Below are 72,089 nucleotides of genomic sequence, written 5' to 3' on the forward strand. Positions count from 1 at the left end.
GTTCATGTTTAGATATCACAAGAGATAAGAGGGGAAAAAATAATCCTAGTATTGGTTAAAATGAAACTAGCAACCAAACTGGGAAAATACCTGCTTTAAGCAGCTGAGACCACACATAGTAATTTTGTGTGCTGAAAATCTTGACTAATTCAATTTCAGTGAGAAATTCAATTGACTTTAAAAAAAAAATCAGCAAAACAGAAAAATGCAAAAACGTACTGGGGACTTGCACTGAGGAAAATCATTTTCCAAACCAAGTCCAGGCTTAAGGTTTAGTGATATCACGTCACTGGGATCTGGCAAAAAAAATACACAGAAGTAAAAACATTGAACAGTAGCTGTGTTGGATAAGAAATGCTGCTGCAAAGAAGCAATGTACATTTACTGGAGTCAAGAAGTCTTGAAGGACTGGGATTAGCTGACCAGAATTAAACATCTATCATGATGCGTTGTAATTATTTCAGTCCGCCTAGGCACAGATAACTGTGACGAGTTGCTGATTATTTTCATTTCTTTGGATGGCAAGAATCAGCATTAACTACTAGGGGGGCTTAGAGCACAAAGCATGTGCTGTCTGTGCTGTACTTGTTTTTAGAAATTAAAAATATGTCAATTATGGGGGAAAAATGACTCAACTTTGCTGAGCAGTAGGAGGTTACAAAGGAAGTCTGGGCCACACTGCAGGCATGCAGGTGACTACAATTTCAGTCATGAGAAGCACAATCACTTTGTGTTCTTACAGGAAGAGGAAATACAGTGAGCAGAGGAGATGGAGAATTTCAGCAGTGTGTATTGCCCCAGTAAGAGATGGACTATGTTCTGAATAGGACAGCCTTACCCCAGGAAGTATCTGACTTGCTTTATCTAGGTTAATGGGTGAGTAGAGCCTGACCCAGGTGATAGTGGCAGTTCCACTGGCAACAAGTCACTCTGTAATGCTAGGTTTACGTTTGCCAGATAAATAGAGCCAAGCCTGGTTTGGCTAAGTCACAATCACAGAGTTTCATGTAATGCAATACTTTTCATATATGGGGCTTAGCACCACGATAAAGTAAGCTCTCCATCTGGGTGTTCCCTAACTCGTGGCTGCTTGCACAGGTTTTTGGAGGAGACAAAGAACAGCAACATCTGCTCCCAACTGACTGATTTCTTCCTCATTACAGTGTAGATGAAAGATTAAGACACAAGAAAATTCCAGACAGAAATGAGAGAAAGCAGACTTGTGGTTTTTGTTTGTTTCAATGTTTCAAAGGTAAGAGGCATCTAGAAGGAGAAAATAACAAAAACAAAACAAAAAACAAATGAAAATAATAACTCATGACATTTCAGGTTTTGTGCATCATAAAAAATGTGCTCCTTGAAGAACACATGGACACCAAAGGGACAAGAGTTATCACATTCCGATTGCATTTGTTCTACTTATAGGTAAATATATGCAGATGTGGATGCTGTTGAATTTGGAATTGTTTTTAGTGACTTCTGTCTTTTTTATTTTCACCGTTCTCCTCTTGCTGATACTTCAATCTGTCTTCTTTTCCCCTTTTCTCATTTTCTTCTGGGCCTTATGTTTCCTCCTGGAATAATAACATCATCTTCAAACTGCATCATAGGGCAGGGAAGACTGGAAGGGAAAATCCCAACCAGCAGCGTAGTGTTTTATTGGTGTTGCATGAGCTTAAAGGTAAAGGAGAGGCTCAGCCTGTAGTGTTGGTGCATCTGGGTTTCATCACGTTTGTACGCTTTGGAGCCCTCAGGCACGTGGAAATCTCAGCTGGCAGGAGCGCGGTAGGGTGGATCTGCCCAGCAGGGAAATATTACGGATCCCAACTTGCGCCGCTTCAGACTGCCGGCAGACTGCAGTCCAAACGGCCGTACCCTCATCCTGCGAGGGACAGAGCAACCTTCCTGCTGTGATCAAACTGAAGCAGGGAGTCAGAGACACCCAAGCTCTGACCTCATATTCAAGCTCTGTTTCTCCCCAAGGAACCGCGAGCCCACAGCTACCCCACCCGAGAACCAACCCCGCGCTCACACTGCAGGCCGCGAAAGCGGCTCGCTCCCGCCCCGCCCACGCGCTCCCCCACCAATCACAGCGCGCAAGCCGCCCCCCTCAGCCTATCGCCACCCGCTTCCCTGCCGCCTCCGCCCCGCCCACCCGGGGTGCACCCCGCGTCCCCCTTCTCAAACCCCTTGGCGTTGGGCCCGCCCCCTCGCCGCCGGCAGCCAATGGGAGAGCGGGCGGCAAGCGCGGCTCCGGCAGGGCGTGTGAGGGGAGCGGCCGCCACTCGCTCTTTGCCGGCGCCGCCGCTCGTCTCCTGTCAGCCGGGTCTGGGCCGCCGAGCGCCGGAGCCGGTGAGCAGCGGCACCTGCCATCACCTCAGCGGGCGGGTCCCGGGGCGGTGCTGCGGGTGGGTGCGGGGCTCCAAGCCCTCCTCCCGCGAGCGGTGGGCTCCGGGGAGGCTTTCCTGCGAAAGGAAAAGGGCAGCGCGGGGTCGGGCCGAGCGGCCCCATGCTCCCGTCCCGCGGAGCACGGCTCGCTTCCTCGTCGCGTGTACTCGAGGGCGGCGGTGAGTACGGGGCAAGCCGCGCCGCTTTACGTTCTCGTTCTCATCCCCACCTGCGTGACCTTCCCGGGGCCCGGATCCTCCGCGGGGTCGCGTCGTTTTCGGTGCTAATGGGATCGCTACCGATCCGTTTAGCTGGGCGGAGCGGGTTGGGAAGTGTGGCTTTGCGTGACAGCACCGCAGCAGAGCTCTGGCACGGCTGTGGGAATAGCGGCTCCGAGGGCTCTTTCGAGCTTCGGGGTGGTAGAGCTTTCATTCAGGAGCATCTTCCTGCAAGAAAGCCGCCTTCTTAGAGGAAATCTTAACACCGAGCAACCCGAGGGGTCGCAGCGCTGCGTGCTGCAGCGGAAACTGAAGGTTACGCAGGCAAAGCACGTTGCTTTCTCCTCCCGTCTTTGAGATAGAGCCCGCTTCCTTCTCTTTAGTAACTTCTATCCGGCGCTGGCAGCGCCCTGCTGCCGCCCGCGCTGCGCTGGCGCGACCTTTCCCCTACTTCCCGACCGCGGTCACGTGGGCGGGCCTGGCTCGCGGCGGCGCGCCCGACCGGGGCCTGGCTCGCGGGGGCGCGCCCGGCTGAGCTGGCCGTCCCGGGTCGGAGCTCGGCCGGCCGGGAAGCGCCCTGCGGATCAAATAATAAACACGTGGCAACGTTCAGGGTGATGGGAGGGCCGATGCGAGCTTGGCGGAGAGGATGTTTACGTTCGCTGCGTGCACGCGCGGTTGGAGTGCTGCAACCGGAGCACGATTGCGCGAGCGGTTTTGGAAGAACTTCTGTGAAGGTGACTCAAGTGGAAGCTCATGTTTAAAACGGGGAAAAAAAGTGCATCTTTTTATATTTCAAAGCCGCTGACTTTATCCTGCAGGGAGCTGTAACGCAGTTTCACATTCCACCTGCTCAGAAAAACAGCATCTGCATGACTAAAAAGCATTCCCCTTTTCTGTGTCTGGGTTGACGCTGTTTGAATAGTTCAAATATCAGTAAAATATTCCGAGCTGGCTCTTCAGTGTTCCGCTCCTGGAACGATGGTCGTGAGCCATTCATTCCTTTTGTCTTTAGTCACCGTGCGTGGTGGTCACCTTTTAGGTCTTTCAGGGTGCTGGAAGATGAATGTTTTGCAGGGCTGCTGAAAGTGAAGCCATTCCAGAAATGTTTGCTGCCATCAGGAAGTTAAACACAGCTCTTTACTGCACGACCACAGAAGTTGAATTAGTGCAAAGGGAGAGAGAAGGGGGAAGAAAAAAAAAACAACTGCAGTGGTCTAAATGCCTAGATAACATCCTTTATGGTAGCATTTGAAAAAGAAAATAAAATGCCCAGAAGCTAGAGGTTAGCTTTTGAGGGTGTGAGAGGCTTCTTCACAGGACAATAGCTGTGCAGTGTTTTGCTTTTTTGTGTTCATCTCTTACTTGGCAAGATGATTGTGAGTTTTGAGAAGGTCAGAAGAGGTGGCTTGCTGGGATGTGTGCAGTCATGTGTTGTAGTGGGGACCAGAACGATGCAAAAGGCTTAGAAGCAGAATACATCACAGAACCAACCAGTACAGAAGCATGATATTCAGGAAGACGAAAGAGGCCATGTGATCCTTAAACTGTAGGGATTAAAATTCATTAGTGTTAGCCTAGTAATTAAGTTGTCTGCTATAACCAGTCTGCTCTGTACTTTTTGCCTGTCATCAATTTCTACATGTAGGAAGGCAGCTTCCTGTCTATCCATGGCTTTTCTCCTGGAGGTGCTGGTGAAAGCAGTCTGTTCTTTGAATGTGTCTCCAAGAAATCTTAATGGGATCAAAGTTGAGTTTAATGGGAGTTTAAAACCTGCAGGACAGAACTTGTGTTTGGATGTCTTAAACTGCACGATGAAACTAGACTTCGAGTTTGGCCCCTGAGATCACCTTGCTTGTTGCACAAGCCAACAACTGCTAATTTCAGCCATCAGAAATAACTCAGGGAAGTAGCAGGGTAGTGGGTGAACTCTTATTCACCATCTCAGGCCTGCTAAATGCAGCCAGATCAATCCAGTATATTCATGCAGTGTAGTGGAAAAGTTTCAAACTACTCTTTGTGACAGTTCTCTCCTTTGGCATTGGTTCTGCTTGAATACTTCCAGTCTGATCCAGTCCCCCTGAGCTGTTGAAAGCTGTATGTGAATCAAAGCTCCAACTGTTCTTCTTGATTTTATGTTTCAGAGGTACAACTAACTGCCATTGCTGTACTTTAATGGCTATTAGCAACTAACAGTATTGGAATGAATCTGGCTCTGAGTGTATCCTGACCTTCTCAAGATCCCAGCTACAGTGAGTTTGCAGGATAGAAGACTTCTGAGTGGCAAGCAGACTGCAAATTATTTTTGAGGAAGACAGAGCTGTTCAGGTATGTATGCATTTCATTCCTTGGTCTGTTTGTTTGCCTGTGGACATTTTGTTTTCACATCGTCCCTCCACATATGCCTGCCACCCTAATTTAGCATTTGGAAAGGGTGTAAGGAAATGGGGCCAAGATTCCAAAGAAGTTGCCTCCAGAGGTTATCTAATCTACACCCGTAAGTGATGTTGGAAAATGCTGAGGACTGGACACAGGCTGATAGCTGTGTCACTGGGGCTCACTGATTTCAAACTGCCTGCCATGCATGAGGTTTGTAGTAGGTCCCACTGTTGTGAATACACGCATTCACTTCTCCTGATGGGCTTGAACCACAGCATTTGTTGGATGTGGTGCTTAGGGGCATGAATTAGTGGTGGGTTGTTAGAGTTAAGGTAGTATGGTTAGGTTGTGGTTGGACTTGATGATCTGGAAGGTCTTTTCCAGCCTGAGCAATTCTATGATTTTGTGATAGGTGCAGAAAATCCTTTAAACACTGCAATTTCTAGGGACTACATCCCTCAGCCATATGGGAGGATAGGAGATATGGAAGCCAATGACCAGCAGTAGCAGCAACCAAAAAAATCCCTTAAAATTCACGTTAAAAAAACTCCCATCTCTTTCAGTGCTTTGCTTAAGCCGTTTCAATTGTTGGTCTAGTAATGCTGTTTTGGCAGCCCTCTGAGGGAACTACCATGTAAATAATCATGTACAGCTTCTGGGGAGACTCAAACTGGTTTTAGCTCCCTTCAGCCACGATTAACCTGGCATGAGAGAACTTGTCAGTTTAAGACAGCCTTCAGTCAGTTATCATTTTATGGGAGTTTTCAAGGAGAGCGATCGTTTGGTTTCTGTTTTATTTCTGTACCTTATTTATGAGGTTCACCCGAGAAGACCTGCTGAATGTAATCCATGTGGTTGTTTATTGCACAGAAAGAAAATTAGCTTTACTCCTTTTGTATTTCTCTTAATCTTTTTGTGTCTGCAGTCCCATTGGAATATAATTAATCACTGTAAAGTAAATTGTTGGTGAAACTTGGGCATTTAGAGTAGCCAATGAAAACTGCTGCTCAGGCATGATTAGTTATTACTGAAGGTTGGTACGTGAGCAAACTACTTTGGAATAGAGATTCTTAACTGAATAACAGTGCTGGTTAATCTGTATAGTAAGTTCAGAAGTCAGTTACTTGCAAAATATCACATGGTTCATGCAGAAGCTCTCTACTCTTTCTGAGGAATCTCGTTACCTTTTTGCACAGCTCCAGAACAAGGAAGTGGCATTGGCCGGTAGGATATCCAAAAAACAAACACCTTTTTGGTCCTGATTAAATGTTTGAGCTGTGTGTGTTTCATACTGCTTACTGATGATAATTATAGATCAAAAAATTATTTTCCTTTCAGAGGCGTAGAAATCTTTGTTTGGAGAACTCTATGTAAATGAAATAGGACCCCTTTGATCTCTGTTAGGAATTTTGTTAAGTTGAATGCTTTAGCTTTAGTTTTAACTTTGTGCAGCTGCTCATCAAAGGAGCACCAGATACTTGTGAGTAAAACTGTCTTAGGTGGCTTCTGGTCAGCTGCCTGCCCTGCCAGAATTCTGCCCTGATGTTAGAGGGTGGATCATCAGATAGTGGTGAGGAGGCTCTCATATAACAGCAGATGTGTCTTTGACAGTGCTGGGCACTGCTGTTTGGCATGCACTTCAGTGACTGAATCTTCTGCACTTATAGCAAATGCTCTGGAAACGCTTCACTGAAGTCACCCAGGTTTTGTTATTGGTAATACAGGGCCTTAAGTGGGTTGAGGTGGTCATTGTTTTCCTTTTCTATGTATGCACACTTGACATTAAGTTTCAAGGACTTTTTAGTAGGAGTCTGTATTGTTTCCCACCACGTATATCACTGGCACTTGAGATACAGCACATAAGGTCAAAAAAAAAAGAAGGCTACCTGCTACCTTTGAACCAGCCAGCTCTCATTATGGCAGTGTTTAAAATGTCTACATCTGTCTATAAAGCTCATTCGAAAATGTCTGTGTATAAATTCTGTTGCAGAATCCAACTTTTCTGTCCTCCAGATTAATTGTGTGCTTCTGTCAGTTGCAGGAAACTCTTCTTGAATGTTTGTCTGGTTTCTGTTTGTCTCTAAGATGTGATGGTCTCTTGAAGCGATTGAACTGCTTGATTTCTTCATCAGGCCTATTTTTTTTTAATCAGATCTACTATTACAGGCTCCTATGTTAAATTTCAGAAAGAATCTCTGCTAGGTGGTCAGTTGCAACTCTGCTTTTCAGAAAGCTTTTGTATTTATGTATGATACAAGTGGCACTAATGATGAATTGGGAGTTTTGTTCTCCTGAGTACAGGCCCTGCTGCAAATGGGATGCTACAGATGCTGACTGCTGGAGTCTGAATGTTTTGTAGAGGAGTCTTTCTGAACATCATCAAGACAACAATGAACTTATCATGATTGAAGAACTTTGGTTTTTTTTCACTGAGTTAATAATTTATCTTTTTTCTTCTGAAGTCAGTGTTGAACAGTTGACTTTGGAAATTGTTCTTCCAGCTTTCACTTCATGTATTCCTTCCTGAAATGTTATGCTTGGTCCACGTATAGTACCTACATAGAGTATAAAAAGCAGTAAGATTAAACAAAAGGAACATGTGCTGCCTGTAAGGCTCTCTGCAATTTCTTGGTTGGTTGTTTCTTTTCTGTCCTGTATGTAGTGCTTGTTTTGTTCCGGTTCTGTCCTCTTTGCACTCTCCCTTCAGGTATTTATAGACATTAGTAAGATCTCCAAGTCTGCTCTTCTCCAGGCCAACCAGTCCCAGCTCTCTCAGCCTCTCCTCATAGGAGAGATGTTCCAAGTGCTTAATCCTCTGAATGGCTTTCCACTCTTTGGTTACTTCATGTCTCTCTTGTACTGGGAAGCCCAGAACTGGAGGCAGTTCTCAGAACCGGACTTTATCAGAGCTAAGGATGGGGGAAGGATCACCTCCCCTGACTTGTTAGCAGTCCTACCTAATGCACCTCAGGACTTAGTTAACCTTTGCTTGAAGGGTGCCTTGCTGGCTGCTGTGCAACTTGCTGCAGGCTAACTTTGCAGCTGGTCTTAGACACCTCAATGTTGGGCATCGTCTTGCTTTTAGTTTAGTATCTGGTATGATGTTTTAGTGTTTTCATATGGATCCTTATTTGATTACGTCTGTCCTCATACTTGGAATTTGGTGATCTATCCTAAAATGACAAGATGGGTAAGAAATTAATTTTCTGGGGGGTGACTGTTTCTGCACAAGAAACTGCAGCAAGCTCATCTCCTGAAAGGAAGTTTAATTCTTCGTATTCCTTAGAAGAGATATGAGCACCTGCATGAGGTTATAAGCACTTCCAGGTGCTTCTGAATCTGGCAGCATGCTTTAGAGCATGGGGATGGGTAATGCTTCAGTTCTGCACACCACCAGGGAGCAATCTGTGGTCAGGGTATCAGAGATGTCTGAGAACTCCAGTGGTATTAAATCTGGTTTGGGGTCCTATGTAGTGGTGTTCTTATTGGTACAACGTAGCAGTCACTGCTCTTCCCAGAAAATCCTCAACCATTGATCATCAGAGTGGGATAAATGGAGGGATTTGCTTTGTAAGCTGAGTTTGATTACTGACAGATGTGTGCTCCACACATAAAAGCTGATGTCGAAATATCTTGAAGAGAGCTTCAGGCTGAGCTGCTGAGCTTTTTTGCAAGCAAGAGTCATGAAATTAAGTCTTCAACCAAGATTTTGGCAGTTCTGAACCACATGAGTAAGATTTCCCTCCATTTTACCCTGTGTTTGTTAATTTCCTTCATCTGCAGAAGGATATTACCACCCAGAGGTGACTTCCGGCGTATCTGACTAAATAGAGGTGTCCTGGACGTGGGATTTCTGGTAGCTTCAGATTTCCCAGAGCTGAGACCCTTATCTCCTTCAGTGGGTACAAGAATGTGTGGGCCATAATATGAAGTGGGCTCTTGGTTATCTGCACCCTGAAATCATTGCGCCTACAGGCAGGAGAGGTTAAGAAGTTAAACACTGGTAATGGTAGCATCCGTGTCCTGGAGGTGCAGTGAGAGCACAGTGAAGAGGCTTTGTGCGTAGCAGACCTAGCAATGTGAGTTTTCAGTCATAGCTTTTTTGGACCACGAGGTCTGTCGGGACTTGAACTTGACGTGTGTTTTCTCAGCTGCAGAGCTTACTTCCAACCCAACGGCGTTTTGTTTGTAACAATAGGAAAACTGTGGCAGGCTTTGATTGGCTCAAGCTGAGGTCTGAACAGGGAGAAGGAGATGTGCTGGTGGCTGATACAGCATGTTTGAATTGAAAGGAAACCAGAGGAGAGCAAGGAACAGGCAGCTTTCACCTTTAATGTTGTTTGATTTTTTTTTTGTTAAGGGGCAGACGTGTTTTCAAGATGGAAAAAAACACTCAAAGGCTGCAAATAGCCATTGAAGGCTGATGGTGAACATGTGTGCTCATTTTTCTTTTTTCCTTAAGTAAGATCTGCCGAACCGCTGAGCTCTTGTTTATGGCTCGCTGCTGGGAAAGCAGTGAATGTGCATTAGGGCAGAAATATTTTGCTGACCAAACCGCCTGAAGTTACGAGAAGTTATTGTTTCGGTGTTAGCGAGCTGATGGATGTGGGCGCTGCCTCGCTCACCCTGGCGAGTCACACTGCGAACGCAGCGCATGCTCGTCCGGCCTGTGCCCTTTTCCCTACTTTGTTAGCCGGCACGTGACAGCGCAGGAATGCAAAGGACGGGAAGTGTACGGCGGCTTATGATTGAACTGGCCTGTGTGGGCTAAAAAGTGTTCAAAGAAAGGCGCTCCAGGAAGTCTTTTTTTTGCTCAGCCATCATAATTCAGAACGAGCGGTAGTCTGAGCGACTTGTTTTTCTGGAGTAAAGGGAAAGGATCTGATTTTTCCTTATTGAGACATTTAAATTTAGCGTGACCATTAAATTAAATTTAGTCGCATATGAGGCTGACTGTTTATGGTTAACGCTTCTTAGAATCTTTTCCTACCTTGGACAATAGAAATGCCTGTACTTGGGAGGGAGGGTTTCCTGAAATTCTTTCTCTTCAGAAGCAGGAGGATGGTTATAAATTTACAGGCTGAGAAGCCACAGGGGGCTTGAAGTGGAAACTAGCTGACCTGTCCACTGACATCCCAGAATGTAAAATTCCAGGGGTGAACTGGCGAACCAGTTGGCCCTTGAGACAAACAGGGAGCCTGTTCTTCCACACAGGGATATAGCTGGGTTTGTTTTGGTATTTTAAACTGTCTTTACAGCGCTAGACTTATGATGAATTCTTTAATTGCTCTGTGCTTTTGCAAACCCTCTTGAGTCCAAGGTGTACCATGCATTAACTGTTGCCTGTCTCTGCTTTATTGCTCATGAAGTTTTGGTGTCGGCATAGAGCTGATGGTGCGCAATTCGTATGAATGAATACACAGCTGACTTTGACTTCCCGATACTTGCTTTCAGCAAGGCCATTGTAAATAAGCAGTTGTTAGTAACTGAGTCATGGAGTGCTACAAATTGCAGTTGTTACCAGGAGGGCGTGCAGTGCTTAGAACTCGGTTCAAGACCGACTTTGTTTCTTTGCTGTCCGAGTGAAACACTGTTAATGTGTAGATTAAATTGTATTCTGTCACAGTATTGTGATCTTTAGCTATTCTTCTGGAGGCCCAGAAGCCTGATTCGCTCAGATTTGAGCCTTACTGAGCAGTGGCTGAAGGATTTGGGAGATTTTTGAATTACCATCAACTGTTCTAGGAGCACTTGTATTTGCTGAGGCTGTTCTAGAGAGAGGTACTTCTACAAATATTGCTCTACCTGCTGGTCAGTTACCTTACTAGATGTACAACAGCATTTCATCTTGTTTTTCTCTCCCTAATGCTCTTCCTACTTTGTGTATTTATTTTCTAGTCCTATTAATACAGTGTTCCCAGTGTTTACATTCCTTAACTGTATATTCACGCACAAACCGTTGCCGTCCCTTCTCCCGCATTCCAGATGATTGTGACATTACAGTACTTACAGTAAAGAGGAGTGGGATTGAAGTCATAATAGACTGCTTTTGAAGTGCCCTTCTAAACTGCACTTGTTGGCTCTAGCCTGCTGCTTAACAAGGGATGAAGGTCAACTGGAACTTAAGTTTTTAGTAAGAAGTTTAAACTTGAAATTTGCAAAAGAAATGTAAATCTCGGCCTTCAGAATTTAAAAGGCATAAAGCAGTTAGACTTTTATGCTTATAGAAAAATGCTGGTGCTGCCCTAATTCAGGTGGTGTTGATTACATTATGCTTTGTACCGGGCTAGATTCCAGTACCTTTTTAACAGAGTCTTCATTTATTTATTTATTTATTTATTTTTAACAGAACTCTCCAAAAATGGCAGAAGCTCATCAAGCAGTAGCATTTCAATTTACAGTAACTCCAGATGGGATTGACTTGCGAATGAGCCATGAGGCACTCAGACAAATTTACTTATCTGGTGTCCATTCATGGAAGAAAAAGTTCATCAGATTCAAGGTACTTAAGATGAGTCAAGCCTGGAAAACTTGAGGGTGGTTTGGGTTCTCATAGATATGTAGAAGTTGTTTGTTTGTTTTTTAAGTGAAACTTAATTTTTAGACCTGCCTGGCATCTGAAGTTCCTTACAGTCAGTGACCTGCATGAATTTTAGTTAACAAGAGGTGTTAAGGAAGCATCAGCATTGGCTGATGCTGTGCTGAAGTTACCATTCCAAGATTGAGAGGATGCTTCTTTTTGATCTGTTCTGTGGAAATAAGAGGGAGCAAGCATTAGAGATTAATAATACTTCTATTTCAGTCTCTTCATAACAGCTTATGTAATTATATAATATCTACTCACATAGATCAAAAATATAATTTTGACTCTTAGAATCTTGTCACTTGAAGAGATACAAAATTACGTTCTTGATTTGTGTGTTCTTTACCAATAATAATTTAGGAATATTTTTATTTTCAAAATTAACATCTGTCTTTAGTAGCATTACCACTCAGTATAATTTATTCATGTTTATTATAGATATAGCTGAAGTGGAGGTATATGATACAGATTTTTGTGAATTTTTTGTTTTGCTCACACAATCATAAATGGCATCTTTTTTATTAGTAGTACATTAGGTAAGTGACATGTTAATTTCAGCATTGCTTTCAACAATGACCTTTAAAAAGGAGTCTTACTAAAAACACTTTAAAACTTTGAGAAGGACTCTTTAAATGACAATTTTCTGTATCTTGTTCAGTAGAATATCTTTTGCCAGGCATTTGTTTGGGGAGGCATAATGATGGAATTATGGAATCATAATTGGAAATGTCACTTATTCCCAAGTACTTTGCTGATTTCAGTATTTTTACTAAAACTAATGGCACAGTCTGTATAGTCTGAAATAATTACTGGTATTGTTGCGAGAGTTTCTGGTAGCTAGCAAGCTTTGCTAAAATGCTGGATAATCTTGTTTAAAATTAAATGACTTAATTGTGTTGATTTTTGTTTTTTCCATGGTAATATGAAGTCAACCACTTTGGTATGAAAAAATTATGTGAAGGCTTTTCTTTCCAGAATGGAATTATCACTGGTGTTTATCCTGCTAGCCCCTCCAGCTGGCTCATTGTGGTTGTGGGCGTGATGTCAACCATGTATGCCAAAATTGATCCTTCTTTAGGAATAATAGCTAAAATCAACCGAACCCTTGATACAACGTAAGTAGTCTGGAATCTTACTGTTCTCTAAACCAAATCAGTTTTACGTGTAACTGCTTTTCATCTAAATCCTGTTAAGCATACCTGTCTTTGAACAGTATGTTTGTGCTAGAGTGAGCGTAAGTCTCAGTGCAAAAAGCTATTAAATGTGTGGGTTGCTTTACCAGTATTACTGCATTGTTGTAGATGTGTTAGAGAAGTGCATTTGGCAACTTCTGTTGCCTTTGTTCTGGCTGTAGGAGAGGATGTTTGGAAAGGAGTTCAGTAAGAAGGGGCAAACAGGCATGAAGCTTGCATAATGCCTGCCTTTGGTAACACGGAATGTAAATTTGTAGTATTAAGTTCTCTTTAAAACTTAAACTGACACTAACTGATACTGCCTTTTGTTTTCAACAGTGGCTATATGTCAAATCAAACACAGAACATAGTGAGTGGAATACTCTTTGGCACAGGGCTTTGGGTTGCCCTTATTGTCACAATGCGGTACTCTCTAAAAATGCTGCTTTCCTACCATGGCTGGATGTTTGCTGAACATGGCAAGCTTTCTGCAGGCACCAAGCTGTGGATGGTAAGGATTGTCCTTCTGTTCTTTCTCAGTGCGTACGTGGCCTGTTTTCAAAGCCCTGAAGTAGATAATTTTGTAGATTTTTCTTTTTTCTGTCTTGCTTCAGTTTTCTGTGTCAAGGAACAAGGGCTGTTAGATACTAATGACTGTGATCATTTTGATGCTATAATTAAACTATTCAATATGGCTTTGTGGAAGGAAGAGCAAACACTTGAAAAATAATACTTAAGTTTTCCAGCACCTTGGGACTGTGAGACTCAAATGCCTACTTCCCTGTGTGCAACTACAGCTTAAACTCAGGTTATGAAGCAACAAAAAAAAGTAAACCTTGTTATCTCCAGAAATCACTACTCTAATTCTTAAAGTAGAAATGTTGGTGTTTTTAGTCATTCTTTCTAAACTTAACCTTACATTTAAAGTAAATAACATACTGTCCCTTCAAACCATCTTAGTCATAGGACTCCAAAAAGAGTTGGGGAAAACACATGAGATGGGTAGCTTGTTATGCAGTTCACACTTAAAGATGAGACTGGAATGATGTGGCTCCTCTTGATAATTAAGATGCTTTGGAAAAGGGTTTAAGAGGCCGCCATCTGCCTTAACAGCTGTAATAGGTGTAGGAAATGTATGTATAGGTGCTTAGAAAGGTGGAGCGTTTTTTTTATTGTTCAGGCTCAGTTATTTAAAGTCTTTCCAGTGTTGATGTAGAAATTAAGTGCCCTCCTAAGATAAAATTAATTTCTGCAGCCATAAAAAAAAAATAAATCAAGAGGTGTGTTTAACATGTAATGATATACTATGGAAGATGTTCAACAACAGATATCCGGAGTATACGTTACAGTTTAATATTAGTTTGTTACAAATGAAATTTCTAATCACTAGTTTCTCCTGGAAGCAGTGTCGAGAGCCTCATGACTTGAATTTGTACAGTACAGGCTCTGAATGGTAAGGCTGTCTGTCAATTGCTTGAATCTCTGGCTGGGTTTTCAGCATGTCCTACCAAACGGATACGTTAAAGCTGTTAATCTTGGCTTATAACACTAGCCTTAAACAGTATGAACTGTAGTGCTACTTACCACGTTCTGTTGCATATTATATTTATATACTTCGGTATATGATATGCTACGTATATTTTTTTCTATTGTGCTATGCATTACATATGGTTTTAAAACAGACCATAGTACGGGTGTGCCCAGCAGTGCCTCCTCTTTGCTTAATACAAACTTTTATTGAATTCCTTGCTTCTTTTTAGGTAGTTCCATCAATAGAAAAGACTGGTTTCCCTGTAAAACAGTACCAACTACCTTGGCTTTCTAAACCTTTGTTACCCAGGAGGGATTTTCCTGTGCATGTGTTGTTTTTTTCTCAGCTGATATTCATGCTGATTAACAGCATAACAGTTTGCTCAGAATATTTTTAATTTTGTTCAAGTATTCATGCGGATAGAAAACTTGTGCTGTGATTTCAACTGCAGTAAAAATTGATTGTCAAGCTAATTGGAAGTCTGGTAGCCCATCTAATGAAAATATTTCAGTTTCCAAGTAATCAGATTTTTCTGATGGGTATTAGGAAATGAAATCGGAGGCATAATTTAAGATCTGTGTCTGTCAATCACTCTAGTGGTCTCAAATTCTTAGGTAAACCTTTGAGAATTAGAGAAATACTGTGGACCGTGTTTGTTGCTTTTGTCAGTTGGGTGGGTACTCTTTGCTTGGGGAATCTCTTGGCCTTGCCTGGCTGAAGTGTTCTGGAATAAAATAATCTCCAAATATGGAAAGTAGATTTTTCTCACAAAAAGGTATGTTTTTCTCACCTGGCTTTAAATTTATATTATCCGTGAGGTGTGATCAGATTTCATTGGGCTGATCACCCTGCTGCATCTAGCAGATCTCTGTTGCAGGGAGGTCTTTTTTGCTAGTAACACACTGCAATTGTTAATGGCCTTGCTGCCTGAAAATGTCCTCCTGTAACTGTTCTGACCAAGGAAATTGAGAGGGAAGAGATTGTTTTCATAAGTAGCGTTTTCAGTTGTTCATAATTTGGGTGAAGAGGGCAAGTCCTAGCAACTTAGTAGTGGAAGGACATAATCAGTTTTCTTCTGTCTTCAGCCTATTGGAACATAGTATAGTGAACTTTATAAAATGCAGTATATAAGATGTTGAGCCAAGATTGTACTTCACAGTTGGTTTAATACTTCATTTTATTTTCATGCTAAAATGGGGTGATTAATATCAGTATATTTCCATGTGTAGTCTAGAATTCGCCTGGTTGAGAGTTTCAGCTTAGTGCATGTCACAGCTGAGAGGTGTTCAGAGATAGCAGTGTTTCTGTCTTTGGTCTCGTGGAGATTATGGGATGCTATAGAACCTGAAGCTGAGTTTAAAACTGTCTTTGATGTTTGTTTGTTTGTTGTTATTTGATAACACAAGGACTGTATAACATTGGCATGCTTGCACAACTTGATGTGTTCAAATCATGCAATTGATTATCTGAGACAGACTTGTTCTTAAAGAAACTCCCTGTAAATCTGTACGATTGATGTTGAGCTATAACAGAGAACTATCAAAACATGATTCCAAAGCATGATTTTTAATGATGGCCATTGTTTTATGGGATCCTTGACTGAACAATTCCTGTTTTGGAGTACGATTGAGGTGGGTGATTCTGTTGCTAATTTTATAAGAAAAATATCAATGGGTACGTTTGCTTTTTAATCTTCTAAGAGGAAAATGAATGACAGTGCACAAAGTAGCTGCCTCTATTTTCTGTTGATATTAAGGTGTGTCATCTGTGAGCAGTACTGCCTAATGACCAGAAGATTAAGTGAGGAAGTCACCATGATGCTTTTTTTCTTCAAATGATGTGTTGTTTACATTGGAATATAGTTTGTCAATACCTTTTTGCCTTTGTTAAACAATGATAAAGGTGATGGTTGGCTAAGTTTAGTACGATATTGCTAACTGGTGAAGGGAACTCCCAGCCACGTTACTCCTTATTGCTCTGTCATTTTCCTTTGTGGAACATAATTAATTGAAGCATCTATTTTGGTTTTGTTTTTCTTCAGACTCTTGTAAAACTCTTCTCAGGACGCAAGCCCATGTTGTACAGTTTCCAGACGTCTTTACCACGATTGCCAGTTCCGGCTGTTAAAGATACAGTCAACAGGGTGTGTGGAATTTAATTCATTTTTCTCTGGTAACGTTGAATCCATATTTAGATGCCTTTGTCTTTATGTCAGAGTGTTTTGTTTTTGCCACATCTTACAATCATTACATGGTGATATCAGTATTATCGTATGCATTAAAACTTAACACACAGAAATACGGGCTAAGGCAAACCACTGGAACTGATGACCATTTGAAGTTGGCTTGCTTCATGTTGGATGATACGGTAGTTGATGTAACACTTTCCAATGAAGTATGATTTTTTTTTCAGGGCTTTCAGTGCATCTTGTATTTGTTATATTTGCTAACATGCATGTAAATGTGTGTTTTATGATGCAAAGTCTTGCAGCAAAGTGTGCAAGTAGGACTGCATGTCACAAAATCTGGGGGTCTGAAGGAAACTAAAGGTAAAAAGAAATGGCTTAAAGCTGAAGAGTTAAGTTCTTTTGATAATGGTTCTTTAAAATGGTTTCCTCTCTTGAGGGAAAGATGTGCTTTTTTGGAAAGTGACCTTTTCCATTTGTGGGCAAAATTCTGGACAAGGTCTCATTTCTATATCTTGCAGACAAATGTTTAGAAGGGTTTTTAACTGCACAGCATTTTGCAGCCTTATGAATTGAATCTGAATACTCTCTGCTGTTCAAACAGTAGCTTCTCATCATTTCAACAAAAAATATTTTATGACTCCACTGATGCTGATTCTCTTCCTCTATTCTAGTATCTGGAATCAGTCCGGCCACTTATGAATGATGAAGAGTTCAAAAGAATGGAGGGTCTTGCAAAAGATTTTGCATTTAACTTAGGACCAAGGCTTCAGTGGTACTTAAAGCTAAAATCATGGTGGGCCACAAACTATGTGAGTAGATCAATGGGAGAATTAAACATTCAACAAATGTATTTTGATTCGTTCCCTGTTGAATTTTGTTCTATCTCAAATGGGGAAGAAAGCAATTGAAACTTGTTCAAAGTGCACTGGTGACCACTTGATCTGTACAGAAGTAATTTGTATTGAATGGCTTGGGTTAGGAAGGACCTAGTTTCAATGAGGGGCATCCACAACTTCTCAGGTTCTGTTATTTTATGCCCTTTTAAAAAGTCCCTCTCCATGTTTCCTGTGGGCACCCTTTGAGTACTGGAAGGTTGCAGTGAGTTATTCTCAGACAACCCCAAGGCTGCCCTTGAGCTTTCCTGATGTAGTATTTAAAATCTAGCTCTGTGTGTTAACTGTAGCTTTCTTGGTTTTTCCTAGCATTTGGGATTTCTGATGCATTTTAAGTGTTATATGAAAATGATAACTTCTTCAGAAACTTACTATTACCAGAATTAAATTCTCTCACTTTTTTTTTCTTAAGTGTTATCAGATATCAGTGGAGGGTTTTTGTTTGTATGTTTAAGCGGCGGGGCAAGCCAACTGTTTTCTTTTAATTTCTGTATGCAGTGTTGTGTTGTGGAATTATTAACACAGCAGATATCAACTATAGAAATGATGAACTTTTATTTATTTTCTTTCATGGTACAGGTGAGTGATTGGTGGGAAGAATATATCTACCTTAGAGGACGTGGGCCTATTATGGTTAATAGTAACTATTTTGCAATGGTAGGTAATTCTGTAAGTACCTTAGGGGTCAAAGAAGCATTGTAATATTTCTGCCATGGATCTTATTTTACTTTTCTTTAAATATATTCCTTTTTAGACCTCTGTTGCCACTGATTATATGGCTTTCTTTTTTCCTTCTTGAGTGTAATCCGAAACAAATGTCTTATACAGTGTTATTTTCATAATAAACTTAGCACATCTGTCAGTTGTGCTGACTTGAGCAGTAATGGCTTTTTACAGTTTTGTACGTACTGTAACAAGCAATCTTTGAAAAGGTCAACGTAAAAACAAAAGCCAAACCTAATGCATAGCACAGTCATGTGTTCTGATCTTTGTAAATGCCCATACAGGAAGTAAAATTGTGAAAGAACCTGAAGTTAAAAATTAAGTAGGAAATACTGTGGTTTTGAATTCAAATTTGAAGTAGCATTTTATGGGATGACTAACAGCTATCTTGTAGGTTTTCGGACTGGTGCTGTTTAAGGAAATTGTGACTATTGAAGTGGAATTGAAGTTATCAGCTCACTGTACTAGTGTACTTCATGTATTTTAAAGCCTTTTCTTTATTGACCAGAATAAAGCTTAAAAAACCCAAATAGTAGTACTGAGTATATTTTTCAGTGTAATATGGTAATAGCTAACATTAGGTTCTTATGTACTTTGCAGGACTTCCTTTATTTATATCCTACAACCATACAGGCAGCTAGAGCTGGTAATGTTATCCATGCCATTCTGCTCTACCGGAAAAAGCTGGACAGACAAGAAATCAAGCCAGTATGTATATCAGTTTAAATAGCTTTTGATCTTTTCCAGCACAGTTCGTAAGAAGGTGATTAGTTTTTAGAGCAGGAGAGGAATATGTTGTGTCAGAATCATATGTGAGATGCAACTGAATTGCGGTCTCAAACATCTTTGTTATCACCTGAATTGCACATGAGCACAAACTACTGACTATCAGATGAAGGTTTCTGTTACACCAGCTAATTGCAGTGTTTGAAACTAACATGTCTATCTGCCCAAAAGAGAAATAAGGCCTTGTGTTTGCATATGTTAAGCATACCACCTAACAAATTATTGATACGTACCAAGCACGTAATGGTTCTTCTGAACCACTGAGTTCTGAAGATCCCAATAGGAAAACATTTTTCCCATTTCCTTTCAAAACTGACTGTAAGGAGTTTTAAATTGAGTAGCATATGAAGTAGGCTGTATGCTGAAGTTTAAAATACAATTGAATGCGTACTGCTTGCAGTATTTTTCATGTTGTTCTTTGTGATTCTGCTTGTAGTTGCTTCGCTTAGTGAATCTGCAAAATACAGTGAATTTATTTACTTGATATATCAAGGTGGAAAACAAAAGCTGCATTATATTGCTGAATTGTTTCTTAACCTGGTGTAGCAATACAGCTGGACAACATTTTTCTTTTTTAAAGTTAGGTTTATCTGAAAAGAAACTTAGAAACACTTGATTTATACCAAGAGTGTAACTTCATGCTTCCTCAAGACACTGTTTCCAGAAAATATAATATTGTCTTTCAAGCAGATATTGTTTGAATGCTAAATTTGTTTCTGTTTCATATTTTATTCAAGTGAACCTTGTAACCTCCAGCCCATATACTTAGTCTGTGATGATTCGGTGGATAAAATTTATTCCTAGTGTCATATAAACAAAGAAGAAACTTTTGGTAAATTGTAGTTTTTCTTCATAGCAGGTGTCCTAGTGAAGTCTTTCTACTGTTTCATTTGTTTGGACGTTACCCAGATAATTGAAGCAAATACACAGTGTGCCTAAGAAATCATATTTGTCAGGCAGAACACTGCATTCAAAAACATCCAGACTCAGAGAAATTTAGATCCTGATGTGGACGCAGTGGTTGTAAGAAAGTCTGCTTGGAAACAAAGGACAGCATTGGAAGAGTGCAGCTGTTACTGTTGCTGTAGGAGGTGTTTGAAGCAAAGGTTGTCCTTGTTCTTGGTGTTGTGATTTCTCTTGCGCACTGGCTTCACTGTGCAGTTCTTTGAATATTTGGGCTTTGATACGAGGAAGGGAGCCAAAGTAGATAAGAAAGGGTAGGAGTGTTCTTATTAGCTGTGTACCCTCTTGGGTTTATGATGTAGTTTCATAGGTAGATTAACCAGGAACATAAGAAATCAAGGGGTAACCCAGGTTGACCATAGAGCACATTGGATTTCTGATGCTAGCTATCTTCAGTCCTTGCTCCTGAAAGGTGAGCTTTGAGAAGAGATGGGGAAAAAAAAAATGCAGCTACTGGAATGTCAGTGAAATCTTCCACGTGTGGTTCAAGGGAAAACAAGGAACAAAAAAAAAGAAAAAAGCATTAAAAATATTATTGTTCTGCAGCCTCTGTTTAACCAGATTGTTTTTGTTGGTTTTTTCCTTCTTTTTAATTTAGTATTGGTATACATTAAATAAGAATTTAATTATGTATTTTGTATAGATTCTTCTGATGGGATCTACTGTTCCACTTTGCTCAGCTCAATGGGAACGGATGTTTAATACCTCTCGCATCCCAGGAGAAGAATCAGGTAAGCAGGGCTATCCAAGGAATAAAAAACATCTTAATGGAATTCACAAGTTTGGGGATATCTTCTGCTAGAATCCTGTCTTCCCAGCTAAGGGGCATCAGTCTGCTGTTTCTCAGGAAGTAATGAATTGCCGTAGAGCACATTTTTTTCTGTTCCATTCTGAACAGAATCATTCTACTTTGAAACTTCAGTGTTTGTCTCTTTACTTAGAAGCTGACTTAAGGAAATGGTCTGCCCTGTGTTTTTCATTTATATGTAACCTTTACTTTTTTTTCTGTTATACTCCTTTAGGTTTCTTTTGATATACATGTTCTTTCCTTGTGAAGATTGAATTCTCTCATCTAAGTCATTTAAAAATCTGTCTTGTTTTGACTTTTTTTCAGTTTATTATTTACAACAGTATCTTAATGTATTCTTCTCAGTATGAATGTATGTCCAGCACTGTTGCTTACCTAGGTTAAAGGCAGGTACAATCTTAATCCTGGTGGACTTCTCAGTGCCATTTTTATCTTGATGTTTTGTATGCACTGTAAGATACCAGATAAATGAATCAGCCTTAAGAAGGACAGTGGCTCAATCTTTGTCTGTAATGCGTTGAGAAAATGTTTTTTTATAATCTACTATAACATCCAGCAGTGAACTGATTATTCGAAGTTCTTAGTAACCTAAGTTTTTCCATCTTAATGTTGAATAGAGGGAGGTACCTGTTTAAGTACAACAGGGTTATTTTTTGCATAAATCTGTTCCCACAACTTCTGTGCGACACTAAGAATGTTTACAGGTCCACAAGCGATCATGTTAGCTCTGCCCAAAAAGTTAGTTGTACAGATTAAATATGATTTATAGATACATTTTCACTGTAAATGTATATATGTTCTCAATTCAGATAACTGTTAAGTACATCTTGAAGGAAGGCAGATAAATGCATTCATTAACACCACCTATAGATAGAAAAGCAGGGTATGTCACACCTCTCTGTCTTTTCAGTTGCTTGTTGAAGCCCCATGTAACTATAGGGTGATTTATTTTTTAATGCCTTCCATGGCATGGCAAGGATAATTTCACATATCACATATGTTGAAGTTGGATTGCTCTTTCCAGGTAACAGTGATGTTCTTTAATAGTGTCATGAAGTTGTAGAATGATTTGGGTTTGAAGGGATATTAAAGATAATGTAGTTCCAACCTGTGCCACGAACAGGGGCACCTTCCAGATACCTTCCCCTCCCATTGTCTGGACAGATAATCTAGATTTTCCAACTGCTTGTCCTATAATTCAAATGTGTGAAGTTGTGATGCCATGTTGAAGAGTTGTGCTGGGCCTTAACAAATATAGCAGTCTTGGTCAAGGTGCATTTGACTGTCACATAGGCTTATATAACCTGGTGGATTGGAGCTTGAATATTCCTGCATCTTGAAAGTCCTGAAAAGCTTTAATGTTTTGCAAACTTTAAAGGGCCTTATTTCCATTCAGGGATTCAGTTTGTTTCTGGTGAACATTTGGTAACTTGTTTGCTATACTTCAATGTGAAAGTCAATGTATCAGTTTTGAGAATGAGAAGTATCCAAGCTGTTGAGACAAATTCTTTTCCACTTGGTGCTGATTTTCTATGGAATTTATCCCTAAAGGCTTAGTAGGGGTTTCTCCCACAAGATAGCCTCTGAACATTAGTAGTTAGCAGATTAAAGAAAATGTTGCTATCCATTTTTCTCATTTCTGAGAAGCAAATCCTGTACTAATTCCACAGCAGATTTTCTTGGAGCTTTCAGTTGCAGTTGTGATGCTTCCTAGGAAAGCTTGAGCTTAATGTAGGCTATCTGAAAGTGTCATAAAGTATAAAACTGCTTCTGATCAATGAATGGAGCATACCTCCCAAAACTTTATGGATAGCTGAGAACACGGCAAAGTAGATTACTCTTTCCTGGTACTATGTTTCTCAGAATAATGAATTCTAGGCTTTGCTTTTGACATCCTTTCTTCACTATCTCATCAACAGATTTCCTCAGATTTATACAAATGTCAACAGTTCTTTGGAACAGAAAAAGAAGTGAATTACTGTTTTGTTTTGTTTTTTATCAAATGAGGAGTTTGCCTATCTGCTTAGAAAACTTTGCTAGGTGTTTGACACAAAGCCTTCATGACATAGGGTTGGGCTTATTCCAGACGACCTTCTATTTACAAACAGAGTGAGGATAAACTCGTTTAAATGAGCTGTGGCTAATCAGTAGTACGTGCAGTTGGCATTTTGTTATATAGTGTATTATTAGTATTGTTTTGTTTTCACAAAAGCAATTTCAAATTCTAGATACTCTCCAGCACGTGAAAGACAGCAAACACATTGTCGTCTATCACAAGGGGCGTTACTTCAAAGTGTGGCTGTACCATGATGGTAGGCTGTTGAAACCTCGAGAGATCGAACAGCAGATACAAAGAATTCTTGATGATGATTCAGAGCCTCAGGCTGGTGAAGAGAAATTAGCAGCTCTTACTGCAGGAGATAGGTATGGCTATTATCATTTTTTTTAATTAATTTTATTATTTGGAGGTGTATTGATGATATTTTACTGCTTTGCTGTCCTTCATAATGATGATGTGTAGCTAAAAATAATTTTGCAATTGCAGCTGTGTATGCAGACTCCCTGTACTTAGCTGGAGAGCTAGGGAAGTTTGCTTTGTTTGTGTTAAGAAGAGGGATTTGAGGCTTTGCAGTATTAAGCATGTTAAACTATATAAGCTTTAGATTTTCTCTGGGATTCTCTGACGTTTTGAAGAATGTACTCGAGATTGAGAATGTAAATTATCTACTACTGCAGAATAAAGCAGTATTTATCTGAATATCTGATCTCTGAATTCAATTTGATTTTGTCAAATTAAGTTCAGTGTTGTCTGATTGTTTCTGGACACTGAAGAGAAGGAGCTGTGGGTTTTAATGCATTACCTAAGATATATTGTACTAGTGAAAAAGTGTTTTAAAGAAGAACTTAAAAATTTATGAATGAATAAAGGTGTCACTGCTGTATAGAAATTCCTTTGTTCATTAACTTAAGATCTGTTTTGGGCATTTACCATGGAAGTTTTCATGGAAAATTGTCCAGACGCTTATACTTGGATGTTACAGCAGTGGATATTTATATCTGTGAGTCGTTGTCATGTTTATTACTGTTCCATGTAATAGGTATCTTTTGTTCAGTTATTAAATGTAGATGATCAATATCGCATGTATGCGTGCAGCAGAAATCTTGAACATCTACAGAGTTACGTTTATGCTTTGCATTTGTGTTAGAAATGATAGCATGATGAGTAGTTTGGGTTGGAAAGGTCCTGAAAGTTCAATTAGTTCCGGCCCCTCTGCTATGGACTGGGTTATTTTTCCACTAGACCCTGTTGCTCAAAGTCCTTCCAGCCTGGCCTTGAACACTTCCAGGGATGTGGCATCCACAGCTTCTCCAGGCAACCTGTTCCAGTGCCTCACCACCATCATAGTGAAGAATTTCTTCCTGATGTCTAATCAAATTCTACCTTATTTAAGTTTTAAGCTTAGTTTAATTTTTCACTGCACTCCTTGATTAAGAGTCCCTCCCTAGTTTTATTTGAAGAGCCTCCCCCATAGGTACTGAATTGACGCTGAAGATTTCTACTATTGTATTATACCTGTATGTTTAGAACTTTACTGTGCTGATATAGTTTAAATGAATACAAGTAGTAGTTTAAAACTTGATGTAGTAGTTTAAAACTAAAAGTTGAGGAATGTCTCGCAGTGATACTAAGGATGATAAAATATGCTGTAATCCATGTAACCTGGCTGTAAACCAAATTCTTTCTGCAGGGTTCCATGGGCTAAGGCTCGGCAGGCTTATTTTAGCCGTGGGAAGAACAAACAGTCCTTAGATGCTATTGAAAAAGCAGCATTTTTTGTGACATTGGATGATGATGAACAAGGGTACAGGAAGGAAGATCCAGTGAGGTCACTAGATGCATATGCAAAGTCCTTAATACATGGCAGGTGTTATGACAGGTACAGTATTGACTCTTTGAGAAGACCCTTTATACTTTGAAACTTTTGCTAATTCATGTGGCTAATGCATATGAGTTAGTGACTTAAAAGCATATAAACTTGACCGTTTTGAACAAAAAAAAAAACGCCTGTTTTGTGTTTGAATCTCTTTTTGACAGACATGAAGTTGGAGTATAAAAATCTTTCTAAACTGAGATTTCCTTATGAATTCTTATCTTTTTGTAGGTGGTTTGATAAAACATTTACTCTTATAGTATTCAAAAATGGTAAAATGGGCCTGAATGCTGAGCATTCATGGGCAGATGCTCCTATTGTTGGACACCTGTGGGAGGTAAGTGTTCCATACAGAAAGTTAATGTAGAATACAGTGTTAGATGGTTTGTGTAACAGCTCTGAGGAACATCTGGTTCCTTTCCAGTCTCTTGCAATAATGTTGCTGATGAGTGATTATGGACCCATTTTGTCATCTATGTTGTTGGCAGAATTAAAAACAAACAAACTAAACTTGCTAAAAGAAAGAAATTGTGTTGCCTTAAATTTAAGATCTTAATGAAAATTTAGTGACAACAGATGTGTTTATAGGAAAGTGATATGTCACCCTATCTAGCTTGTTCAAAATATTCTAAATCAATAAACTATTGTGTTTTTGACATAGCACTTTATTGCATATTTGTATGTGCTCCTGAAGCACCTAAGCTTCCTTGTGCTGTAAAATCCCACACTTATTTTTGAAACTTAAACTTCGATTTCCCCTAGGCCATTTTTGAGTTCTAGATTGCTATGTTATTTAAGTAAGCTCTTGTGTTTCACTGCAATGAATAGTATAAATGCACTTTTTCTTGGATTTGTTCATCATGAACGTAGTTTAATGCTTGAAATTCTATCTGAATAGTTTTTCTCTTTGAAGTTTAGTCCTATAAATAGTTATGACTTCATCACTCAAAACAATTTCAGAAACATTAGCTAATTTGGATGTAATTATGTATCTGTGCAAGAAGAACCCAGATCTGACTGATTCCCCAAGTCATGTCCTTATTTTATTATCTATGAGTATCCATTTGTATAGGAAGAGGAAGACCTAACTACATTCTCTAAATGGGAGAAAGTCAAAACTCATTTGAGGTTGACTGAGCAGACTACTTCAGGCTAGCTGTTCTGGGCAGTGGAAAGGAGCTACTTTGTTCTATTTTAGAGAATCACTCAATATGCATAGTTCATATCTCTGTACTTGCTGTTAGTCAATCCCTTTTCTGCTAAGGATCAGGGTGCCTAAAATAAAGTCCAATTTAGTTTCCTAGGAAATTTTGGAAATTTCATAGTTGGTGTGTTCTGCCCACTAATTGAGGAAGTTAAAGTAAGAGATTAAAAATAAGTATATGTATGTAACAGATTCTTAACAAACTTTTTCTTTCCATGTTGAACAGATCAGTATTCTCAAGGTCATAAAAAACCAAACCAGTGTTTCACTTGAAATCTCGTAAGGCAGAGTCTGTTTTGTCATTCAGCATTGTCTGTCTTGAACACTAGCCGAGGAGGTCTAGTATGTGTATGAATGTACTGGACCACTGAGCAACTTGGAAGTCTTGAAAAGAATTAAACAGTTCTGATTTTTGTGTGTGTGTGAGAATTTGCACTTAATCTGCAATAAACTCTCTTATGATGAACTGGTTTTGTCAGATAACAGGCTTACAGAAGGTTCTCTAGGATCAGAACAGAACAAAGATTCTAAGCCTTTTTGGGAAAGGCTTAATTAAAGCATTTTGCAGTGCTTTAGTAGAGTATCTTGTGTTGTCTGGTATTTTCCTGCCTAGAAGTAAAAATGCCTTAAAGTAATATGCAATATTTGAGAATAGATTGTATTTCACTGTGTATTAAAAATGTGTTATCCTAAATGTGTTAGGACTTCAAAATTTCATTTCCTTGTGGAATAAGGATTTAATGTGTTTGCAATTCTGAAAACGTATCTTTCTTCACAGAATGTAATGACAACTGAGTATCTTGAACTAGGCTATTTAGAGGATGGACACTGCAAAGGAGAAACCAATCACAATATTCCTATCCCTACCAAACTACAGTGGGAAATTCCAGAAGAAGTAAGTGTGCAGCAGACGATGACTGGGCAGTCATCCTGAGCAGTCAAATCACATCATGAGCTACTGAAATAGCTTTAATTTCCTTGAGCCCTGTAAAGTATTTATATTACTTGTGTGTTTTACCCAGTTTACTTAAAAGGATGGCAGAGTTTTTAATGCCACTTTTTAATTCTGTTCAGGGAATTTTTACTTTTTTTCTTATTTACTAGAATTTTTTTTTAGCTTAGCAACTTGTCAAAAATAAATGGCCATCCATTGTAAATAGGAACAGTACTGCAGTGAAGCTTAAGTTGCTGCTGTGTTCCTATGGTTGTGTAACATTTCCTTGAGATTAGCTGTCTTACTTGTATTCAGAGTTCTGTCTAGATGTTAATAATGTTTTTTCTTTTTTTTTTCCCTCCCAAGCTCAATGCAAACTACCAAGATCCTATTTCATAGGCTGGTGGTACAGTGGCTGGTGATACACTTAATGTTCTAGTGATATGAACAGTCTTAATATGTTTTTTGTTTTAAGAGCATTTTTGGACTCCAAATATGATTTGGCTTAAAACTTTTTTTTAAGCTATTTGAATCTTAACTTTCACAAACCTATCTTCTTTTTCTCCAGTGGAAGAATATTTACGCAGTGATGTTAGTGGCTTATAAAAAGGGAACATTGTTATATCAGTTAAATGTGTGCACTTACTCTGCATTTCTTTTGCTCATACATGTATATATTTGTATATAGCTAAGTATTTCACTTCTGTATTTCAGTGCCAAGATGTGATCGAGAGGTCTCTGAGCACTGCTAGAGATCTGGCAGATGATGTGGACTTCTGTTCATTTTACTTTGATGTTTTTGGGAAGGGGCTAATAAAGAAAGCAAAAACCAGCCCTGATGCCTTCATTCAACTTGCCCTGCAGCTTGCTCACTACCGAGTAAGAAAAGCAGTCTTTATGACTTACACCATAGCCAATTTAATAAGATTCTGTGTTTCTGTACTTGTGATTAGAATGTGTGAATGTGTAAAGTACACTGTACTTCCAACTAACTTTGCACTGCTAGTGTGAGGTTATTAAAGATATCCCATGAAAGTTAGTACAAATATGAAACAGATTGCCAGCTGGAAATTCATTGTCCAAAGGCTGACTTGCTGATGCAGATTTTCTTCTGCTTAGTTGTTTTATCCCTAGGTATCTTTCAGATGTGAAAACTTTTGTAAGTGTATTTGTTATTGCTGTTAAAATCGAAGTGGTATTAAACTTACCTTTTAGTTTGGAATCCCCCTTAATTCTGTAGTAATGAATATTCTATTCCTTAATTCTTTAAAAGCCATGCTTGTTTTTTTTTCTTGTTAGCTCACCTTTTTTTCCCCTCATGTTTTCAAAAAATGCCCACATAGCAAAATGTACAGGTTTTGCATTCTAGCTGTCATTCTTTAGCATTTATCAGTATTAGCTCTCCTAATTTATCTTTTGTTGTTTTTTTAATGTAATTCCAAATTGAATGTCATAGCATACAGATTCCCTTGCTGTTATCACTCTCTTTGCTGCCATTCCTTAAGGCAGCTACATGGCAAATAACTTGATTTTTTTACACACCATCCCAACCACCTTTTATTTTTATATTTTTAGTAAGTGCTTAGTTGCTTAATTTTAAGCTGAACAAACTTTTCTGAACTGGAAGAGTTGGTACCGTGTGCTAGATAAAGGTTTTTATATTATAAAACCTTAGAATTTATGGGTAATATGAAAGCTGCTGGTTTTGGATTTTGTAGATTGTTTTCAGTGTTCACATTCTCAGATCCCATTCTTTCACTTTCTTTTCATCCCCATGCAGCCATACAACTCTATGCTATTAAACTTTGCATTGAAAATTTTCTGGGTTTCTTAACTACGACTGTGTTAGTTAAGAAGCCACTGAACTTTGTGATAAGCTTTTTTTGATAGTTTTTGAATTGGGTTCTTTTTATGACAAATCAAAGTAGATTGGATGTAAAATGTGTAATGTAGTCTTTGCTAGTTTGGTCATTCTAGAAGCATTTATCAAATTACATTATTCATTTTGTTATTTTTTTTTATTTTCTTAAGACTGCTAATGGTGGCCTACTAACAACTTAATGTTGCTTAATTTGTGGAGTGATTCATATCCTGTGTGTTTACCTTGAATGTTACCATTGATTAAGAAAGAGAGGCGTCTGACTAAACCACTAAGTCTTATTTTTCAACTTTCAAGGACATGGGAAAATTTTGTTTGACATATGAAGCCTCTATGACACGCTTGTTCAGAGAAGGCAGAACAGAAACTGTCCGTTCGTGTACTGTTGAATCGTGTAATTTTGTTCAAAGCATGAAAGATCCAAGTGAAAGTGTAAGTTGACTGTGCTGATTTCTATTACAGTCCTAAAGCATGTGGTTAGGGCTTCTTATTCATGTAAGTTTCTGAGTAGTTTTTAACATTTAACGAAAGAGTGATGCCTTGTTCTGAGAGTGGAGGTGTAGCGGCAGGTAACTGTCTTCATCCTGTCAGTATGGCAGGAGTTGAAGGCTATACCAAAAGAGAATAACTACTCAGTAACCAAGTAAGCCGACTTTTGTGGATCTCAAACTCCGGAAAACTGGTAATATTTGTGAATTTCTCATTATCTGTCAAGCGAGGAATGTCATGCCAAGCTCTTAGCTCCCTTTATTTGAGGTATGAGAGTTGGCTCTCTTAAGTTGCTGCTGTAGAGTTGATAAGTTTGATTTAACAGAATGTGCTTAATTTTTGCATTCAGTGAGGCCGTAGAAATATCTTAGAAATACCTTACAATAAAATGTTAAGAAGACACATTTTAGTTTTAATATGGTAATTAATATGGTAATTCTGACCTGCCATTGTGAAACTGTTGAATTTATAGAAGTGTGAACTCTTCCTAATGTGCATATACACACACATCCATTCCTGTGATTATACTGTTCTTGCATTTTTTGATCGGTAGCTTATTCACACAGTCTGGAAAGCTGTGTGGGTAGATAGTTTTGCTAGTATACTCTGATTTTAAGTCAGTCTTTTTTTCTTTTAATACTCACTTGCTTTTACTTCTTGCTTCTTACGTGTGTTTTTGCATGGAATTTGCATCCTCCATAGACTGTCCACAGAATTTTTCTCTAGAATGCCAATAATAGTCATGCTTAGCATGACTGTCAGTGACTTATAATTTTTCATCCTGGATACAAATAGGCTGTTCATAGCATCCTGAATAAGTGGCTGAAATAATGGATACTGGACCAAAGTGGCAGGTTACCATATTTTCAGTGTTGCATTCAATATTATAAAATCTTAACAAAATAGATATCTAAAAGTGAGTTTGAGACTGGAATTTTCTCCCTTGCGTTACATTCATATGCTGTCAGTTTGCTTTCAAAAATGCCTCTTGCAGTTCCTGCCTTTCTTAAACCACATTGAGGCTTGATTATCTATAGCTTTCTAAGAAGCTAAATAGTATTCACTTTACAGATTTTTTTCATCTTTTCTCACTGTTAGAATGAAAAGAAGCTGAAGTTATTCCGACTTGCAGCTACCAAACACCAGCACTTGTATCGTCTTGCCATGACTGGTGCTGGCATTGACCGCCATCTGTTCTGCCTGTATGTGGTTTCCAAGTACCTTTCTGTGGATTCTCCTTTCCTCAAGGAAGTAAGTGATCTCTGTTGATCAGTTACAGCAAATAATCATTTGTTTATTTAGCATTTTCCAGCATCTGCTTACGTATTAATAGGACTCTAGTTTTCCTCAGAAGGAAGATAAGAGTATAGATAGCGTGGCTTAACATCTTACAGCTTGTTTTCATTTTCTTTTTATGTATACACTTACCAATTGACTTTCAGTAATACTGTATGAAGGTTTGCATGGAACATGTAATCAGTATTGCAAGAGTTCAGTTGTTTCTTTTAACACTCCCAATTATTCATTCCATTGACATGCTACCTGGAGTTATCTTCTAATATTGCTTCACTGAATATATTTTAAGGTGTTTTTTTTAACTATTTCTTGAGAGTTGCATGGTCTTAAGCAACACATTGTGCTTGATTGTATCTTTTTTTTTCACCTAATAAAGGTTTTGTCAGAGCCTTGGAGACTGTCAACAAGTCAGACACCACAGCAACACATCGATCTGAAGAAGAATCCCGAGATGTTATCTTGTGGTGGTGGATTTGGACCTGTATGTTTACTAAATACAAGTATATCTTTTAAAAACACTTTTGTTTCAGACTGGTAATTTCTTAATGTTGCACACTGAAAGTGCAGTATACACTTAGAATGTTAAAAACGTCACCTTTTTCCCTTGGCCCACTACAAAATGGATAATCTTTTAAGAACTATACGGTTATCAAATGTGACCTAGGTCTCCACAGCAAGGAGTTCTGATAAACTGGGGATACTGTCACAGTCCCTATACCTAAAGATTTAGTATGTCATACTACTATTACAGTGACAAGCACTTTTTTTACTTAAACTAGATTTTCAGGTTGGGATTAGTAGAAAGTAATTATTTCACCATTCTGTGTTTTTTATTTACAATTGCTAATTAAAAAAAATAAATGGTTCATGCTTTTCTTGAATTAAGCTACTCAGATTGGTCTGCTTGTCTTCCTAAATATGAGTAGTAGCTAGGCTAAGAATAAAACAGTTTTATGCAGCTTTTGTGGACCTCCAAGGAGCTAGTGTACTGTGTGAGTTTTAATGAGCTCCTGTAGTATTTTATCAAGATTTGAATGTAGACATGGATAATATTCTTCTAACTCTGTTAGACAGACTTTTCTATGTGGTAGGTTAGATTCATCTGTTTCAAAAAGCATTTCTATTAAAAGAACTGTGAGAGATCCCAGGACTACTCTTTGGCACTTGTAAGTCAGGGTAATTATGGAGTATTTTAGTTGGCTTGTCAAGCTGAAAGCTGGCTTTGTGAGCTTTAGTTGGTTGGTTTGAAAACTTCAGGGATTGTGTAGGTAGTGAAGGAAAGGTAAGTTCAATATTTCTTCTTGTCATTTTCTTCTTCCTTTAGGTGGCTGATGATGGTTACGGTGTTTCTTACATTATCTTGGGTGAAAACGCCATCCATTTCCATGTCTCTAGCAAATTCTCTTGTTCTGAAACGGTAAGGGATGATCCTTTCTTGTTCTGATATCTGCTTGTAAAACTCTTTGACTCACTGTCTACTAAAAATTTAGTAGGACTTCAACATACATTTGTACTCAGCTTTATCAGCATATGCTGTATGTTAATGTTCTCAGCTTTTATAAATGTAGTGACCTTGTGAACTGCGGAAACAATGTAATACTTCACCTTTCTGTCCGATGCTTAAAAAAAAAAAAGTCTTAAGGTTATGTTTGCTCACTTCTAGTTCCCTAGAACTTTTGTGAAATGATTCATATCTGTCCTGCAAGCAGTAAGATGGGTGTCTCCTGTTTTTTGTTATTACAGTTTAGCTTTGATGTGCCTATGGCTGCAGTAGTAAAGATAATACAGTGGTATGCTCTTTATTTTTTAAATCTCCTTGGTCTAAATAGCTCTGACAGAAATTGCATAAGGTTTAATCTGTGCTTGGGAAACTTAATTATCATGATTTATCAGAATAATACCCAATAACTGAAGTGTAGTGATGTTGTCCATGAGTATCCTTCTGTTGCAGAGGTCAGCACTGAGTGAGCTTCAGTTTGTCCTTCCCCTTTGTTTTATGACTAACAAACATACTCACTTTTAGCAGGATTACATAGACCTTAACTTATCTGATGGATCTTGATGCCTCTGGTTAATCATTAAATATTAGAAAATACAACTTTGTTCATGTGTGGTTCAAGTTGTTCTTACATGCCCTTTGGTTGATACGTTGTATTTCCCTGTACTCTTCCTTTTATCAGTCAAGGCAAAAGTCCATACAGACAAGGCAGAGCTTTATGTGCTTGCCCGTGATATAATTAGGGTTTCCCTGTAGTAGACTTTATAATGTAGCTAATGATTTATATTTGTACTCCTTATTTCTTCCCTGTACCATTAATCTGTCTCTTGGAATAGTTTCTTACTGCTTAAGTAATTGTGATTTTCATCGTACATACTCGATGTAGTTCTTCTAATGAACTCAGGATTCCAGTAGGAACTCAAATGGGTTTTTAACTTTTTCAGTATCTTTGGGTTGTTTTACATTTTCCTTGCATTCTTGAGAATTGGTTTAGATAAAATAATCTTGTATTAAATAGATGAATAGGTGTTCTAGTTTAGGTGTTGTTTTTTTTTTAAGTAATAATTTAAAGCAATAGACACATTTGATTTCAAAAGGAATTCTCAGTTCTGTGTGTAGAAACATAAATTCATAATGTAGAATTTACTGGTCAGGAATAGCATAAACCTGGATTAATTTATGTAGCATTAGAATTTTTGTAGTTTAGTTTCCCTGTTCTATGGTAATATATATGATCTGACTCTATGAGTCCCAAAGTTACAAAATGTTAAAATTCTTTCTTTTGCTTAAAAGATGACTGTTACCAGGCTGCACAGCTCATTGTGGTTTTGTTTTATTTATTAAGGATTCTCATCGCTTTGGAAAGAACATCCAAAAAGCAATGGTTGACATCATGGGTTTGTTTCAACCTAGTAAAAACTGTTCCAAATGACTTGTGTTATTGCCACGAAGCAACCTCCTGTTGTTGGGATGGGAACTCTTCTGACCAGTGAATAAAAGCAAGGCTTGCCGAAACACTAGCTGGTGAAGAAACTGAGTTACAGTCCTTTTGATCATCTATAAAAACCTTAGCCATGGTTTGAATGTTTCATTATTATTATTATTTGAGTAGTTTGGAAGAATTTAGTTCCACAAAGGGTGACTTTTGAAATCTGGTAAGTTTCGAGGGATGAAGTATACCACTATTGCATGAGGGCATGTATGTTCTAGCTCCTGCAGTTTTCTCTTATTTTTTTTCTTCTTCTTAAAATTATTTGAGTCTACTTGTATTCCAGAATGGAAGGGATGAAACATCAAATCTTAAACTCAAAGCCTTCAAAAGATCTGATTTGGTGTGCATTGATAGCAGAATGTTCTGCAGAGTGTCTGCTGCTTTATTTCAACAGTGGACAACGCTTGTGGCTGTTTACCTTCATTAGATTCTCTCAAGGTAATTTCTTCATAAGATTAAAAAAAAAACCCAAACATCATCGTGACCTACTGCAACACACCAACTGGTGGAGTTTTTTTCTTTTTGGAAAGAAGTACGTGCTGCAGTGAGTAGTAAAATATTATGCAAATTAGCAGGTATCAGACTTTTCTTATTACTTACAAGCATGTTTGCTACGTGATTCATTTTTAGGTACATAAAAAACGGACCTGTGTGCTTGTTCATGCCAGTGCCTTAGTAAAAGAAATGTCCTAAACACAGAAGAAAAGCTTACGCTGGGAGTTGGTTTTACATTGCTTTTGTGGAGGGGGAAATAGTAATGCAGATCTGGTTTTGAAATCATAAATTGGGTGGCTATAAGTAGACCTGAATTTGTTTGTGTATGGTGCAGCTAGGTTCAAAGCTCTAATGAAATGATCTCCTATTATCTGGCAAAGGCCATTCTCTAGGAAGCACAGGAGTTAACTTTTCAGAGCTACAGATACTTATGATCTCATTTAGCTGAATGGTATCAGTGATTCACTGAGAAGAGTTTCTGGGTCCCAGGGAATGTAAATATATTTAAACTCAAACCTGTCGGATAATCTATGAACTAAGGCTGCATGTAGAAGCTGAGCAATTGCAATTTGCCAGCTGAAAGGACAAGGGACTACATGGTCAGCTCTCTACATGAAACAGGCTGTGAAGGCAATGGAAAATAGCTCCAGAGTGGGGAAATTATGGCCTCAGACCTCTGCTGGGAGTGGCCCTTTGTGTTAAGCGGTTTCTGAAGGATGCAGCAAAAATGGGAGTGGGAATAGGGCTGACAATTTCACTGAAAAGGGGGCATATTTGTAAATGCATAGGTAAAATGATTACTAAAAAACTGAAGTAACTTGAGGTGTGATGTTACTCTTCTTCAAACTTTATCGGTGTCATTACTTTTTAGATCACACAGTACAGTGCATTAGGGCAGATTTATTTTTCTGGAAGAAGAAGGTACACAGTATTTAATTCAGTAAATGTTTCTCCAGAGCTACAGTAATTTTGAAAGCTCTCTGGGGTTGCTGTGAAGCTTCTCATTAGCATTTTTCATTTTTTTGGATTTTTTTTTTCTGGCCAGTATTTCTAACTTCATATGCCTCTTCATGGTTGTTTGCTTTTCCACTCTGATCTAGCTATGAAAACACTTGTTATGTGTGTGTTTGAGGTGGAAAACCTCAACAAAGGTTCTGATTACATTCGTAAGCAAATACAGGCTTACATAAACATAGGTTCCCCCATAGGAGTTGGCCAAAGTTCATAAGTTCATAAGTTCGTAAGGTTGGAAAGGACCTATAAGATCATCTAGTCCAACCATCCTCCTATCACTATCTCTACCCAACTACTAAATTAAGTCCTTTAGCACCTCATCTAAACGCTTCTTGAACAGTGCTAGGGATGGTGCCTCAACCACCTCCCTAGGCAGGCCATTCCAGTGCCTGACCACTCTTTCAGAAAAGAAATGCTTCCTCAGGTCTAATCTAAATCTTCCCCGGCGCAACTTGTGGCCATTCCCTCTCGTCCTGTAGAGACGAGAAAGACACTCATTATTTGATTGGATGAAGTCTGTGGGAAAGGAGACTTTAATATAGGCCTTACTGCAGCTAACATATACCAAATTAGTGCAATGATGTTATGGGTGATGTATTTTTTTCTTTGGAGCTGCAGAAATAATGCACTGTTGTTTTTTTTGTTGGTTTTTTTGTACTGACCACTTACCAGTCTGTGCTTAGATTAACACAGGGCTTTTAGGATTTTCAAAAACAAAAAAGAGTTTAGATTTGACTCTCAGGTTTTAAATGTTTCATGTCTAATTGTATTTAGTGCAGTTATCAATGCAATTTTACATTCTTAAAGTATAATTGGCACATAAAGTTGTTTTATTGTAAATGTTTAAAGTAGTGTTAAATTTATCTTTTTTCTTTACTTTTTTTTTTTTGAGTTAGATCGTAATTCCTAAACAGGATTTTATTTCATTCTTTAAAATGTCAACAGCATGTAAATAAAATAGGCTTTTCGGATGTAAATCTTAGAAATCCACAGTGAATGTAGGCTGTTAATAATGAATTAATTTAAAATGATGTTCGATATTGTGTACATACAGTAAAACTACTTGCTTTTTTGCTCAAAAGCCATAGGAATGTAATTGAAATTACTTAGAATTGAATGAACTTTCTAGTACAGTGTACTTTATTGTTGATGTCTGTATTTTAGAAAAGCTATTCATACATAACTAAACGTTGAATCGCTTGTTATCAGTTAGTGAAAAGAGCTCTAAGTGAGGGATGGGTAGGTAGTAAAAGTCAGGTTGGATAATAATAAATTAACCTGCTTCTTAAATACCAGTGTGGAATTGATTGAATCCTTTACGTATGAATTTGCAGAATTTATCATTTCAGCCATTTAATGTGATGGAATAGCAGGAATTTGGTGCATTCAGAGGCTGCCATTGTCCAGGACTAAGGCTATTCCAAACTGCATATTCTTTTAAGGGCTGGGCTTCTAAAGGACTGTGGGGTTATGCAAGCCTGACCTTGAAAGGCATTTTTCTAATTCAGCCTTTGTATCAATTGCTTTCTTGTATAAAATGTATTACTTTAAGCTGTTTTTTTTATCCTGTTCACTTACTCTACTTCTGTGGTTGGTTATTTACATTCACTTGTTTGTCTCAGTGCTCTACCGTTTCCTGTGACTTCAAAAAATAAAATAAAAGTTTCACAATTATCACTACTAAGTAGAATGTTTAGTGTCTTTTGTATTTTCTTTCCAGCTCCCTTGCTGTTACTGGACTTGTGAAATCATTGTAGTTGAAAACAATTGGGGGCAAAGTGGCAGGGCACTCTTCAGTTTAAGAGGAGTTTTATATGTAGCTACTTTGCTAGTTAACAGAGAATGTGTTAATGGACAATTTTTCAGGTTCAGTAGAAACAGCGTCAGTCTTTAGGTAATATGAGGGGTGGAAACAGCTGCTGGAGTTTCTCTGAAGCTGTCTGCCCACAGGTGGGGTAATCAGTGCTGGTTTTGGCAGTGAATGATCTGCAGGATCTGAAAGACAAGGCAGTGGGGAAGTAATTCAGGCCAAGGAAGTTAAAACTTTATTTGCTTGATCTGAAGATTCCTAGTACCTGCAAACTCCTTAGAAATCATATTAATAGCAGGGGCTACTTTGGGACAGTGTTGTTGTGTGTTGTCTACCCTGCAGAGGTTTGCTTTCTGTTTCCAAATTGCCATTATGCATCTGTATATTAAACTTGACGGAGCCTTTTCAGAGGTTTGGCACTGCACTTGTACGGGCGTTGCAGCCTCCGCTGCACGGATGGACACAGCATCTTGTGCTCAGGTAACGTTGCTGCCGCTGTCCAGCCGGTGCACGGGATTAACCGGCTCGTACTGCCGTGAACGTGCTTGTCGGGGTGAAAGCCGTCTCACCCCTTCTTTTGCAAACACCAAAAAACAGCGGGGCGCCGCTCTGGACAAACTGCCGCGGCCTATTAGGCAGCTGGAGCGAGTTAAACCGCAGGCGGTGCGCGTGCCCGCGGCTCCCCGTGAGGAGCGCGCCTCCGAGCCCGCGCGGGTCGGCCGCTGGGCGGCGCCTCGTAACGGTCGGGCACGCGGCGTGCGCCTCGCCCCGCTGAGGCGAGTAAAGCTGCTGCTGCTTGCGGGGTGCACCGGGTGCGGATGGAGAGCTAAATTAGCGATCTTCAAGTTAAAAAGATGCGCCTGCCTGCCTGCGACTATGGAGGATCAGATATTGTTTGACATCAGAGCAGCTCTGGATGAGGGATTTGTATCTGAAGCATTAAATCAGAACGTTCCTAATAGTTCTGAAAACTTAGGTTCGGAGCCGGCAGTAATCAATAATGCTGTTGAAGAAGGATTGCCACCTAGTCAAGGCAATCAGTTATACACTATAAATGTGGGAGAGGCTTTGGTGGATCTCTTCGAGTATCCCCTATTTGCTGAAAATCAGAATACAACAGCAAATATTGGAATATATCCGCACGGAAATGGCAGCTGTGCCAATGAAGATCTTGAAAAATATAAAGCGTTATATCTTCCAGAAGCAGCTGAATACCCACGTTCACCTTACGTGCCTTCAGACGTGGTCGGTTTCCTTTCTTCTGCAGTGACCCAGCATAAAAATAACAGTGTTCCAACTTCAGGCGCTTTCTCTTCAGAAGGAGCAGTCAATCAAAATGTCGGAACCGTACCTGTAAGATGTGTGAATTAAGAGTTGGTGTGTGTGCTTGTTTGCAATTTAAACGTGGAGGATCGCCACATACAAACCTAAGATGGGGTCTGCGTGATGTTTGAAGTAACATCATGAATTTTATACTAGAACAGGCTCAGTGGTAAAACACAGAAATAAATCGGTTTCCTCTCGCCATAAATAACACGCAGTGAACTTCCAATTCTGTTTGCTGTTCTTTCTTTGCCCGTGTTTAGCCCTATTTTTAAATGGCTGGTTATTTTGCTTGCTAAGGAAAAAATGTTACCATGCAGTACCCGCTTCAGTTTTATTTCTTACTGTTGGCATTAGCAGCTGTCTGGTAGTCATACAAAGTGGAAACATCATATTAAATTTGTCCTTCAGTTCTACAGGTGGCGTGCTTGTCATCTGAGAAGTCTGACTGAGCTTGAAATTAATTTATTTGCGATGGTAAACTGTGGCCTGTGTTGTTTGAATATCTGTAGAAGTAGTTTTGTGAGTGGCATGCTTTGAAGGTAGCATCTTCTATATTGAATTAATTGCTATCTACGAAGATGTGCAGCACTAAGCTTTCAGTGATGGTCACAGGACCAAATCCATTTGCTCAATGCAGACTGTTCCTTTGTAGAATACTTAGATGCGTTTGTGTCTTAACTGTTGTGGAGCATCTGAAGAAATCACCTAATTCAGCTTGTGCTCTGTAGGCAGCTTCTTGAGGAACTCTACGTTTCCTCTGGGAAGATACTTTGAAATAATTCAGCACACCAGTTGACGTTTCTTTTCCTTGTAAATATTTTAATGAATGTCACTGCTCTAAGATACAGAAATTCAAAAAGGCATTAAAACCCTCCAAAAGCTAACAAAAATCACTTCATTGAGAATGGGACTGATGTTTTGTTCTTTTTTTTCTTGCAATATCCCTCCAAGGTGCCAGACTGAAAGTTGAGTGGCAGCTGCGGAGTATCTCCCAGTGCCATTTCATCTGGAGAAGTCTACCTTGAAGTTAAGCTTACATGTTTTACCTTGCTTCCTGATTTCAGTTTATGGTTTACAAAGATCTCTAGCTTCAGAGATTCTTTACATGAATGTTCAATGTTATCAGTTGTTTAATAATCAAAATCTTTGATCTTTGGATCTGTTAATAAGTTTCAAATCTCTCAGGAGTCTATACAGTTAAGGTGTAATAGTTCCTTTCTTCAAAGTCAAGCTGTAGGTAACAAAAATGTGTTTGGCTCACCTCTTCTGTTCAGTGGTCTAATCGTCTAGTATTAGAACAAAATTACAATCGTGTTATGAGTGCTATTTTTACTGAATTAAAGCTGATCTGCTGTTTCTATGCTGCTTGCTTATCCCCCTGAACTACGGTCTGTATTAAGCAGGGAGCAGGGAACATACATGTGGAAAGAAACTTGCCCGATTCAAGCAGTCTCAGTTCTAGTTCGCAACTACACAACAGTTGGTTTCTATTTGTTCTATTTCTGTTCATTTGCTCTATTATTAAAAATTGAAATGTAGGTATTAGGTATGATGCTCTTATAGTTACAAACTTATTAGATCTAAACCATAACTGTATGTTGAACTGACGAAGTAGAAGTAATATTCACCTGTCAGTAGTGTCTGGTAACGCTGGTTATTCTGCAGCATTTATGTGCCGAGTTTTAATCTGGAAATGGAAATAATTTCCAATTTTGAAGATTGCCATAAATCAGTTTTTGTTTATCTGTGTGGATTGGGTTTTTTTTATTTTTTATTTTTATTTTTTGAAGGAGATGTGTAATCTATAAAATAGATATAAATAAAACATTGTTTTCTTCAGGTGTTCAGATCATTAATACCTCCAGCTGAAGGTGGGGATAATGGTGTTTATTATGATCAGTTTGAAGGAATCCAAAACAGTCCTATGGAGTCAAAAAACTTGCCAGATTGCTTTAATGGTAAGTGTACATGTGACAGGCTGGGATTATTTATTTTATTATTTTGTCTCCTCTTACAGGCTAAGAAAAGGGTGTAAATATCTAAACAAAACGATTTCTGAATTTGGGAAGTTGCAGTATGAGCCCCTTCCGTTGACATTCATAAAGCTAAGAAAGTCTGGCAGGAGAAAGCTTTGAAGCAGATCAGTGTTAGTTCGTGTATGTTCTTGTTGTTTCAACCACAAAGTTCAGGCTTACTTTTGATTTTCCCTTGTTCTTCATAGTGCATTCAGTCTCCCAGCCATCCTTTGTACAGTAGGAATACATGGTCTTTCAGCTTGCTAATGTAATGTCATTGCTAAATGAATTTACCAGACGGTCATGATAAAACTTTTAGAGACACCAAACGCATATAGAAGCCTTTTTTCCCCAAATCTTTTATAAGAGAAAATATTTAATATTATTTTGTAAGACTGTAACACTGTAGTGACATCAAACTCTCCTCATTACTATGAGTGAGCTCCTGGCATTAAAAACAAACAAAAGCAAGGAGATGCCTTAATAACAAAATTTTCTTTATTTTGTGTACAAGAATGCTCCAGTGGTGTCTATGGCTTGCCTCAGACCAGTGCTTCTGTCTATGTAGAAAGAGTAAGTACACGTTTGACTATTGAATTCATGGTGTGCACTTGGAATTCAATAAAGATTTTAAGGAGTGCATGTTAAGGTATAATACTCATTTTTTTTTCAGGCTGAAGTAAGAGATGTAATTAGAAATGTTACAGAGAATCACAGCGATGGAGCAGTATTTCAGAGTTCAAATGCTGATGAGTCTAACTGCAAGTTATTAGCATTGCACAGTGTAGCAGAGGATCCTGGATATTTACACAGAAATGATTCCAGCCCCCTGGTAATTTGTCTGGTAATTGATTGAAGAGTTACATGCTAAAGAAAATGTTAACTTACTTGTACCACACACACATCAAAAATTCCATTTAGTTCTGTGTCAAGACTGATTAGACAGTGCTTTTCTCAGATTCAGAGACTAAATTTTACTCAGTTGAAGTGCTGTTTTTTATATATATAAAATGTCATTTTTTATTTCAAGACTACGTACAGTAATATGAAGATTATTTCACAAGTGGAGTGAAGTTTGTTCAGAGTAGGGAACTGGATATTAGGCTGGCTAGAATGTGTTTTGCAAAAGCCTATGGAACAGTTTAGAGAACCAGGAGCACATTTCACCCTAAGCTGAGGAGTTTCTGTATTACAGCTGCTTTCAAAACCAAACAAATTGAAAGCCTCAAAAAGCAGACATCTTTGTGTATGATGATCCATGTGTCTGAGAGACTCCAGTCTGTGATGATGCGAATTTATGAAGCATGTTACTCTTACAAAAACTGTTCTGTGTATATACTTAGGAGTACAGTTTCTTAGAAGGAAGGTTATCATTATTTATTTATTCCAGATGATCTGCCAATTGGAAGGAGGTACTCAAATACTCTGTATAAAGGATTGTGACACACAGGATCTAAAACCAATTCATCTAATTCCACAGTATGAAGACCGACATAATTATCTTCAATCTGGTAAAACCAAAGTTAAATTAATCTCTAGCATGTCAGGTAGCAGATCATAGTTAACATGCAAATGCACACGTTTACTCTTAATCAGCAATGAGAAGAGATGAGACAAAGCTAGGTACAGCTATCACAAGTTATTTTACTTTATTTTGTAGTAATTAAAAAACTCTAGGCATTTAAATGTTATGAAAATGATATAATGGACGTATTGAATGTAATTAAAATGTGTAATACACAGATTAATTTCTCTTATGAAGCGTGCGTAGCATTCAGCTCTTGCATATAGTTGCATTTACCCTAGCATACCACGAAGTGTCACTGTTTCACAATAAGCGATCAATATCATTGAGGGCTACTGGGCACGCGTTAGCTTTGGGATTCAAAATGTCCTAGAAGTATTTCTTTCATTCATAGAACTTGAAATTCCATCCGTCTTTTAAAGCAGGTGATTTCTGAGATCTCGAAGTTAATTGTTCAGCTATTCAGATGTTTAGTGAACAATGCATTTTTATCTTAGAAGTAGCACTATTTCAGGGAGGTTTCAGTTTATTTAAATATTTCTTAACCCAGATTATCTTCCATGGAAACATTATTTCTTCATTTATTGATATCTTATTATTTCAGTGGCATGTGTCAATCTCACCCTGAAAACAAAGCCTTTTATTACTAGGCACCATACACGCACTGTTCTTGATGTGAACGGATGCTGAGTGTTTGAATCTCAGCAGATTATGGAGCATGTTTGTTTATTTTTATCAAAAGAGTAAACCAGGTACATTTAAATTAAATAAAATGTGCCTATATAAATCCATCCAAGCTCTCATTAATTTTCTGCAATGTTGGGGAAAAAAAGTCTGAGGTGAGGACTGACTTCTTGTTCGAGTTTTCGTTTGCCCAAGCTTTCAATTTACTAATCTCAGTAAGTAAAAGGTGTACGTCCAGACGTTGTATCTAAAATTTTCTTTAAATGTAAGATTAATCTTATAATCTCAGTAAGGCTAATGGAGTAATGTTTACTCATTTTCTTGAATGTAGTGCCTCACTGAAACTTGCACAGAATTCTATACTTACAGCCATGGATTTCTTAATAGGTCTTTAGTTGTTTCTTTGTTGTTGTATTTTTAATAAGCAGAAGATGTCGGTTCCAGGTACTCTCTCAGAATTCTGAAAATTCATAAAATAACAGCTCAGAATAAACATGTTTTGATCATTTTTCATATCAAAATATTAGAAGTCTATGCTGTTTCTAATTAAATGTATTTGATATCATAGAGTATAAGCATCTGTCTTTTAGCATTGTTAGCTAAAAAACTGGTGAAGAGTTGAGTTCTGTAAAGCAGTGTTCTTGTAGTATCAGCTTTTTTTCTAATTGAAAAAAACTTTCCTGAAGAAAGAACTTTGAGGTCCTTCTTTGATACAGTTGTAGAGTAAGTTTGATCCCCAAACTAAATTGTAGGAGATAGCATCTGTCTTTTGTCTGCACTGTCTGTGGGTTGTTATTGTGTTGGGTTTTTTAAAATTATTATTTGTTATTAATATAAAAAGTCGAAACTACCCATTCACCTATATGCTTAATTCAAAAAGTTTTATGCATAGACTTAGCTTTATACATTGATTAGTCTGTTAAATGTCATCTTTCCAGATGTGGGCAACGCTGTAACAGCTGTGCTGGGGCAGTTTTTGCCTGTTTCAGATTCAAACAAACAAGAGGTAAAGAAGCTTCATTCTTGTTACATATGAGGCAGAGCATAAACTTTTCTTAATATAGGTTCTTGTGTCTAATGTCAGGAAGTAACATATGCATTTTCTTAAGACAATTTATCTGGTTTATGCAGCTCAGTTTTACAAGCCAGTGCACTTTCTTTGTACAAAGTCTTCTGATTCTTTAAATAATGACAGAATTAAAAATGCACTTTTCCATTAGAAAAATAAATTTAAGTTTTACAAACTTGAATTTGCTCTTTATGTAAATTACATTATTTCTGAGAACTATTCTACAACTCTTTTGAGAAGTGAAGGAAAACACACTGACTTTTACCAGAAGGAAAATATTTTCTTCTGGTAGGGTTTTTTTATGCTATTCTTCTTGACTAGTACTTAATAGTCAGTAAGTCTTTATAATTTTCTCAATTATTATTTGCTAATGAATTGATAGAACTGTATTTCAATTTATTTTTAAAAACTAATATGAAAGACTAAAGATCCTTGTGGATGTTTGATTTCTCTTGTCACTTCCAACAGAGGTGGTAGCAAAAATCGTTGCAGATGTTTACCTGTTAACTTGTGATCTGTGTTAAATGTATGCAATGTCAGTACAAACACAGCAGATGGTTTGTGGGTAACAGCCAGCCTCGTAAAAGAGGAAATTAAAAACCCAAGGGCCATATGGAGCAATAAAGTATAGAGTCTTTAATCACTAAAAGCAGTGTACTGACAAATTGGTGCCTAAGCATTCTAGAAATGTAGACAAGATTGCAGTTCTTTCTACTAGTTGTTCTCTAGATTTCTTCTCTTGCTTTAAATATATTCATTTTCTTCTTATCAGCAGCTAGATTAATCACCAGTTAAAATAACTGTGATTCACTACTACTCACAGCACTTCCTTGTACCTGCTTTACTAGGCTATCATATGTCTGAAGAGAAAATAATCTGTTTTGTTGGACTGTAGAGTAATACTTTTTTTTTTTAATTTGTTTAGTCTTCTACCAATTAGAATGCCATATTGCAGCTGAACATAAAGTACATCATGAAGTCACTAGCCAGTTTCAATTGATTACTGCAATTAAAAGCAACTGAACTTAGAACTCAGTAAACTGAAAGCAGCATGCAAATACTGCAACACTGGCAGCTGCTCTTAATAATTCTCATTGGGAGAAACTGGTATCCTGATACACTGAGGAGTTTTTAAAAGGAAATGTGTGTGCTTTTGCCTTTGTACTTCCATGAGTTTTATCACTATACATGGCAAAGCATCCTCAAAACATTCTCTTTGTGTAACTTTTTTTAACTCACAGAAGTCTGTTTTTAAAATTTAATGTAAGCAAACTGTATGTATTTTGTCTCAAACAGTTTGAACATGAGTACTTACGATCAGTAGCTAGCACTTCCACTTTCCACCCAGAATCAAATCTGGAAATGAAAATGAGTTCAGCTGGGTAAGATGCTTGCAACACTTGGTCAGTTATGAATTTTGAATTTTATGCTTGCAAAGACTCCTAGACATCTTTGTGTAATATAGCTGCTTATCATGCAATTTTGTAAGAGTGATTTGTGTATATATCATGGTAGCCATTATTCCATGTACTGGTGGTCAAGGCTTTCAGGCCTTCTTAGAATCAGTGTAACTGTGCTGTAAATGTCTGAAAAACATTTAATTTTCTGAGTTAATTGACAATTTAAAAAATATAATGAATGTGTTTTTATGTATAATTTATGTGTGTTTATATTTCTAACACTAATGGGATTCTTTTAATAAACCTTAATTGCAGATCATTTTTAAATACAAGGCAGATGCAAGCCTGGTGTGATAGATTAGAGTGCTTTGCAGTTGCACTGCAGTTGCACTGCAGTTACTGGGTTCTGACTGGTTGCTGACCTGCCCCTAGTACTGACAACTAGTAGATAGCAGGAGATGGTCGTCTTTTTGTCACTTGTTCTGCAACTCCCCATTTAACAGCACTGCAATTGGTGAAGGAAAAAAAAAAAAAAAGAATGTATCAAATTTCCAGAAGTATAGACCATTTTTTTATTTGTATATTTGTTTATTTTCCTCCTCTTTCAATCTGTGTAGCCTACCTTTTGTTTCAGGGATTGCTAAGTCTAAGAAAGCATGCAACTGCACAAAATCTCAGTGTCTTAAATTGTAAGTAATAGCTTATCAACTTTTAGTAAATATTAATAGCAGTGTATATTTGGAAGGATAAACATACAATACATGTATTCTAATGAACAAGCCATATGGAGCAGAAATTGCTCATCTGATCTTTAGTTAAAGATCAACGATTTATGTCAGTTAGTATCAAACAAATTCACAATTCATTGTAGAGTTGTGGATGGCTAATATAATTAAAAATATGGAAAACAGAAAGAGAACCTAGAAGGCATTGATCACAGTGTGTCTAGAAAATCATTTATAGAATGAAAATGCTGTATATTGAAGTATCATTACTCTATCACTTCTGTACATAATTAATCTACAAACTATTATGCAGTGCTTTTATTTATGCACGTAAATAAATAACTAAAATGCATAGAGGTTTACCCGATGATTAAAAATTGATTCATTTATAGAGTGGGTGTATTTCACAGTATGTGAAAATGAACAAGAGAGAGAAAAGGTCTCTGCATGTGTTTGGGTACGATTAAATAACAGAGGAGGGGTGGGAACTATAAATTCTTCCTTGAAATAGAATAACATTTAGAACCAGTTTTCATTTCTTAAGTTGTGTTTATGTGTTGGTTGTAGGTATTGTGATTGCTTTGCCAGCAGTGACTTCTGCAACAACTGCAACTGTAGTAATTGCTACAACAATCCACATCATGAAACTGAACGATTTAAAGCCATTAAGGTAAAAGACATAAATACATAAATAAAATACAGTATATATCAATATCAGCTTTGTGTATGAAAAATACACTAATATTGTTTTTTCTCTGGTTATGGTCTTTGAAATATGTTATTTTTTTATACGAAATATCACCAACTGCTGCTGCTAGATTTTTCTTAAGCAAAAAAATAACATTTTTCTTTTTTAATTTACTTTTAAGGAGCCTCTGATTCTTTTGATTGAAACTAGTGGTATGTTAATGGAAAGATAATTTCCATTCTTGAAACAAAATGTACAACTCCAAATTTAATTTTAGAAAATGTTTTCACTGGAAGGAAATTTTTTTCCCAAAGTCAGAATTAGCTTGATGATGTTGGTTGATGAAAGACTCAGTATGAACTCGTAATGTGTTCTTGAAGCCCAGAAAGACAACCATATCCTGGCTTGCATCTAGAGAAGCACCTAGAGAATTGTGACCCACAGGTTGAGAGAGTTGATTCTTCCCATCTGCTCTGCTCTCATAAGACCATATCTGGAGTATTGCTTCCAGTTCTGGGTGTTCCAGCACAAGAAGGGCATGGAGCTGTTGGAGCAGCTCCAGAAGAGGGCCATGAAGATGTTCAGAGGGCTGGAGCACCTCCCTTGCAGGGACAGGCTGAGAGAGGAGAGCAAGGGCTCTTCAGCCTGGAGAAGAGGAAGTCTGTGGGGACCTTATATAGCAGCCTTCCAGTACGTGAAGGGGTCTACAGGAAATCTGGGGAGGGACTTTTTATAAGGGCATGTAGTGACAGAATGAGGAGAAATGGTTTTAAACTGGAAGGAGGTAGATTTAGTCTTGATATTAGGAAGAAATTATTTACTGTGAAGGTGGTGAAACACTGGAACAGATTGCCCAGAACAGTTGTGGATGCCCCCTTCTTGTAAGCGTTTAAGTCCAGGTTGGATGGGGCTGGGAATGACCTCGTCTAGAGGGAGGTGTCCCTGCCTGTAGCAGGGGGATTGGAACTAGATGGTCTTAAAGATCCCTTCCAACCCAAACCATTCTATGATTCTATGAAATTATCATTTTCTAAATTATTATTTTAATTGGCAGATCTTTTGGTAGCTGTCTGTGCTAGTCTTTCTGGTTGACTAAACAGCAATGCAAAGGTCATGCTCATCACAGCAATGCTGAACCATTTACTTTTGAGAAGCAGTGAGCCAGTGAGCCTCTACATTCAGAAACTGACTTCATTAGTGGAATATTGAACAGTATGGGGGCAAACTTTTGTACATTATCAGACCACACAATCTGGGCAATAATTTATTTTATACAAATGCATATCTGTTGTGTAATGTCTAAAGTGAAAATGAAACGTCTTAAACTACTGAACTTTGAAAGAAGGAGATATTGGTGGGTTTGTGTTTCTTGTATGCAGCTCTCCAGTGGAATAGCCAGTGCTTATTTCTGCTTAACAGCTTTGTTATGGACCATTATATGGTTAATAATTCTGAGATGTGCATAGGTGTATATGCATGGGTTCATTTTTCTCTGAGAGCTCTTTGTTTCTGGTGAAAGTAGTATCAGCAGAGAGACAAAAACAGCCCCAGAAGAATAACAGATGTGTGAGCCATATAGGCTATTCCATAAAATCGCGTCTGATCTCACCCAGCTCGGTGTTCTTTCTGAATTTCTGCTTTCACACGTTTTGGAAAACTTACGTATGTTCCTTATATCACCAAGTGAAAATAAGAATTTCTTCGTTAAATATTGGATATCATTTAGATGCTATAGAACAGCCTTTGAATGGCTCTTAATGTAACACCCCTTTTTTAGGCATGTCTTGATAGAAACCCTGAAGCTTTCCTACCAAAGATCGGACAAAGCAAAGTTGGAGATATTAAACCTCACCGTAACAAAGGATGTAACTGCAAGCGTTCAGGATGCCTCAAGAATTACTGTGAGTGCTTTGAGGTGAGTTTGTCAGGTTTTCCTGTCAGTGGTTATTATGTTAACATTGATTGTATTCTGTAAACAGTAGTCTCTAAAAAGAACGACTTATCTCTTTGAATAGTTCATCATAAAAAAAAAAAAAATTATGTAAGGGAAAGCTGTCCCTCTCTTGTCATGTCTTGTCATGACTTCAAATAATTCTAGCTGAAGTTGATCAGTTAAAATGTTCAGTATCATGAGCTCTCAGCCACTGCTATACTCCAGATGAAAAGAGGAATAGATTTCTGCCAACTCAGATGGTCTTTGCACAAACCACAAATTTATGGGGGCATTGATTTGTCCAGTATACGAAGCAAAGAGAATCATCATTATCCAAAAAGAATTCTGGGAGGAACAGACTTGCTTCCTAACACTGATACTGATGGGCTCTCTCTGAGAGTACCCAAAGCACACACATCTATTATAAGCCCTGGAGATATAACTCCAGTCGTTGCTCAGGTGTATGTTTGGTTCCAGTTTTATACATTTTTATTCTAAGTATTCTATATTTGCCAGGCTAAGATTGTATGTTCATCTATTTGCAAATGCATTGGTTGCAAAAATTATGAAGAATGTCCAGACAAAAGAATGCAGCTGACCATGCTAAACTACATGGACATTGGAAACAATGACGAAAATAACCCGTTTGCGACAACGTTTGAAATGTTACCAAAATTGGAGAAACACAGGTGAATATTTGGGAATATAATAGATAATAATACACTGACCTGACTTCATTAATTTTTCATGTAACCATTATTCATAGAATCATAGAATTGCTCAGGTTGGAAAAGGCCTTCGAGATCACCAACCTAACCTTACTACTTAACTCTAACAACCCACTGCTAAATCATGTTCCTGAGCACCACATCCAAATGGATTTTAATTGATAGCTGATTATTATTAAGTAATGGATTTTTATTGTATTTATCTAAGAAATGGTGACTGAAATGAGAGATGGCTTATATAAAAGAAATCAGATAAAAATCAGTTTTTACCCTCTTAAGTAAATAAAAAATATCTAAGGGGAAGGCTGTTCCTATTCTTTAGGAATATAATATGAAGAGTTCAGGGATATGAGTTCTTAAAAAAAACAGCACTTATTTTTGTACTGATTACATACTCAGTTTTCTTCATTTCATGTTTCCCATTTATTTCTTATAAATCTTGCCCTTAGAAGTATGCTAATATGTTTGTGGATTTCAGTTCATGACTGTATTGATACCACTTCTCTTTTCTTCCTGTCTCTTCTTACGTTGGCACACCACTTGTCAATTTGATTTTGGCAATTTGCTTGTAAAATTTTTCAGGAAGGCCATGCCAGTCTAATGTTTTACTTTCTAATGTAGTTGTATATTTGACTGGTTGTTTTTAGTCATTGGCTTAATAAGTAGAATCTCCTGTTAATTGCAATTCAAATTAATTAAAAACCCTTTTAATTGATTTCAGTGAGATTTACTCCAGGCTTTAATATTCTCAATTTTCATGCAGTATTTTCTTTGCATCAACTGGTGCCTTGAAATTCTTTTGCTAGCTCTGTTGAAAAAACATTCTGATGATCTCTTTTGAAAATATCTGAGTAATATCTGTTGTGTGTAATATGTAGATTGGACAGATGGTGCCAATAGATGGAGTGTTGCTATTAATGTTACAGAAGGAGTTATAGTGTTAACAACTGGTAGTTTCTTTCAAAGAAAATTTGTTAAGGTGCCATTCAGGGAATCCCTGAGGGACTGGATTCTATTTCCTTTAACAGCACTTGTCTGATACATTTAGCACCTCCTAGATTCTAGCTAAGGCTTTTAACATGTTTCTTTGTACATGATGTAGGTTCTGGGTAACCCTTGCTTAAGGAAATAGAGGTTTTTTTTGTGTAACCTTTCCCTGTCTGCACTCATTGGTTAGCATTTGCATACATCAACTCTGTAGTGTGAACACAGTCTTCCATGTGGTTAATCAGAAAAACTTAGAAGCAACTATTGGAAGTAAAAGCTATTCAGTGTAAAACAGATTTCTACAGGGATGTGTATTAACAGGAACAGTGCAGCTAGTCTGAGTCAGCTCTGTGCATTCCAACTCTTAGATAAGAGGATTGCAGTTTGCCTTTTAAATTCTTTTCTGAATTTAAACTGGATATATTTCATATTAGTTTCTTTTTCCGTGTCAGAGAACCAGCTGTATCTATTTCTTGGGAAGATGTGAAAGCAACGTGTACTTCTCTCCTGGTGAAAGCTGAAGAGGTAGAAAAAGGAGGTTACTCTGTCTGTCAAGCTGAATACATGATCATGGAGGAATTTGGAAGGTGTTTATCCCAGATCCTACATGTGCAATTAAAATATGGAAGTCTGAAAGTTGAATAATGTTTAGCATATTTTAATGTCAGTGAGTAGTAATATTGATATAGTCGTAGTCTAGATGACCTTACCTTGAATTTTTGTAGGACTACTTTCATTGACTTCAGCTGTATTTTTTCTGAATTTGCTGATGTAAGTGAAACTTGTGTTTTTCTGGCCCAATTTTTCAGTTTTCACATAGATTCTAGTTTAAAGTAAGTTTAACTTAATATGACTTCGTTGAATGTTTATGTGAGTGGAGAGCCAACAAGCACTGAGAAAGAAGTTGCTGTCTTAGTTTTGTTGTTATGTGAATTGTGAAATGATTCAACTTCCAGTGATGGTAGGCAAATCTGCTAATTTAGCTTTGTGTCTTCTCTGATTTAGCAACTTATTTCTCTTATTACTGCCATATTGTCATCTAAATGATTAGACAGATTATATAAAAATTAATACTCTCTGGTTTTAGATGTTTTGTGCTAGTTTAATATTTGCTTGGTTATTTTTGTCTTTTAAGCTTGAAAGAATAAAGATATTTTCTGTGTGTGTTTATTCATAATGCTTGATGGGATGCCAAGTATGATTGCATGCTATTTAAAAATTTATTTAATAAGAAGTAGGGCTTTTTTAATGAGTGGTAGTTGATATATGAACGAATTGGATTGTATGTCTTTGTTTTTAACAACTGCTGCTGGGGATTGCTGAAGGTCGCTGGAGAAAATGTGTTCTTAAAGTGCACCGAAAGGGATGTGGTACCATCTTGATATATCACTTCTTCCTTGATCCTTCACTTCCTAGGACCAATTCCTTTTATTTTGGAATTAATATCTACATTAAGGCATTGTCTTAAAAATATTTATCCCTAGAGAGAGTTACTGTGAGGTCATGAAGTCAGAAGAGCACACGCAGCTTGGGGAATCAATAGACTCCAAATAAGTAAGTGAAGAATTAAAATATATTCAAAGTGGAGAAGGAGAGGGGTGGGGAAGTTAAAAATAAAAATAAAAAAATTCTACAGCCAAACATAAAAATTAAAAGTGCAAGCTGGGGAGAGAGATAAATGAAGTGCAAATAGCAAAGTAAGGAAAATGAGTTAAACAAGACTTGAGCTACAGCTTTCAGCAGTACCCTTAGGCAAAAGCTGTCTCTGATTTTATTTTTAATATATTTTTTTATAAAAAATGAGCAAGCCCATGGGTTCATAACTCCATGAACTAACTACATTTTAACCCCTGCAGATAAAAAGTCCAGATCTTTTTAAAAATGACAATATTTCAGCTAGAAATCTTCCCCCCCACACTTTTTTTTTTTTTAAGATGGATAAAATTGAGATTATTTTGATGGATACAACTGCAAAATTATTTAAAGCAAACATTCTCATCAAATATCTTTTTTTCAGTTTTTAACAATGGATGTATCAGAGTACTTAAAAGGCTTGGTAAGTTGTTGTTGAGATCTCCAGTGCAGAGGCAAGTGGGGAGGGTGAAGTGTAGTGATAACTCAAGTACTGGCAAATAAATTTATGGATTTGATACATTGGCTGAACAGGCCTATGAGCAGCAAAATATATGCAGCCTTGCTTTCCATTTTGATAACGGAATTTGAGAATAGGTTTTGAGATTGCAAGAAAAAAAATCCGATTTTTGGTTTATTTGTGACTTCATTTGCAGTTGACTTAAATACAATATTTGCAAATTTTTAAAAGGAACGTTTAGAGTTGCAATCCAAAATCTGATCGTGTCTCTTTTCCAGACTTCTTTAAGCCCTCTCTTACCATAGAGAAATATCACTTGCTTTGCAGTCATGCTTTATTTGTATCATCACTTTTGGCTTGTACATTTGTGAACAATATTTTCAAGGACAAAACAGAGGAAGAGTGGAAAAAAGATTTCTTTCATCAAAAATCTCTGACAAACACCTTGAAAACTCACTAAGAATTGCAGTCGCTGCCACTGAACCATACCAATGCATTAGTTTTGTTGCTTTCATTTTTTATGTTTTAATATAAAAATAAATAAAGTCTGTTACTTATATGCATTAATCGCATTATGTAGGTTTTATGAAGGCTGCTCTGAAAGTAATGCCTCTTATTTTTATTATATTGGCCCACAGCGACAGAGGTGGATGTTGGGGGTGTGGCAGTAGAGGCTGAACCTTCCTGCCAACGTTCTGTTATGTCTTGTTGCAGTGAGACAGATGGCAGCAGAGGGGCAGTCTGACAAAATGGTGTCCGACATCAAGGTGTATAAGAAGCAAAAGGTATGGAAGTTATTTTCTCTACATGGAAAAAATTGCACCCAGTGACATTCATCAACACATCCATGGTGATGAAACAATGGAAATGAGTGAGGTTGTGGGTGGTGTGCTTCAGCAGTGGGTCATCTCTGCTGGTGCAGACTGTTATGAGTACAGTGTGCAGGCTCTTGTTCACCACTGGTGAAAATGCATACGTATTGGTGGTGACTGTAGTGAAAATTAGTGTTTGGTAGTTGAGAATTTGCTCTAGTAGTGTTATTGTACTTTTTACATCAATTGTAGTTTCCATGGCAATAATTGAGAGGCATTACTTTCAGAGCAACCTTTGCAAATGTGGCCCCAGATAATTTGTCTTCATTCAGTGTGGCAAGCCAAAAGGCTGGACACTAGTGATGTAAGGGAATATCAGTGGGAGGATGGGCCAATGCTGAGAGTGTTGTTGATGTCCTCAGTTTCTGACTCTTTCTGTATCACAGTTTTGTTTTGAATCTCTTGAATTGTGTGTGAGATGTACAACAAAGTCAATGTGAAGGGAATGTAAAGCAGATGTTCTGTGGGCTCTTCTAAACTGTATAAATCATTGACAAGGGACTGTGTTTGAAGATCCGTCTCTCTGTGCCTACAATCCACGCTGGCAATGTGTATGGTAACTCAGCAAGATGACCCCTTGGGACTAATAAATTGGTCCACTTGTTGCCAGACAAGTCTGTAGTGATGAGGTAAACACATTCAAACCAGGAATTCAAATCAGTGAGCCAAGCTCAACAGGGTGTGTAGGTGGGCATAGGTGTGTCTGAGATGTAGATCAGGAAGGAGCAAAACCTGAGCTTAAGTACACCTCCTGAGTTGAGGTGAAGGTAGAGGCTTCTCACAGTATTGGGATCCTCAGAGTAAGGTCAGAACAACAGATTTATTGTGCTGCTCCAGGTTGGTTTGATTAGGTGAAGATCTGTTTAGTAGGGAACAAATAGGCAGCATCACTGCTTTGCTCTTTCACCATAATTTCTTCTTCCTCCAGTTTCTCCATTCTTGTTTAATAGTTTCAACCTTGTTGGTGATTGCAGAAAATTAGCACAGGTACCTTTTAACAATATTTCATTTTTCCCTCTAAGTGACTTCCTGCTTCTACATTGTCAGTATTTTACATCTTAAAAACTTCTCATGTTATTCGATTAGGTTAGCCACAGATTCTGGTTGGGCAGCTGATTTTTTAGCCTTCCCCTTGTCTGCAGCATCTGGAAGTTTCTCATACTTCTACCCTATTCTGTTAACCCTGCCTAGGTCTGGGTGCCTGTATGTGTACCTCAAGAAGTACTGAATGTTACTGAAAGTGATGAACTAACTCCGTATGCATGTAAAATAATTAGATGAATTGAATTATTTTTACTGCGTTGACAGTGTTAGCAGAATGATAAAACTCTAGTTCCATAATTTGATTTCTGCCTATAGGTGACTTTTCTGTGGTTTTTTTTTTTTTTTTTTTTTTTGGGGGGGGTGGGGATGGGGGAAGGGGTGTGAAATAAGAATTATGGTAGCTGCTATGATTAGTTTACATTTGTAGTGGAAATGCTGATTCATGGCCTGAACCAGTGATTGAGCACCTGGTGGGAAGGCAGGGCCAAGCCAGAGAAGCTCAGGTGCAAGCAATGTACCCCTGAGTGACCAGAAGAGGTGGAACCAGGATCCACCCCTTCCCAAACCTCATGTAAGGGTTGGTAGTGGAGGCAAGAGGATTTTGCTGGAGATCAGTGTGTACCTGAAGACTTCCAAAGGAATGCAGTTTTTCTTCCTTTGTTTTTTCATCCATGTCTGTTCTATTTGGCCTTGTTCTCGTTTGCTGCGGCTTATGGTTGTACCACTCTGCTGTTATTGCTACACTTTGCATTACATTATAGCATTACAATATATATGTATTTGGCATTTGGGGTACGACTGTATTTCTGCTTATGTGGCAAAGCAACATTAAGTTAGCTTGTTCTGTTGACCATAGGGGTGGTCTTCATTTCCAGGTGTTGCAGCATGGTGTGGCATACTTTGTTGTTGTTATAATTCGTTTTTACAATTACAGGCAGTAACTAATGAAGCTGTATCAGGCTGGCCTTCTGAGATGATGTGTGCTGTAGCTAAACATTACTAAGAAATTGCACAGCACAGTGCTCTGTGTTACAGAAATTGTGTACCACGTGGGGACTTCAGAGGACTAAGTTCTCTTAGTTCTGCTGCAGGCTTCCTGGAAGGTCCTGAGGGATTTGATGGACTTCCATGGCCTTGTTTAAAGGGAAAAGGACTTCCTCGTAGTATAATTTTTTTTCTCTGAAATGGGATGGCAGGGTCATTTGTGGCTTTCCGTTAAACTTCTGGTTGTTTCGGTCTCAGCCCATAATACATCTAGCCCATTTATTTCAGTAGGATTTTAGGTCTTTACAAGTGAATAGAAGTATCAGAACCTGAGCAAGTACCTTACACAATGGGTCTCTGAACAACATCCTCTACTGTAGCAGAAATTACTGAAATACTGTTAATGTTTGAGGGACAGTAAGAGGTGTATGGTGAATTTGCAAAACCCTGTTGCTTATCCTATAAGCATATCCCTTAAATAGTGCTTTCATAAGTCTTCATTATAGTGTGGATATTTGCCAATCAGTATCACCTGCTTCAGAGACCAAATGTGACTCATTATTAAATTACTACAATCTGTGCTGATGTAGAAGCACCCCTGACACATCTTGTTGTGAGCCATGTTTTCAGAGTAATTGCATTAGTAATAGCCGATTACACAGCAATCTTGTGTTCCTACAAAATTAAGGTAATTACTGTAGCTAGAAACACATCCCTCTGTATTCTGTCCTGGCAAGGAAGCTGGTAAAATAGGCAGTGCAACGTTTCAGTTCTTTGTAACAAGAGAAACATGAAGGTATAATTACATTATTGGTGTGGGGGAGGGGACGTCCTTACATTTGAAAGGAACATGGAAACAAAATTGTGGTGTGTAGCTACACATTCCTCTTCCATAAAGGAAAAAAAAAATCTTTTATGTTTAGGTCCCTTAACTAGTATGGAAAAATTGTATTTGAAATACATGCATGAGTTTGTTTTGCATTTTGAAAACCATAGATGTCTGCCTTTGAAGTAGATTTATTGTGCAAGAGGTGTGTTCTTTGATCTGGATGATCTAGCAAAGCTGATATGGATTTATTGTTACACTGAATTAAATAGTTACCTATTTGTTCATATGGCAAACCTCTTGAATACTGAGGTCAGCTTCTAATTAGTCTTCGTGCTAAAGAATTTAATTTGTGCTGTAGCTTTTAACTCTTTTTGTGTTTGGGGGGAAAATATGACATTTCACGTTGGTTCAGTATTAGGTGTTTAATGTAACAGCCGAGGAGAAGTAGAGAAACTTTCCTCTGAAGTTTAGCAAAGTAATTCAATCCCGAATAGCCTCAAAAGGATATTAGTCTCTTTGTGGGTATTATGCAGCATAAAAAATCGTAGAGGGTGCCACCTGGTCATCTGACACCTGCAGTTTGTGTTTGTGTTTGAGCAGGTGAAAGGGTGTTGCTTGATGCAAGTACTGCTTGCAGATTTTACTTTCTGCTGCCTTTCTGCACTTCTGCACCTTACTTGGATTGTGGAGTGCGAGCTGATAGCCCTGGAGGAGAAAAAGTTGCTCACTTGTATGTACAAAACTGGTAAGAATAACATGGTGCTTCAAATTGTTTTGATTATAAAGGTGAAGCCCACCAACTACGTATGGATTGTTCAGTTAACACAGCAGATGGGAAAGGTGCCAGATGAAGCTGAAGTCATTTGATGCAAGGATTTTAGGAAGCATTGTATGTAGCTGTCACTTATTAGCAATGCTTATGGTTAAAGAAGTGACTCCTTTGAAAAGATTAGAAATCACATGGAATCAGAGTAGCTACTTTAAAAGCACCTTTTTCTTTTTTTTTTTTTTTCCATGGGGAGATGTTATGAAAGAAAATATTCTATTTCTCTGGAGCAGGATTTTTCCCAGGAGGACTAGGGAAGCATAGAAATTTACTTCAATGTGAAGCTGTCCCTATGTAGTAGTAGTTGTGTTTTTTTCCCCCACTTTCATATCATTATTCCAGTCACATTTAATTGTTTGCATATATTTTCTCTTGTGCTTGGTTCAGAAGTCTATTAAGATTTACATACTATCAAAAGGAGAAACAGGCAATTCTTGAGAGATATCAACTGCAGTGAATATAATCATCATCAGAGGTTGCTGCAGGTTTGCTGTGATTTGAAAGCTGCTTGTGCTAGTGTGTATATAGTTATGCAAAATTGCATGTTATGTTTCGTCAGAGTCCAGTAACAATGTCTGAATTGTTAATACAGCTTGGTTAGTCACTATTATTTGTAAGATTTAGAGTAGCGACAAGTATTTCAGTTTTTCAAGCTTTCCTGAATAAAGGGAAATGCCGTTGTGTTTCAAGGAGTAAGTTTGATTTTTTTTTTCCCAATTACACGTACATATATATAATATGCACGTGTATATATCTTATGTACAAATTTTTCTTCAGTAGGAATGTATAGACAGTTTTTCTTGTCACTTCTATGTTTTATCATTTTTTCCTTCATTTAAGAAATGCTTAAGTTTCTTTGAAGAACTAATTTTAATTCTGCAACTTTCACGTAACTTTTATTTGCTTGAAGTGATATGAGCACATTTAACAGCTGTTGTATTTTATTTTTTTATTTTCTATTGTCAGAAAATTAATCTATTAAGATTTTTGCTTTCATGGTCTCCTCAAAATACTGGTTGCAAGTATTGAGTTTTTAGTGCTCCCTAGCTCATTACATAAATACAAAGAAGTACTTTTTTCCCCTTTTTTTATATTACTCTTTCAGGCCTTTAGTCATTTGATTGCAAAAGCAATGAGTATACATTTTTGATTATCCTAACTGTAGTATTCATAAAGAAAGTAATTTTTTTCTGTTAAAATTGGCCCCGTTATCACATAGAATCAATGATAGTAACTGTGCTGTTTTTCTTAGGATTTCTTGGTTGAATGGTGGTGAGATATTGTGGAAATGCAAGTCAGGTCTTGAACCACTGATAGAGCACCTGGTGGGAGCCAGGATTATAGACAAGAAACATAAACAGGCTGCTCCAGAATCAGATATTCATTCACTTTGCAGTGAAGTCAGTGGATATGTATTACTGGTGAAAAGAGTCATGAAAGTGCAAATTCTGTTTGTTTGGTTTTTTTGTACCATGGTTTTTGTTTTTTTTTTCCTGGTCTACAGAGCCTGCTTCGGTGGGGGGGCTGGACTAGATGAGTTCTAGAAGTTCCTTACAACCCCTGCATTTCTGGGATCTCCTTTGTGTGGGAAATCATTGTGGCTGCTGAGCAGGTTTTTATTTATGTTTTTAAACAAACTGGGGGTGATATTTCATAAATTGTCCTTGAAGGGATGAAGTCTGGCATTTGACTTTCCTGTATTATGGATGATTAAAAAAGAAGTTGCAGGTGGCTTTTCATGTACTCTGCTGCTTCTTATGGGAGAGATAATATCGACTTGGAAGCAGGTGTTACTTGCATCTTTCAGAAACACTGGAGAATATTTTGCATAAATTTACTATGAGTTGGATCATTAAAACTGGAGACAATTCACAGCTATGGAGATTAACTCACTATTAACCCAAGCAGCTTTCTCAAATCGGGAAGGTATTTATGTTCCACTTTGCTATGTTGAATCAAAACAAGGCAAAACTGACTTTCCTATTCATTCAGACTAGAGTCAGGCCCACTTAAATTAGCAAGATTTTTCACTGGTTTTAGGTTCTGAAAAAGGTCTCTGATTTGTAAATTGTATTGGTTGTGCTGGCAGTCATGATTTTTCTTTGAAGGCTTGTCTTTTGGAAACATCACATTGGCTAAAATGTTTGATATTTGCTTTTAGTTTGACATTCATGGCTGCAGAAAATATGATTTAGAGTAACTGTAATTTAGTGCCTTTCCTTTAGGTGAAAGATCTAGAATACCTCACCAGGTCCATTTCTTCTTAGTTTTCTGGCTGGAACAGTACCTTTGATTAGAGTTGGCAATAAGACATTTTATTTGATCTCTAGGCTACCAAATCCTGAAAATAGTATAGTTCATGATTCCCTCTGTATTAACTCTCTCCCTTACCGTTTAGCAGTGGACTACACATTTCTTTGCCCATCTCTGTAAACACAAGAATGCTTTCTCTTCTTGTCTTGTCTTCTTTACTAGTTGTGAACTCTTGTTCACAGCCAACATCTTGATATTCATATCTGTGTGCTAGACAAACACGAACATACGTACATGCACATACCTGCCTGCCCAAGATTTGAAGCATTTAAGTTATATGAATACCTTCTCTTGTTCGTGCTAATTTGCTCCTGAAGATTTAATGCAGTGCCTGTTACTATCTGCTTGCAACGTAATGCCCCTTATGACATAGATAGTATTCAAAACTAATTCCACTTACGAGATCCCAGGGATGTCCAGTGCCATTATTGTGCCTGGGCTTTCTCTTCCTTAAATGAGTGATCTTTATGATTGTTCTACTACATTCTGACTCTTCCCTCCAGTTATGTACAACTAAAGCACCTGCTCCTGTTTTTTTTCTCCCTTTGAGTTTAAAGATGTCCCCATTGTACTCTAGGTTTTTAATGAATTGTCATGCTGTTTTTCCCCTGGATGACCAGGCTAATATCTCACTGCTGTAGGGTTCAATCCTTTAAATGCTTCAATGAGGCACTGCTGAAAGTCTTCTCTCCTTGACCAAGAGTCTTTAATAGGTATACTTCTATATTGCAGATCCCTTTATCTTCCTTTACAAGCTCTAAACCAGTTTCTCACTCAATTCTTCCTGAGTTTCAGGAGGGGATAGATGCACTGTTCTTACACACTTTTCCTCTTTTTCTTCTTCCCTGTTTTTTTTTCTAAGTAAACAAAATAAATCTGTAACAATTTAAACAAGAAAGCTTTTATAATGTCATTTCAGTCATAGCTTTGATCATTTGTTAATAATTTAATCTTATTCACATCCACACATTAGTGCTAGCTTGATATTAAAGAGACTTGGCAGGCTTTTCCCCTGTACCCACTCATAAATCATTTTCTGCCTTATTCGGTCTATTCTTTCTTAATGTTGAATTGACTGGATTGACTGTAAATACAAAAGGAACATCAGATGAGTTATGACAAAGATAGATATAACTTTCTAGATTGGTTTCTGTGAACCAGCTATTTCAGAGCGTCTGTATTGTGGTGACTGTTCAGGACAATAAGCACTCTAATGGCACTAATAATGTAACACAATATGATGTGTATTCACTGTGCAAAAGAAAGATGTGGCATTCGTCTGTGCTGAATATATTAGCATATATTATATGGTGACATAAGAGCTGAGGGCACCCATAGCCCCTTTAATCTCTGTCAGAAATGTCGCATTTTGAATGAACTCTGTAAATCCATAGGGTACATGAAAAAGACTAAATCAAACTACCTTGAGTATGCATGGCTGTAATCAAGAATAGTAAGTAGGCAGCTCTGCCCATTAGGATTCTGCATTCATCTACTTGTGGCACTGATTTCTAATGGTTTAACTAGTTCTGCTTATTCCTTCTTAGCACACTGCAGGGCTATGCTGAAATCACTGGACCTAGAAGCAGGTCTAACTCACCTTTGAGGAGCAGATGTCTCTGAACAGCATTTCATTGCACAATGTAGACAAAACTTTTAGTACCATAGGATGTCAAGAGTTGTTCAGTGCTAGGGCCCAGAGTGCATCCCCCCAACGTCTCCTGGGAATTGGGCTGCTTTCAATACATAGCAGGAACACTTTACTAGGGAGGAGCTTTACAGCTGAGGCTCTCGCACATAGTCATTTGCTAAATCTAAAGCCTGCTTGACACTGACTTTGACATGTAAAATGCATTTCTCTCATTTTATCTCAGACTGCTTCACCTAGCAGTCTGGAATGTTAGCTGAACCTAGTTATCATCACCATAAATGCTTTGCCTTTCTTGGTCAGATATTATGAAATTGTACCCTTCTTGGGATGGAAGCCACTCCTCCCTACCTTCTTAGCTCCTTAGTCACCCTTAGCTCCCTGCTGGTTTCATGTGAAACTCAGCTCCACTACTGAGCTGCTGGAAAGCTTCTGCAACATGACAGGACTGAAAATTTTAACTGCACTTCACCCTGGGAGTGTCCCCATATGACAGAAAAATCGATCCTTCTTATTAACAGTCTGATACTTTGCTATACAGGAAAGTACTTATGGACTTGATGCCAGTGACAGCAAAGGACTGACTAGAGATGGGCCTGGAAATTTGTGCTTTCTGCAGTCCTTGAAAGTAAATCCTTTAAACTTATTTTACTAGTTTGCATGCTTTTTGCCCACTACTAGGTTGTACTTTGTGTTGACCTACCTAAAAGCAGTTTATTCATGCTACAGCTGGCCCTGATAAGAACTGAGAAATCAGTCTGGCGTGCAAACTCAAGTGCTGGACACCACATGTGTAATCTATTTTCCCTCTGTTCAGCTGTATAGAAGCCACTGCATTCTTACCTCTTTTACAGGAGGATGCAGGGATTTATTGTAATACTTATAGATTGATTAAAATCAAGAATTTTATGGGTCAGTGAGGTCTGGAGAAGGGGAAAAAACAAAGAACGTGATAATTAAATTCTACCAAATTAAAAATAACATCAGAGAGAAGCAGTATATGAACTCTTTAAGTACAGGAGGAAAAAAAGTGCAGAAAGCTTTGTGAAAGCTGCTTTCCTGTCATATGCTTAAGTGAGAATGTATTTGTACCAAGAGAAAAAGAAAGTGCTGTGGGACAAGACAGTGTAATTTGTTATGTGGCTTTCTTTTCCCCCCACAGATCTGTTACATTCTTAAGAGATGACAAGCATAAAAACCACATCATTATATAGTCTTTTTCTTCAGACAGTGAGCTCCCACATGAATAGGAGGTGATTTATGAATTGATTCCCAGTGGTAAAGAGTGTTTGAAGAGCGCTCACTAACCATGAATCAGATAAAGATGAGTGAACTACTAATCATGTGATCCAATCACTGAATGGTCACAGAAAATTGATGCAATCATTCAACATCGTCTAGTCAAGGTTAAGAGGCCTGGTTCTGATACCTCCAGTTGAGATTATTGTACAGGTGGTGCCTTGACTTTAGAGGAAGGGGTTTGCACAACTGACATCAGAAGCAGTGCATGATCTATGCTGGTAAAACTTAGGTTCATTTTTTGTTTGTTTGTTTTCCTTGAATCACCCTTGGGTATAAGATTATGCTGTAAAAGGTTGAGTTGCTAGTAACTGAGTGGAATGGAAGAATTAAAGATTCAAGTTCCCACACAGCTGAGTCCACAGATCTAGAATAAATTTTAAATCATCAGAACACTTTTGTTCTTATCAGTTTAGTCTGTAAAACCTAGTAATAAAATCAGTTCCCCAGTAATAGTTGCTAAACTGCATGATTAAAAATCAAGTGTCACTTTGCATGGGTCATAACCTCTGTTATGCATGGATATACATATCTCCATTTCCAAGAAATTCACTTTTTTCCTGTGTAACCTTAAACCTTTAACCTCCACAGTCTTGCACAGTTTTTCATTAAAAAATAAAAAAATACTCATTACAGAGTTCAGAGCTGCTGATTTTTTCTTAATTATCAGACATTCGACATTCCCAGAATGGATCCACTGCCTCAAAACTTGTGTCCAAATTTATGATTTGGAATGCTCAGGTTTCCCCCAAATCAATTGTATGTATATATGTGCACATATATATGCAAATTAGATTTTTTCTAGTGATTTTGAACACTGAGAGTATGCTGATACTTTTTCTGTGATGAGAAAGATAACACACATGTAGCATTTTATACAAGTGTCATATTACTTTCGTTTGCGATTAATTTTCATGAAAGAATTTGAAAGCAGTTTTAGAAACCAAATTCTTCCATGCCTCCTTTTTTCCTAGGTGAGGAATCAAATGCAGCTTCACCAGATTGGCACAGGTTTGTACAGTGGTCTGTAAGGTGCTGTTTGGCTCTAAATGAGGTATGATTACATTCAGCTGACCAAGTTACAAGACATGCAAAAGATAAAAGCAGCTCTACATAGCCACTTTCATTCTCAAAGCTGTGTCTAGTGATCCCTTCGTTGTTGCTCTCTGTGTCCTTCAGTTTAGTTTTTTAAAAGAATACAGAATACATTTTCAGTGTTGTGTAACGTGTTCTGTTGAAATCCTGCTTCAGCAGTCCTGTGGGCTATATTCCTGCCCAGTTACATCTTTCCCCCTAGCGGCTCTGAGTGCTACCTCTGGAGCTCCATGAAGAAGACTATTCACACTGACCTTTCAAAGGAAAGGAGGTCACCTCTGAGAGAACAGTTGTCTCCAGAGAGAGACTGATTTTTACAGCTCTAGGCTGTTGCAACCATCTAAACATTAATAATGATCATCATCTCTTAGGTTGATGCTTCTTAAATCCTGAAAATGTGCGAAAAAATTAAAATGATTACAGAAAAAGAAATTAAAGTATGTAAACCAGTTATCCAATCATCAAGATAGCGTAGCTCTCTGTACTTGCATGCAGGCAGTTAATGACAGATTAAAAAGAAATCTTATTTACAATGTGAGATTTTCACTAAGAAGATTCGGAAGCTATCATGTTGCTTCTTAACTAGAATATTTTTTCAAGCAGTGATTATACTGTCCTCCGAATATTGCTTGAATCTTCCCCGTTCACACTGTAAAAGGTATGCTTTTTTCCCCTCTATTATTTCACACTGAAGTGTAGGTAAGCCATTCTTGTGGTTTTTATTGCCTTTCAGCCAACGTGGTGTTTTTTTTTCCTCAAATACAAACATTTTTATTAATATATTTGTAGTCAAACACAGCCGCTGCATTTTTCTCTGTGAGTGAGCGCATAATTTTTTTTTTTTTTTTTTTTTGGACTTCCAATTCCGAGTAAATGAGATGTTTGCGTTGATTAAAATCTGTTAAATACACGCGGGTCGTTCTTTCTATTCAAGTAGAGCAACACTTCCACCTTGTGGCCATCTGGATCTTCAGTTAATTCGGAAGCCCAGGACTTCCAAATACAGTCTGCACAGCTTTCAGCCTTCCATACTTTGTACATGCTTTCACCTGAATGCACAAAAACTATGGAGCTAAAGCATTTTGCACAAAACATCCCAATATAGTAGTTGGGTAGAGATAGTGATAGGAGGATGGTTGGACTAGATGATCTTATAGGTCCTTTCCAACCTTATGAACTTATGAACTTATGAACTTATGAATATGTTCTATGTAGTCTACAATTCAAACCATTTCTTCAGAACAGGGGGGAGAAAATGCTACAAACCTTGACCCTGCGAATACTTAAACATTTTATTCTGGAAACCCTTGTCACAGAACAGCTGGGGTTGGAAGGGGCCTGAGGATCAACTGGCAGGGTTGCCAACCACTAGATCAGATTGCCCAGGGTCCTGTTTTAGTTGGCCTTAAACACTTCCAGGGATGGGGCACTCACAGCCTTACTGGGCAACCTGTTCCAGCACTTCACCACTGACAAGACCCTTCCTTTGCACTGCTTGCTGCTCCTTTCCCGATGCAGCCCAGAATGCTATTGCTCTTCTGGGCTGCGAGTGTGCGCTAATGGCTCGTGCTAAATCTTTCATTTGGTGGAACCTTTAAGTCCCTGGCATAGCTACTCTTGAGTTCTTCTCCCAGTTTGTATACCTACCTGGGATTACCCTAACCCAAGTGCAAAACTTTGCAGTTTGCTTTGGTGAACCTTATTATGTCCATGTGGGCCTACCTTTTGCATTTATCAAGGTCACCCTGGATGGTATTTGTTCCTTCTGCTGTATCTACTGCACTGCTCAGCTTGGTGTCATCAGCTAACTTGCACAGTGTGTACTTGATCATGTCGTTGATAAAGATTACCAGGTTTCCCTCATGTTTAATTAACTTGTGAGTGTTTGGCTGTGTGAAGAGAATCCAGAAGGGTTGCTGAAGTAGGCACTGCAGTTGTGTTGAAACGTAATGCCTGTAACAGCAGAAGCAAAAATTATTTCCATGTCCGTGATAATGTCCTGAGTAGAAAAAGGCAGAAATAAAATTGTTGTTCTGAATTTTGCCTTTTGATAGAACTTGCTGATTAGCTTCTTATTGGGTTTGAGGAATTTTTAATTAGGTGTGAGTCTTTATGTTTTTATTATAAACTGAAAAGGGGGTCCAGCAAAAAAAGTAAAATTCCCAGATTCTGTAGCATAAGAATATCTTTTTCAGCAGATGCACCTTCCATTTTCCAGCAAAGTTTTAAATGTTGTGGTGCCCAATCCTTTCTAATGGAAACCCAGTCTATCCAAGCTTCTGTCAGGTTACAAGTAGTGGGACTCGGACTCAGTCACATCTTATGACCACCTGGCTACTTTGCCACTGGGAGGTGTTTTTAGAGTCCTGTGTTGCTTTGATTCTTTTAAGAAATGTATTTCAAGCCTGTTTGCAGACGTGATTCCTCTCTGAATTTAAAAAAGGCTGCACGTCTTAAAAGATAATACGTATGTATTATTTTTTCCCTAAGGGGCAGCCGCCTTTTGGTGTCTGAGGAAAAGAATAGTGCCTATGCTTAATAGCAATTACAGGTCATGGCAAAATGTGTTAAATCTGCTTTCTACTCAGAGAGGAGCACCTGGCCCACTGATGCTGTCACAAATACAGCTTGCTAGTAATTAGAGTACATTATGCTAATAGATAGCTAGAGTGGGGAAAAGGATATCAAGACAAGGACTGACACAACAAATCTGTAATGTTTAACCAAACTTAATCTGTAAATAAATGTTGAATGCTATAATGAGAAATAAAGTACTCTATAATACACAGTGGAAAAGGATTTTAAATGGAAATGCTGCAAAGGTAGAGAAAATGTAAATGTTTTGGAAAAAGAGATACAGTTTGCACTATATAAAACTAATTAAGATTTAATGGAAACGAGGATATTTCTAAACATAACGGGAACAGTATTATTTCCTTAATAGATTGAATCAGATGGTTCTGAAGGCACAAAATGACAGGATTTAATGAATAATCTGCATTACAGCAGACAGGAAGGAGGAGTGCTGTTTTGGGAATGAGAATGGCTGTAGGTTTTATTTTTGAAATCATATTAATCCTAAACTCAGATTTAAAAAAAAAAACTGAGATTTTATTATAATGCTGCTCCATTGGATGTGTCAGATCTTAACTTACGTATGTAAGCCTGTCTAAAAGTCATCAGTACTGCTTTACTAAGTTTTGGTAGACCAGGAATTGGCGCATATGTGCTGACTTTGTAGAAATGTATTTTTAAACATTAATAAACTACATTATCAGCATGAAAGCCAAGCGGGCATAATTCGAAAAACCGCATTGAGAAAAGCTCAGGATTATGTTTTTTGTATTGCTTTAATAACCATGACGATTTTTCCTCCTTGCTTCTGCTGATTCTCTAAGTCTTTGGGCCTAGGTTCATCCTGCATTTGAAGAAGCTAGCAGAAATACTTAAAAGGTTGTTCGGAATCTGGAGTTAAGGCTCACGCTTTCAGCTAGCTGAGAGCAGAAGGTAATTCAGATCTTCACTTAGTACAACTGCCCTCTTCAGTTTAAGTGCCTGAAGTTGCTTTAACAAGTCCTAAAAGAAGCTGCCTAGTATTTGTCCCCAAATTTCTGTATCCAGAAGAGGTGCATACAGTTCTCCCACAAAACTTTGGAGTCTATGCTGTGTATTGTTTAAGTAGCTACAGTGACCAGCTGGTGTGAAATCCACCCCCAAAGGGGCAATTCCTAAATCTATGATCTTTCAGAACAGGGTGCTTTGTAAAGCAGGATTTAACACTCCTACACTGAAATAATAATAAATGGCAATCATAGGAAGTTATAGTAACATAAATGACCACAGCTTCAATTTTAAAGCTGAAATACCACCTTTGACATTGATAAATATAACAAAAACCAATCATATTGATAAATCAAGTCAATTATTTTCTGATAGATTATATTTTAATTATTGGAACTGCTTCAAGGAAACGTGGCCTCGTAAACATTTTGGAAGGGAAACTGTAGAAGCAATCCATTCTGAAATATTTCAATTTTGCATGTGATAAATAGCCCTTGTTTATGTGAAAATTATTAGATGGGAACAAAACAAACTCAAAGAACATAAAATAGCTTTTGTCCCAATTTTTAGTAGAATATATTTTAGAATTTCCCCTTGGAGAGGCATTCTGTATGAGACACATGTTTTCTGGCACTCAGAAAAACTGTATGATTTATATTAACTTAATCAGTGGAAAATCTTTAGTGTTTCTTTTGATTAGAAACACCATAGATTATGGAAAGTGTATGAGTTGAATCTCAAGGGCTCTGAAAATTAATTATTTGAGAAAATTTCAGTGCTTAACGAGCAAGGAGATAAAGTAATTCTCATCTGTAGATCAGTCCTGGCTTTTTAAAACTCAGCCCTTTGATGTGTGGAGACCCTAACCTGTGTTCCCAGATATTCAGTATTGAGCCCTAAGCAGCTCGTCTATGCATCTGCCCATTCAGATACTCATTCATACTCATTGCTGAGTCTGAGCAGCAGATTGATCTGTAAGTTGCAGTATTCTCTGGCTGGTTCAGTTATGCGTTGTACCCAGCCTGTGCACACTCCTCACAAAATTTAGTGTCAGAGTTGTAATTTGCATTGATTTAAAAATAAATGATAGGACACAAAATAATGACACAAAAAGAGCTGTAATTTATTGATAAACTTCACCAATTGGTGAAATGTCATTTGTTCTGCTAATAACACTTAACTTCCTTTCAAGCATCACGTCTGCCTTAGAAATTCCTTGAGATAATTTATATCCTAGGTGAATTACAAACTATTCCCTTGTGCCCATTTCTGACTTGCTTCTTTTTTGTCTCATGTACTCTGAAATCATATAAAAAATAATTCCATAGCTTTGTCTGAGGGTTATTAACGTGTTACTTCTTGTACTGTCTCACATAATTATCTCCTTGTCTTGTCTGAAAGGCAAAAGAACAGCTAAGAAATTGTCAGGAGTCATTTGTGAGCTAACTGGCACGAGTTTCTCCATTAGCTTGGGAAGTTAGTGCACTGGTCGTATGAAACAGGGCTGTAGTCTGCTTTCAACTATTGCAACGTCAAACTTGGGAGCAGAGTTATGTCAATTCCTGTATCAAGCTTCCTCATTATTCTGAGTTCCTATCTAATTTTTGTATGCTAATTTTGCAGTCTGACCTTTACATGAGTAGACAGGTGGGAAAATGCATGTACCCTGTCAGCTGCTTAATGGCCTCCTAATCTGAATAGACTGTTCTGTATCAACTACACCATCTGGAAATACCCTCTTTTGCATTGAACTGCTCTGCATTTAAACAATATCGGTGAGACTATCTGACAAGTGGAGGACTACATTAAAGCTGGAGCTTTTTTGATGAAATGCAGTCATAATTTCTGTATAATTTTTTGCCAAAAAATGTGGATTTTCCAAGTTTCTTTTCTAAACTGACATTAGCTGATATGAGATAAAGAATCCCTGCTTTAGTTAAGCCCTGAGTCATGGTTACAAGGGTTGTGTTACAGCTCTGCACACACACAAGTTGATAATGTGTTCTAAGGAGCCATCCAGTTAGGCTTTCTGAGCCAGTAGGTTCATTTAGGCCAATCATATTTGAGGGACTTTTCTTCTAAATGTTACTGTTAAGTGTGGCCTCTGCAGTGCTTTCCAGTACCACAGTTTCACTATGAAGTGCATGGAGAAGTACTCCTTTTTCTGAAGTGAGTTTTAAATGTTACTTGATCACTTTATTAGGTAATCATTAATTTCTGGGTTACAGTATGGAATAAATGTGCTAGGCACTGCAACCGTGATTTTTAGGACTATAATCTCCCGCTTTACCAATCTCTTCAGCTAACATGTTGTGGTCTGTTTAGTCTCTCTGCTTATAAAAGTTGCTTCCTTCTGCTGAAGGCACTTACCACATTTCTTGATAGCTTTTCTGGTTCTGTTGTACCCTTTTTCTTTTTGTCTCAATGGGCTGATCAGAAGTACAATGGTATCAAAGTTGGGAACGATAGCAAAGTGATGTTTTTGAGTTTTTACCTACTTTCATTTTAATTCCTAGCATTCCACTTGCCTTTGTAAACACTGTTGACATTTTTAGAGAACCACGTACAATTAGTCTAAGCTGTATTTCTGGAGGTAGTTTAGACCACAATTATGTGTATGCAAAATTAGAATCGTTTTTCTCTGTGCGTATTACTTTGCTTGCATCAGCATTTAATTTCATCTTCCATTTTATTATCCAGTTATTTAGAATCATGCAAACCTCCTGTTCATTCTCAGTATTAAATTTGTATGCCACTAATTTCTTTGCATTAGCAAATATTGCAACGAAGTTTTACAGATAAGTTTTACCTTTTTTTTTTTTAGACTTTGGCTTTTAGCACAGACTGAAGGTTGATCTAATTCTAAACAGAAGTGAGATATGATACGGGGCAACGACTAAGTGAATAAAATGTAGACAAAATGGTTAGGAGTTGCTTCTCTCCAATTTTTGGTTGAAACAAATCTTTTTGTCTTCTCTTTGCTCTGATGAGACCAATGGCTTCCAAATTGTAGTTCAAAGTGCATTTTTATCAGGTATTTTTTGTGAGGCTGACTATGGAGATGTCATTCCAACCATCTGCAGAATTTATGTCTGAGTTGCGGAAATGTAGTGTTAGATAAGATGAGAACATCAATAAAATAAGGCTTACTGAAAATGACCCATTTTCAGAGGTCATTTTCAATGGTCCAGTTCTGGCCCTTTATATTTCCAAAGGCCAAAGCTCTGGAGAATAAAGAAATTCTTCTAAAATTCCACATTGCTCTGTATTTTGGAGTATTATAACCAAAACATGTTTGAATGTGGTAGTGTTGAGTTACAAGCATGTGGATTGCTTCAGGCAGCTAAAAGACAGCTTTTGTGGATGGATATATATTATTTATTATTAATATAATATATATATTCGTAATAGGTGCATTTAACGTTTTACTTCAGTGTGTGAGAACTTGTGGACCTCCTTGCCCAGACAGTTTTTGAAATCTTGCAAGGAACCTGATTCTATGTGATTTTTCATCATTTTAAGTAATCTGTATTTTCAGAATTTCAAGTAGACATTCCAACAAGATCATTCCAAACTTAATGAGCTTGGCAGTATGCTAATTTATGTAAGAACTGTTTTCTAACTTTGAACTCAGTTCCCTGTCTTATTTCAAAAGAATTTCAATGCTTTAATTATGTTCTTTTTAAATGATCGTGGGTTTAGCTGCTTTTCCATAGAAAAATGGATTATTACGGAGAGCTGCAAGTGACACACATATTGAGTGCTGAAAATTCCTCTTGATTTTAGTGAGCCATGGTTCAAATTTATGACTGCAAATAAGGACATTACTAGCAAAAATGAAGTACAGAACAACACTAATATATGTAAGATAGATTTTGCTATATTGTTTTCATGTTTTGGAATCCCATAACTTTACCAGATAGTTTAGAGGGAAAAAAGGCTTCCCCAAAAGCCTGTTGAATCTGATGGACAATACTCTGTACACTTGAGAAGGTGTATATCAGACACTAAACCATAGTTGGAGTGATTATCAGAGGAAGAGCAAAGGTGGACTGACAGGATGAAATGGCTCTGTGATTTCAGATTATTCGCTAATGGCTTGGCATCTAGAATGTACTCTGCTATGATAAAAGTGAAAAACAGATTATGTAATAATGTTCTGCGAATTTTCTGTCAGTCTGTGTGCTCCAGAAAACAGCATTTTGAAAGGATGATATTTCATTGCGCTAGGCAGAATGTCAAAGTCAAATGTGAGGAACCCTTATAAGATTCTTTATACTTTAAGTTTTCCTTGTTTCTGCTATGCTGTTTAGCCTTTATGGGCCTAGCATCCTGATCCTGCTACATCAAAACTCTTCAGAGGAATTAAACAGGTCTTCAGGTGCTTTGCTGGACTCATATTAAGGCAACTCATAACGTATTTTTTTAATCCTGGAGTAGACAGTGGGGTCTCCTCATTAAAGAGTGCAGACCCAGTATTTGAGATGGCATAGGAATAGGAAGACTATACATACAATTTGTGTAAACCTATTACAGTGACATTTATATTGAGTAAAAGTAGGCTTCTGCCTGTGGACTGGTTTATTTCAGATAAATAATGTGTAATGCAAAAGGTGCATGTGCTTATTTTGTGTCTGTGTGAAAATGAACAGGAGGAAGGATTTCCATGAAGCATAGAAGTACGAGCAGCTCTGTGACCTAAAAAGACTGTATGATAGTAACAGTCTGAAACAGAACTATACCTGTGTCTCACTGAGCTAAGATGCTCCATATGTAGTACTGTGTTCTGTTTTATGAGCATAGGTGCAGCATAATCTTACAATTTTCTGGATTTGTACATGAATTATCATGGTGCTTTTTAAAGGGAAACAAAATGAAGTAGTTGCTGTTTATTTTTATTTTATCATTTACCTACAGAAAAATTTTACTAAGGCAAAATTTTACACCATAACGTTACAGGAGAGAAAAACAAAACCAAAGAGGCAGAACATCATTTACCATTTTTTCAGATTAATGAAAACAATACATTTCACCTTTTATTCTTCTGGATCTTTTGCTTAGAATTGAATCGAAATCTGCACTACAACAAAATAAAAATGTTTTCCTCTTCAAGACTGGTTTGTTTCCTCTGGTGAAGGTAAATTGTCAAGTGCTCCCACCTCTTCAAAGAAGAAAAAAAAAATGAATTAGCAGATATGTTAATGTGCATAATAATCTTGGCAAGTAAATAATAAGATCCAGTTATAGTAGCATACTTTTTTTATATTTTCTGCCAATTGTAAGCAGCAAATCTTTGCACTTTTTGTTACTTTATAAACTTTTTCTTTCTTTTAAATGCTAACAGCCTATTATAATAATGTTACTTTTTATTATTTTTATTAAGAAACAACAGTGATGCTACTGGTATCAAGCTTCAGAAGTTTTAATATTAATGGCAGCCCCATGCCATTCTACATCCAGCTTTACCTGGACAGGACTTTAAACTGGAGGAAGCCATTTTCAAGATAAATAGCTAAGACCACTTTTTGTGATCTCAAAGTCATTTCTTATAATAATATTACTTGAAACACTCAATCTTGTAGGTAGACAGAAACTTGTCTAATTTGTGTTATCATCATCCCCTGATGCTGAATTCCATGAGCAATTTTCACCCCACCACTGAAGGAACGTATCTAAATGGATATATTTAATGTGGTAAAATGATATTCGAGGAAAAATGTTAAAGCATCTCCACCACAGGAGCATAGTATTGATGTATGTTTTCTCACCTT

At 37.9% G+C, this 72,089-nt stretch overlaps 2 protein-coding genes across 4 annotated transcripts in view; one reads left to right on the plus strand and one right to left on the minus strand.

Moving 5' to 3' along the window:
• Window positions 1-11,342: 11,342 nt before the first annotated feature.
• LOC136060503 (carnitine O-palmitoyltransferase 1, liver isoform-like) lies at window positions 11,343-50,400 on the plus strand. Of its 3 annotated transcripts, XM_065755083.1 has the most exons (22): window positions 11,343-11,487; window positions 12,544-12,683; window positions 13,080-13,251; window positions 16,313-16,414; window positions 17,131-17,268; window positions 17,932-18,009; window positions 18,676-18,783; window positions 20,468-20,555; window positions 22,861-23,056; window positions 24,382-24,570; window positions 24,796-24,901; window positions 26,547-26,663; window positions 27,417-27,581; window positions 28,879-29,013; window positions 30,169-30,321; window positions 30,743-30,847; window positions 31,691-31,783; window positions 44,591-44,676; window positions 45,987-46,089; window positions 47,885-48,022; window positions 48,557-48,729; window positions 50,208-50,400. In XM_065755083.1, exons 1-22 carry the CDS (start codon window positions 11,347-11,349, stop codon window positions 50,398-50,400), a joined length of 2,919 nt encoding a protein of 972 aa, XP_065611155.1. In that variant the 5' UTR covers window positions 11,343-11,346. The 3 variants fall into 3 exon arrangements, 2 of the variants coding, with proteins under 2 accessions (XP_065611155.1, XP_065611154.1); XR_010623368.1 differs by lacking the exons at window positions 44,591-44,676; window positions 45,987-46,089; window positions 47,885-48,022; window positions 48,557-48,729; window positions 50,208-50,400 and adding exons at window positions 33,210-35,061; window positions 35,345-35,497; XM_065755082.1 differs by lacking the exons at window positions 44,591-44,676; window positions 45,987-46,089; window positions 47,885-48,022; window positions 48,557-48,729; window positions 50,208-50,400 and adding an exon at window positions 33,210-35,066.
• A 20,806-nt stretch (window positions 50,401-71,206) lies between these two features.
• Window positions 71,207-72,089, minus strand: part of GAL (galanin and GMAP prepropeptide) — an 8,195-nt gene continuing 7,312 nt past the window's right edge. Inside the window, exon 6 of the mRNA XM_065755733.1 lies at window positions 71,207-71,479. Within this exon, the coding sequence (XP_065611805.1) occupies window positions 71,427-71,479 (53 nt within the window). The 3' untranslated portion in view covers window positions 71,207-71,426. The remainder of the gene's footprint in view (window positions 71,480-72,089) is intronic.

Source organism: Cyrtonyx montezumae, unplaced genomic scaffold, assembly GCF_038088225.1.
Source record: "Cyrtonyx montezumae isolate F1298 unplaced genomic scaffold, pur_monq_1.0 scaffold_10, whole genome shotgun sequence".
Taxonomy (NCBI): Eukaryota; Metazoa; Chordata; class Aves; order Galliformes; family Odontophoridae; genus Cyrtonyx; species Cyrtonyx montezumae.

What these genes read in the sequence shown, in the direction of transcription:
- LOC136060503 (XM_065755083.1), top strand. Translation starts at nt 11,347, where the DNA reads ATGGCAGAAGCTCATCAAGCAGTAGCATTTCAATTTACAGTAACTCCA. An exon ending in TTGTTGGACACCTGTGGGAG is followed by an intron (nt 24,902 to 26,546) that starts GTAAGTGTTCCA and finishes CTTTCTTCACAG; the next exon opens with AATGTAATGACAACTGAGTA. An exon ending in ATGAAAATGAGTTCAGCTGG is followed by an intron (nt 44,677 to 45,986) that starts GTAAGATGCTTG and finishes TGTTGGTTGTAG; the next exon opens with GTATTGTGATTGCTTTGCCA.